The 60,417-nt window shown below is 36.9% G+C and overlaps 5 protein-coding genes and 2 pseudogenes across 6 annotated transcripts; 5 read left to right on the top strand and 2 right to left on the bottom strand.

Moving 5' to 3' along the window:
- Positions 1 to 1,284: 1,284 nt before the first annotated feature.
- On the bottom strand, positions 1,285 to 11,574 carry LOC145639198 (TOM1-like protein 4). The gene is made up of 10 exons (XM_081690368.1): positions 11,459 to 11,574; positions 10,577 to 10,727; positions 10,064 to 10,142; positions 5,965 to 6,063; positions 5,760 to 5,873; positions 4,627 to 4,772; positions 3,682 to 3,763; positions 3,171 to 3,256; positions 2,892 to 3,089; positions 1,285 to 2,308 (listed from the first exon to the last, which is right to left on the bottom strand). Exons 2-10 carry the CDS (start codon positions 10,684 to 10,686, stop codon positions 1,612 to 1,614), a joined length of 1,611 nt encoding a protein of 536 aa, XP_081546494.1. The 5' UTR covers positions 10,687 to 10,727; positions 11,459 to 11,574; the 3' UTR covers positions 1,285 to 1,611.
- A 2,960-nt stretch (positions 11,575 to 14,534) lies between these two features.
- On the top strand, positions 14,535 to 15,134 carry LOC145640488 (uncharacterized). Its single transcript, XM_081691760.1, has one exon. It carries the CDS (start codon positions 14,535 to 14,537, stop codon positions 15,132 to 15,134), a length of 600 nt encoding a protein of 199 aa, XP_081547886.1.
- A 3,195-nt stretch (positions 15,135 to 18,329) lies between these two features.
- On the top strand, positions 18,330 to 19,190 carry LOC145640487 (putative mitochondrial protein AtMg00310 pseudogene; annotated as a pseudogene).
- A 6-nt stretch (positions 19,191 to 19,196) lies between these two features.
- LOC145640486 (uncharacterized) lies at positions 19,197 to 20,087 on the top strand. The gene is made up of 2 exons (XM_081691759.1): positions 19,197 to 19,556; positions 19,617 to 20,087. The coding sequence occupies exons 1-2, from the start codon at positions 19,197 to 19,199 to the stop codon at positions 20,085 to 20,087; spliced, it is 831 nt and encodes a 276-aa protein (XP_081547885.1).
- A 10,666-nt stretch (positions 20,088 to 30,753) lies between these two features.
- LOC145638100 (uncharacterized) lies at positions 30,754 to 33,235 on the bottom strand. The gene is made up of 2 exons (XM_081689055.1): positions 31,803 to 33,235; positions 30,754 to 30,994 (listed from the first exon to the last, which is right to left on the bottom strand). Exons 1-2 carry the CDS (start codon positions 33,068 to 33,070, stop codon positions 30,928 to 30,930), a joined length of 1,335 nt encoding a protein of 444 aa, XP_081545181.1. The 5' UTR covers positions 33,071 to 33,235; the 3' UTR covers positions 30,754 to 30,927.
- Positions 33,236 to 39,224: 5,989 nt separating this feature from the next.
- Positions 39,225 to 43,921, top strand: LOC145640485 (uncharacterized). The gene is made up of 3 exons (XM_081691758.1): positions 39,225 to 40,771; positions 41,777 to 43,067; positions 43,202 to 43,921. Exons 1-3 carry the CDS (start codon positions 39,225 to 39,227, stop codon positions 43,919 to 43,921), a joined length of 3,558 nt encoding a protein of 1,185 aa, XP_081547884.1.
- A 9,995-nt stretch (positions 43,922 to 53,916) lies between these two features.
- LOC145638099 (pentatricopeptide repeat-containing protein At3g26540 pseudogene) lies at positions 53,917 to 59,090 on the top strand (annotated as a pseudogene). Its single transcript, XR_014114617.1, has 3 exons — positions 53,917 to 56,297; positions 56,664 to 56,829; positions 58,799 to 59,090. The product of XR_014114617.1 is annotated as a pentatricopeptide repeat-containing protein At3g26540 pseudogene (transcript).
- Positions 59,091 to 60,417: the final 1,327 nt, after the last annotated feature.

Raw genomic sequence — 60,417 nt, 5'->3', positions numbered from 1 at the left:
TTATGATTGTGGCTTTCACTTGACAAAAAATATATTGTGATTTATATCTTCATTGTTAGATTCAATTTGTTACTGTTGTCCCTAGATCATTTCTGACACTATGTCCTCTTTAATCTTTTCCAAATAGTTATAAGTTGAAATGGAGTTTATACATACCATCACAACATTCGCAAGCTGTTTTCTATAATTTTATGAAATCTCTTTAAAAAAAAAAAAAAAAAAAAAAAAAAAAAAAAAAAAAAAATTGACAGGAATGAAATCTCTTAAAATTAATTAAATAGATTGAATGAAATTACATATATATATATATATATATATATATATATATATATATATATATATATATATATATATATATATATATATATATATATATATATATATATATATATATATATATATATATATATACACAATTATTATAAATAACAGATAACTACATTCAATAACAATTTACAATACCTTATTAGTAGAAAAGAATTTCATTCCTTACATGATTAATTTAATACTCCCTTCGATTTATTTATTTATTTTTGAGGAAATCATTTTTGTTCTTTCATTTGAATCTTTTTGTGAAAACAAAAAAGAGAGAGAATCATAGTAGGAAGAAAAAAAAGAATAGGAAGGACTTGATAATGCACAAAATTAAAGTATAAAAAATTATGTCTATCTCATCTGAGTTCATTTTATCAAAAATTATGTAATAAAGACTTGATAATGCACAAAATTAAATTTGGCAAAATAACGATCATTGACACCAACTTTATGAAATTTTACAATTATTGACACCAACTTATATCACTTGTTGAATTGACACCAATTTGCTACAAAAATTATAAAATTGACATAAATGACACGGAACAACTAATTTTACGTAACTTTCAACCCTTATACAAGTGTAAAATTCCTTCTCAACAATCATTTGATTCAAAAAATTTCAATGTATATGTTGGAAAGATAATACTATATAAATGTCATATGTAGACTATTATTGAATGTTTACTGTTTTTAATGTCAATTTTATTATTTTTTAGACAAGTTGTTGTCAATTTAATAGGTGACACAAGTTCTTGTCAATTTTTGCAACATACTCTCAAGTTGGTGTGAATGAGTATAATTTTGCCTTTAAAGTTTCTTGCTTTAAATTTAGCCAAGAGGGGTCAATTGAACCCACTAACTCCCCATTAGAAGGCTAACTTGTGATAAGTTGTCGAGCTTGTCACTGAAAATACAATGAGCCAAAATCTCAAGAATTTAAGTTTTTTTTTTACAAACAGATTTAATCTCGGCACACAAAAGAACAATCTCAGTATTCAATTACCAATTTTAAAATCACCAAATTGTACTATACACCGCAATCAGTTCTAGCATACAAAGCACTAACAAGTCATGACTACAGATGCTCCAAATGAGAAGCTCAACAAAAAACGATGAGCTGAAAACCAAAAAAAAAAAAAAAAAAAAAAAAAAAAGGGTACAGTCATACAGTGATATGATCCAAGAACCAATGACACCATACATGCAAAGGTATGCATAAACAAATGCGACAATAACCTAGGAATCTAATACTCCAAATCTGTACTGCAGTAACTTATGCCTCTACATAAACCATTAAAGCGACCTATTGTTGGATTTTGAAGCCGAAGATTTAGATTTTGCAAAATCAACCAAGTCCTTGAATAAGGCATCCTCTGGCTTTTCTTGCTTAGGAGGGCTCGGTGAATTAAGAGAAAGGTTTTGTGTCTGTCCCACCATACCATCATAAGAGGAGCTGGATCCACTACTGGAATTTGACGCCCCATCGGGAAAAGGCTGTTTCTCAAAGAACTGTTGCCTCTGATTATATTTGATGGGGGGTGGAGGCAAGGGTCCAGGAGGAGGAGGAGGAGGAGGAGAGTCCCAAGGAGCTAGAGGGAGATTGTCAGATTTGTTCAAACCAGTATGTTCATTGTATAAAGGGCTCTTATCGAACAAAGGTGAAGAATTGCTGGCAATTGACTGTTGAGGGGGTGATGCTGATAATGGACCAAGCGATGCAGTGGGATTCACATATTCGGTAGGACTGCTAACAGAAAAAGGCACCGGTTCCTCTGCTCCAGATGATCTTTCAACATTGTATGAATCACTGCTAGGATAGCTGGAGGATCTTTCAGAGCTGTATAAATCACCACTCAGGTAATCAACTGACCCAGCATCACTACTAACTGGCCTCTTTGATGAAGGAGGAGGAGGAAGACGAGGATTCACTTGTGTTGGTTCAGCCTTTGAAGTAGCCAGATTTCGTCCTTGTCGCTGCATATCCCTTGACCTACAATATCATGGTTTTATTCAAGCAATCAGACTAATCCATAGGTCTAGTTCACTACTTAGATTCAAGTACAATTCAGTAAATCACATGCTCCAAAAGCTTAAATGACATATTTTTATGACTTAACCAAAAACAAGAAAAGAAAGAAAACAGGAAAAAGAAAGAATAGACAGGTCTAGGTTAGTTGTAGAGCAAAGTCAACCCAAAATAGTTCAATAGTTAATAGATACCATTCTATGCAGGAAAGTGATTCATAATTAGTTCATGCATCAATCTCTGAATACAAAAACATTGAAGACTAGTGGTCAACTTATCAACTAGATAAAGAGATTCAGGATATTTAGTGTTGGAGGTAAGGCCATTTCAGGGAATCACACACACTTTCACCATCTTATCACTATTTCTGGCAAGTTCTTCCAGTTAGTGATAGCAAACTGTAAACCAGCTCATTGACTTCTTTTTTATGGTAGAAAATCAGTGTTAGATCATAAGAAGAAAGATCATGTTGTCTAGAAAACATATATCAGGCTGGTAAAAACAAGAATGAGAGGAATTAGTCGTTATGCAAGCTCTTAATGATTACCTGTGTGCCAGCTGTGCAAATTCATCTTCTGATTCCTCTTCATCGTGGTCATGGTTTGCATTCACATATGGTACTGCTGGAGCTCTAGTCGGTTCTGAACTAGCATGTGCGACTCCTTTAGCAATGTCATCATGACGGCCAAGCACACGCTGCAAGTCATCATTCAATGCCAAACCCTGACAGAGAAGTTCCTCATCCCTTTAAAAGAGAAACCAGAATCTCAGCACCACCATAACGAAATTCTAGTAGCTCGATATAGCACATATTTAGAATACTTACGTGGCGTTATTCACAAGAGTCATAACACGCTTTTTGTAATTACTGCACTGTTCAACAAGCTCCACAATTACTTCTTCTTTTACTCCCTAAAATGTAAATGAGAATAAATTTGTGTTAGGGTGTCAACTGCAGGTGTTACTGCTGCTTACAAGAATCAATATATTTGAAGAAAGCTAAACTTCATAATAAATCCCCCTATATCCAATTTTCAACGCTGTTTTATCAAGTATATAAGAAAAGCACCTTGCCAGAGATGGCTTAGAAGTTAGAACAATGAATTCATTATTGAACTATACTTATGTTCTAATACTCTATCTAAGCAGCAATGCAGCATAATATTAACAGAGAATGAAATCTAGTATGTCCCTATGCTTGCCAGTTGCCATATGTAATATTCTTTGGACATCAAATTTAGAAAGAACCATTACTTACCAATTTACCATGGTTAAGCATATAGAATGTTTTCATCAAAATGTCAGTTGTGTCACTTGTGTCAGAACTAAAAACATACCTCACTGTTATGGGGATCCAGAGCTCCAAGCATTTCCATCAAAACATCAGCTAGCCCTTTTGCGGTTTGAATTTCTTCCAAGCTGCTCAAAACAAATATTCAAAGTTTACTATAGCTAGCTCAACATTAGATACCACTTAAATTAGATGAAACCTTTTGAATAGAAGCAGTTGTATTCATTAATGTTGACAATATGGTTCAAATTTTATAGATTCAAACAGAAGCTTTACAAAGTTAAAAAAAAAAAAAACAAAAAAAAAGAAAAAAGAAAAAAAAAAGGCAGGAAGTAAAAAAAAAAAAATCATTCTTTGATTTCTCACATGCAAGTTAAGGATTGATCCTACTATAACAAATTTGATAAAACTTTAGCCATAAAGTAGTGAAAAGGTTTAGCAAATAAATTGAATGCAAGTAGGAAATGAAATCAAGTTCCTAACTGGTCCAGATAAACAGTCCAATCATGGCACTAAAGAACTTTAAGCCTCTAACCAAAATATTTTTACTGTATAGTCCAGTTTGAAGCAGATTTGAACTTAAACATGTATTTTTAAAATCACGGTTTTAAAGGGGAAGAAATAAACTTCCCAGCTTAATAGTGCTAAAAGGCCTCTAAATACAAAATCTTCATCGTCAGTCATTTCCAATTCTAGTTGTCTAAATGTCTAATAAGAATAGAGAGAAAAACTTTTCTTTTTATGGTAAAAGCAATAAAAAAGAATATTACGGATTAACAGACAGGTTAGACCCAAAGTTGTCCTTTCAACATACATAAAAGCAGATCAAAAGAAAAAATCATTAGACACACACACTAACATGAGGTATTGTGAATGGAGAACTGGAACTTAACATAGAAATAAAACTTCAAGAACATCTGGACAAAGAAACATGCTGAATGATATGCATTACTAAGAGCAGTCAACAGTATAGGCTAAATCAAAAAAGTACCTCAAACCAGAAGGGTCAGACTCTAGAGAAGCAGGAATTGTTTCATCATCATAAACTAGAGCCGGACTGGAAACAGGCTGAGTTTGTGGAGGAGTAAACAATGGTACACTATTGTCCTCTCGAGGTGGAAATGTTACCCCGGCCGACTGTCATTAATGATTAAGAGCAATCAATCAGAGTTAATGTATTAGACAAGTTGATTATGTAAGTTGATACACACCAATCTTCCTAAAGTAAATATATAAGGAGAAACAATATCAAGGAAGTTTGAAACTTAGAGCAAGAGGACCTAGTGAGAGGTGAGACCAGAGAATATAGGCCCCAGGATGACCATCCAGTAAATCAATGAGGCACATAATGATCTCACTCAGTCACTTCCCTCCCCAATATAACCCTTTGTTCCCCACTGTGGAACAAACTGCTTTCAATTACCAGACTTCCCACTGATATACTCCATATATGTATATATAATAATGACAATGAATTTGTAGATGGAAGGTAGCCATTAAGAATGTTTCCAAATTCATACATAAGGAAACACATACCAATGTGAGATCTTATTAGCTTCGTCTCGCTATATACTTCCAAAGTATTAACTTTTTAAAAATTTTACTTATGAATAATTAGAAATAATAAAGGTGAAAGTTGTGTGTTAGCAAGGGTGAAAGTCAAAATGAGTTAACTTAAGGAATGAAAGGAGTACACCAAGTTCTTAAACAACATACCATAATACACTCATCCAACCTTTTGCATCACATAGTTATGTAAAAAAATCCTTTTAAGCTATAAGAGGTAAGAACATTCTTGTCCTCATCCGCAAAGAAATTTGTGAGACATGATTTTTCTAGGAGATAAAGAAGACTTCACATTATTCTCGTACAAATTATGGATTGTAGACTAAATTTTTTGGTTCAACTTAAGCATTTTTTTTTTTTCATGCTCAGTGCTATTGCATTAACCATTTGTTTGAGAAAGACCTATGCAATTCCAAGGGAGATCAAAAGGGAGCAATTCTATGGACTCTCGACAATATGATGCTGTAATTACCACCCTTAGAGGCATCATTCAGACAGGGTAACAAGAAATTCTACACGTATCTAAGGAGGATTAGCAGAAAGTTCAAACAGTGTTACCTTCAATTCATTATATGCTGCATGGAACTGGGGATACCGCCCCCTTGGTCCTCCCAAGGCCTCTTGCCAGGTGTCTATCAATATTAATATCCTTTCCCTTACACTTAAATCTGGCTGTGCAAGAAAATGTTACAGAGAAGATTAATCAGCACTTACCAATAATGCAGCAAAAATGAAAACGTCTAATAGAAGGAAGAATAGACACCTTTTTCTTAACAATCTTGACCATATCATGCAAAATATCGCGCTCAACAATCTGCTGAAATATCCTTTCCCCACAGTTTTTTCCAAGAGTGTCCAATACCTAATAAGAAAATAAAAAATGCACAGAAGAAACACATCTGAATTTTAATTTAGTATTTGAGGATGGGGTCTCTCATTGAGACAGGCCTGACGTAACAAACCCACATAAATAAGCAGCTTGAAACCATACTAACCAACAATATTGTGCAAGCTGAGAACTTACATGCCCCATAAATTTAAACGCATACTTCACATCAAAGGAAAGACAAACATTTCAAAAACACATTGAAATACAGACTGACCACAAATCAAGCTAGAGTTTCCTTTCTCCTAATAATTTCTCTCTATAATCATCTTTGATAGAGCTTAATTAATTCATGGAGCTTGTCAAGAAAAAAGCCAAGTAAGAAAAGCAGTTCGGCATTAGTAAGGGTACACAATCTTTACAATGCGACATTTTTCCAGTGATCTTTTAAGAACCTTGACTTGTCACAAGTCTGAACTTCATAAATCTATACATGAAAAGAAGCATTTACAATGCGACATTTTCCAGTGACCTTTTTAGAATCTTGACTTGTCACAAGTCTGAAGTTCATATTTCTATACAAGAAGCAATATAAACACTCACTATTGACTATTGAGTGCTGCACCTTCAAAATTGTAACTTTAACTTGACCTATAAACAATTCGCAAAACCCAGGCTTCCTTTTCAGTTGCAATCCTTCAGAATTAGAAGAGTTTGAACATGGGCATCCTCCACAATTGCCTAAAATGAACCATTAAGCCTAATAAACAGGATTAGAAAGGGCCAGGAAGTGCCTCATTCTATCTTACCATCTTAAAATAGCATTATCCAAAGCTGGGGCATGCCTGCAAAATGATAGGAGGGAATTGCAGGTTCTAAGCTATCCTCCTGAAAATATGATATTTCTATTCACATCCTCCTACATGGACATTGTTGTTTAGTGTATCTGTGTGTGTGTGGGAGATTTTTCCAAAGAATGCTTTACAAAAAAAGATCTACATCAATTTAAACTTAATTACCACAATACCATCCTCGTGGGCTCGGGAGCATAGAGTGAATTATTTTTTTCGAGGCTGAGGCGTGAAGCTACTACTTTTGAAATGAGATTAAGGGGAGGGGAATTTTGTTTTACTATAAATTGCCAACTCTGCAAGCAACTGCTTACTAAGCCAGTTCAGAGTAAGCCAAATATAAACACACCGCTGCCGAGCCTACGTGGACGGTATTGTGGTAATATGTTAAAATTAATGCAAAATGGGGAAATGTTGTTACTTGGTAACAGTGGCCTTTGAATCAACTATAAAGGAAGAAACAACCAGTCCCAAGTGAGTGACAATTATGAGATTTGTCCAACCTCCATCCATGACTGATTATCCATTGTTAAAATGATGTCAAAGTGCATCACTACATGCACCAAGACAGGTGTGTTAGTGTGTAATTCTTGGCAGTCTGGCAGACATGCAGTTACATGCCTCGAAAGATGTGTAATACCACCTACCCTTGCAGAAGCTATAAACTATTGTCAATTGATAAGTTGACAGCTCCCTTGACAAATCACACTCAGCAAACTCAATTGTGCCCAAGCAATCTCAACTCCTAAGCTATCCATACAGCACTACGCTGGACAACATGGTACTGGAATTGTCGGCTCCCATGGACCCATTCTAATCTTTGATATCCAATCACCAATCGATAGCCTCCCCAAAATTACTCAACAATCAAAAGTGCAACATTAGCACAAGCAATTTCACCAGTGATATCAGATCCTGACCAACCCAAAACCTAAGCAACCCTCTTCTTTTATATTTCTCCAAACAAGAAACTGCAAGCAAATCATATCTGCATATACATTATACAGCAAGTACAATTACTAAGTAATTAATGAAGTATTGTCTGTCCAGAGCCCTGAATAAAATATTTTTAAAGATAATAAAACTAAATAGGAGTTTGGTTTAAAAAGATATTCAAATATGCAGTTATTCTCCCCTAGCCCCAAAATTTACATATATGAGAAACTATACTAATCATGAAAGCATATAATTTTAGCGAAAGTAAAGGGCTCCAAATTTAACTAACTGAATTTTTGGAAACCTTTTAACAATTCAAATAAGCTTTTCATTTGGTCTTCCCCACACCAGCTCATCCAAGCAATATTCTATCCCCAAGACCCAATATGTAAGTCTATTACTAGCCCTCAGAAATTCCTGTAACATAAAGAAGACTCTAACAGACTTTAAAAGTCAAACAACACACACAGAGAGCACCTAAAAAGCCTATCTATACAAATGAATGAATGATTAAGACCTATCCTCAGAGTTTCCCCAAAAATTGAGCAGAAATAAAACTGAATAGAATTAATAAAGGCAGAGTATCCTAATTCCTGAAGAAAATCAAACAATACACACAAAGAACACCTAAAAAGTCTGTCTGTACAAATTATCAAGACCTATCCTCAGAGTTACCCAGAATTGAGCACATATAAAACAGAATAAGATAATTTAAGGCATAGTCTCCTGATGCCTGAAATGAGTCCTCCTAACAACAGCCCATCAGAATTAAATAACTTTCGGAGAAAGAGCTTCATCTAAGTTGGATTTAAATAGGAAAGTAAAAAATGGGAAATGCAAAGGACAATATTTTTTATTTTTTCAAAGTATCAATAATTTTGCAAAGCAATATGAAATTCCTTTGCTTGTCATTAAAAATGAATACTTGTAATAAAGTATTGGAGTTCTGTGAGTTTATTTAAAGATATTATTAAAAATAAATGAAAAAATCATTTGGGGATAGAAAAGATCCTAAAAGGGAAGAACTTACACGTCATTTTACAAAAACATTACCATGATTTTGCCCAAGTTTCTTAAACGTGAAGCATTACCTTCCCAAGAATTTTAAGCATCATAAACTTGCATACAAAAGCTAACTGCAAAAATCATAAAGGAATCAAACTAAACGGAACCTTATGTCCATCCCTGAGCCTTGACCTTCATAAACAGAGACTGTTCAACCTTATGTCCATCCCTGAGCTTCGGCCTTCCATAAAGAGGAAGACTCTTTTGGAAGACTTTCAAAGATGACAAGCAATCTTGCCTGCATCTAACTTTACTTTAGAATAATACTGAATATAGACATAAGTTTTAGCCTTCTCACTCCTCAAACTGACAGTATCATTAAGGTTGCAAAGACAAGACTAGTAACAAACCAGGTAAACAAACATAGCTTTCTTAGAATAGAAGATCAATACCCAGTGCAGTATTCATTACAGAAAACCCAGAACCCAAAGTCAACTGAAATCACACAAACATGCCATAGGTTACACCTTCGTGTCATATTTAGTTATTCGCATTATAGGACAAATTCAAATTTGGTTCATGTAGCCAGCCCCACTTATGGGATTAAGGCTTTGATTGATTGATTGCATTATAGGACATAACATCTTCTAAACTGAGCAATGTATCAGATAAACTATGAGTTTTAAGGTCCAATGGGAAAAATTAACTAACAAAAAGGTTCCCAAGCCCATACAAATTAAAAGCACAAAATTATAATCCAACCTCATCATAAACAGTTTCACTTCCTGCTTATATGCAGAACAAAGAAATGTTGAAACCATAATATGCAATTGCTTTGTTTGGCAATGTTTACTTGACAGCTTAACAGTTACCAATACAGACAAGAATAATTCAAGATGCATGGATGACCTTGCTGCATCGAAGACAAAACTCCAATACAGATTCGAACAAATTTATTTTGCCACGAAAATCAAAATTGGAATTGAACCAGTACAAGTGAATCAAAATAAGTGATTCAATATGTATTAGACACTGATCCCTGAGATAACAAATAATTATCAAGTCATTTTGGCTTTACACATTAGAAAGGAAACAAGCCACAAAATTACTGTAGCCAATGATAATTGAAAAGAGACCTTAAGTCACCATTAATGGATCAGTCAGTCAAAATAAAAATATGCCAAAACTTCAAATTAAGTGCCAAAACAAGCTTTGAGAGTGACAGACATAAGAAAAATACTTACAGATAGAGCAAGAAGTTGAACTTTGGAACTTTTATTTCCGAGACGCTTCTTAATAATCTTCAGTGCATCTTTTGCTTGACTGCAACAAAATAAAAGGTATACAAGGGGAGATTGTAAAAGTTTGCATTTAATAATGGTTACATTTATTATCAATAGATGGCATGGAAAAAGTAGGGGCATAGTACCAAAGACAAAACATGAGCACATTTAAGTTGAATTCTGAATAATTTGGCAAACAAATAAGTGGTAAATGGTAATGGCTGGATGAAATCGCTTATGTAGTTACATTATTGTATATTCTCTTCCTCAATTATGACCAATTAACCAATCATAGGAGTATGCAACAAGCATTTGTGTTACTAATTTTGCTCAATCTTAACTATATATATCAAGAGCCAATACTCTTTTCAAATTATTGATAGTGAGTCACCACATATTATATAAGTATAGCAAATCAACAACGATTATATGAAAAATATCGCATAACAAAGTTCCAAGCAAACAAAAATTTACCTTGGATCCATGTTTATAATGTCACAGAGCTCCATGTTTACTGCCCAATCTGGACCAATTAACATGTCACTGGTCGCCCTCTCGGCAATGGCTGCCGCAGTGTTAGCCATCCTCCTCTTCAAATCCCTTCAAACGTTGTTTTATTATTAACCTAAATGACCATCATTCAGTTAACGCTACCAATAATATACAAGTATTTCATTCAATTTAGAAAATATTATACTTCATTGATCTGCCAAAACATAAAAACTCTCCAATTTACTTCACACATCATTCATGAATATCTAGAATAACGGGAACATTTAAACAACTATTCCCGCTTTACTAGCTTAGTTGATTAAAATTTTGCGAGAAGGTACCCAACTACCCAAAACCTGGAATCATATCTCGTCTACATCACTAACCTTTATTAATAACTGGCTCTCTCTATAAATCCCCAATTTCTAAAATGGCATTCAACAGCTTCAATTATACATACCTGATACCTATCATAATCCTATAATTTCTCCTTAATCAGTAATTATGACATAATTCAATACACATTGAACTTCCCACCCCATCTCTAAAAAAATCAATCACTCTAAAATAAAAACAATAGAAATCATAATCAAGCTCAACTTTCAAATACATTAATCATAAATCAAAATTCAAACCTAACTCAAAAAACATCGAAATTCACATAAAATAAAGTAATTAATTAAGTGATCACTCACAAAACAATAGAAGAAACAAACAATCAAAAATTAAGATCAAAGTAAAACCAAAAATGATCTAGATCGACTAATTAATCAAGAACACAAAAGGATAACATCAAATCGATGTAAATCGATGAAACTAAGAAAGAAAAATGAGAAAATTAGAGTGAAAAAATGAAGAGCTTACCTCGTCAAAAAATGGAGAGAGAAAATGAAATGTAGAGAGAGAAGGATGATGGGTTTGATTAAGTTTGGTTGAGAAGTAATAAAATAAAATAAAATAAAAAGAAAAGTAAAATAGAAAGGTTGGAGAGATAATTAAGGTTAATTACATGATTTGATTAATTAATTTTGATTAATTATAATTAGTGGTGTTGGAAGTTTATTGTAGGACGGTGAGAAAGTGAGAGAAATGGGTTTGGCACTCTACTTTGGCGTCACCGTTTGCACTCCGATTTGGACTTTTGATTTTTCTTTTGCGCGTTTCAAGTTTTCAACGCCTCTTCAATGTATTTTTTTAAAAAAAATTATTTCTTTTTTTAATGTTATTTTTATTTATTTATTTGAGTATTTTTTTTTTGGTACAATGTTTTTGTTTTGTTTTGTTTTTTTTTTTTTTTCGTTGGAATTGGATATGTAATATGTTGGTTGTTTGCAAAATTGTGGATAAAAAAAATAATAATAAATAAAAATAAATAAATAAATAATTTGTGGTGTAGTTGGGGTTGTAATCTCAAAAACAATAACTAAGCATATAAATACTTTCTCCTTTTGATACATGTAACAGTTTAATTTTTACATTATTCACTTGAATCAGAGTACTATTTTAATATCAATAATCCCTCGTCTCTTATGCCCAATTTTAAGTACCAAAATAATAGTCTCATCTGCTTTTTCAAGTACCATTAATATTATTTTTTTATCAAAATATTCTCTGATTTGCATCAATATTTGTACAAATTTAACTTTTTCATGTAAATTTTGTTTTTATACGCACTTTTATCACAAAGTTTCATTTTTTAAAAATTCTTTTTCTCTCTCTTCTCTCTCCTCTTTCTCTCTCCTCTTTTCTTCTTCTTCAAGCCAGAACCTTCATCTCATTTTCTCAGAGAACGTAACACTACTAACACAAATTTCGCAACCGTCGTCAATAGTCGTCTTCATGGTTTGTTCGTCGGTGGTTCATTCGTCGGAGGTGGTGGTTTCGTTGGGAGGGTAGTGGTGGTTTGGTGACTCCGTCGCCATAAAACAAGTTCAAGGTTTTTAAGGCCAAATTCAGCCATGAAAATTCTAGATCTAGAGTTTTCATGGTCAAATTTGACCTTTTTAGCCATATTGGAAGTGATATTTGAAACAATTGGTAACATTTTAAGGTATTTGTTCGATTTGATTTTTTTTTTTAATGGTTTGGTTGGACGGGGTTTGTTTCTGGGTTCGGGGATAGTGGCAAGGCGTTTGGGGCTAGGCTGGTGGTGTGGGTACGGGAGTTGGTAGTGTTGTGGGTTCAGTCAGTACAACGGTCGAAGGTTAAATGATGGTGGTGTTGTGGCCGCCATTGTTGACGCCATTGTGGATTTCTTAGAATCTTTCTGGGTGTATGATAATCACCCTATTAGATAGGAAGATCTGATGCATCCTCTCAAATAAATAATTTCTTTTCTCAAAATTTGCATTTTTTAAAAATCTTTCTGATGAATGTAAATTATTCTGGTTGAATGCAGAAAATGCATTTGCATATTGTTGATAAATTTGTACTAGGACGATCAAGAAAATTTCTTGGGGTTAGATGATGATGGTGGTGTTCTAGGTGGGTGGTAGTTTTCCGTTAGTGGTGGGTTAGGGGTTACTAGATCCGGTCAAGGGTTACTAGATCCGGTCAAGGGTTACTAGTTCGGGGGTTACTTAAAGACGGGTTACTTAAGTGGAGTTACTAGTTCCGGTCAAGGGTTACTAGGTCGGGATTACTAGTGGTACGGGAGTTGGTGGTGGTATGGTGGAGTTTAAGATTTTTAGGACGACGGTTGAGAAAGGTTGGTGTTGGTGGTGTTTACGGTGGGTTTGGGTGTGGGTGGAGTAATGGTTACTAGGTCGGGGGATATTAGGGGTTACTAGGTCAATTAGGGGTTACTAGGTAGGGGGTTACTAAGGGTTACTAGGGGTTACTAGGTCAGTCAGGGGTTACTAAGTCAGTCAGGGGTTATTTGAGGGGTTACCTAAGTGGGGTTACTTGAGGGATTACTAGAGGAGTTACTGATATGGCACCTTGCCGCACCGTGCAACCAACCGCACCAGAAAACGCGCTGTACTTTTATTACTCTCTCTACTTATTTTGCATACCCAATACAATTTTACTATTCCAATGTACTTTTACTACCTCTTCTTTATGTTTATTAATTCCCGTGAAAATTGTCCATAAGGGACTATACTTCCTGCGTTCCTTAATTAGATTTCTACTTCTAGCATTTATTTCTCACATAATAGAGAGAAGTAGAAATCTAACTAAGGGATAGAGGGAGTATAATTTTAGCATATTGATAATATTAGATATGAAAAATTGAAAGAATGCATCAACAAGCATAAAAAAAAAATTGTTGCAAGCATAAAATAATAGAGGAAGTATAACATAGTGAACATGGCATAATCGCTCCTCTAATATCATCTACTAATAAGGAATATAATTTAATGAGCTCTTGATTGAGGATCATCTTACTTTCTTACTCAACTTAATAGTTTGAAAGTCAGTTCTCAACTTGATTTGCCTCTAAAGCAGTGTATGAACATGATTTCCAAATCTGTTTTTTTTTTTAATTTGATTAATGATTATGACAACTTTTGTTATAAGTTAAAACAATGTCAATTGTCAAATCAACTTTAATTTGACCTAGCTTCAAAATCTTGGGATATAATTGGAAATCACATTAATACTCAACATATTGTAGGCACGAAAATTTTATATAAGTGCCACATCGGATATTATATGGGTCAAAAGTCAATTTGTTGACTTAATGGTTTGACTATTTATTTAAAATTAATTATTTTGGGTGAAATAATATAAATTAGCCCATTTTAATTATTTTGATTAAATTGTTCATTTAATAGTAAAAGCCTACTTATATCTCAACCAAAAAAGTCTGTGAAAAGTCCCTCGCCTAGGGTTTGTACGTCCCTCGCCTAGGGTTTGTACGAACATTGGTAATCTTTCTCGAATTTCTCAATTTTATTGCGTACAATCCCATTGATCAATCCTGCAATCATTGAACAATATGGCTGACGACTTACTGAACGATTTTGAGAAATTCAAACTGACAGAAGAGGAATCGAAAGTCATAGGTGAGAATGCGAATAGTGTTGATGATGATGGAACAAAAAATCAAATTTCTCTTTCACTGGTAGGGAAATTACTCACGACAAAGCCCTTTAATGTAGAAGCTATGAAACGCACTCTTACTTCAGTATGGAAGCTTCTGGGTAATGTGATTATCAAGATGGTTGAAATGAACCTTTTTGTCTTCCAGTTTTTTAACGAGGCGGATAAAGAGAAAGTAATTGACGGCTGCCCATGGTTCTTTGATGGTAAATTGCTTGTACTCAAGGAGATTAAGGGAGAAGAACAACCATCGGAGGTGGAATTTAAATTTTCTCCAATGTGGGTAAGACTACTCGATGTACCTTTTAACAAGCGAAACAAGAAAAAAATGACAGAAATTGGAGATTTTTTGGGGTGTTTTTTAGAGGCAGATGATTCAGATCCTCTTGGATGGGGGGAATTTCTGCGAATTAAGGTCATGATCGATATAGCAAAGCCACTTCGAAGGGGCTCTTTCTTGCTACTGGCCCGTCCTCCTCGAAATGGGTTGCTCTGAAGTATGAGCGGTTGGATGAATTTTGCTTCTTTTGTGGTCGTTTAGAGCATACGGAGATGGGGTGCTCTTTCAAGGATGAAGCAAAGGAGGTTAATGCTGATATTGTTTATCAATATGGCCCTTGGTTACGGGCTTCCCCAAGAAAGCAAATACGAAAATCAGAGGCTGAGATTGAAAAAGAGAAGAAGTTGAGGGAAGGGTTGTACACAATGAAGAAACTCCGAATTCCAAGCTACTATGACTCTGATGCTGTGAAGTTGGGACCTCCGGGAGTAGCTCGTAGGTTGAAGTTCCCACCCCCTCGTGCAAAGGAATCTGCTCTTGTCAAGGTTGTTGATGCTGCAAGCTCCAAAACTGTTTTGAGAATTCAAAGTTTGGCAGGGGAAGAGGTCTTCGATGAGTGTGCCCTGGGAGTGTCAAACAAGTCGAGTAATGATGGGGGAAAGGGGAATGCTAATATTTGTGCTGATATTATGATGAGTGGGACTAGTATTGCTGCAGTGGAGGCTGTGTTAGAAGGGGGTAAGGGAAACAATTCTATTGAGGCAGGGGAAATAAGAAAGGGTGGGGATATTGTACAAACAGAGATAGGGGTATGGGATGTGTGTGGCCGTGGGAAGGAAAAAGCAGGGGGCAAGACATGGAAGAGGCATGATCGGATAATAGAGGGATATGGTGGTATGTCAGGGGGTAATGTCGTAGAAACAGAAAAAGGTGAAAAAAGAAAGAGGCTTATGAATGATGATGAGGGGTGTGGGATTGCTGATATTGGCAGGGGTATGGAAAAAAGAGGGAGGGGTGATGTTTCATATATTACTGGAGATAGTCAAAATCAAGTAGAGGGTGTTGGTGTTGACCAAACCCTCGAACATCAATGAAACTTCTAAGCTGGAACGTCCAGGGGGTTGGCAACCCCGGGACGGAACGCACTCTCCGTGACTGGTGTTGGAGAGAGAGGCCAGAGGTAGTTTTTTTTATGGAAACCATGATTGATTCGGGGGTGTTGGAGAGGATAAAAAGAAGATGCGGGTTTGTAAATGGTATGTGCATTAGTAGTAATGGGAGGTCGGGTGGTATGGGATTTTGGTGGAGGAACATTGATGTATCGATAGTGTCTTTTTCCCCTCACCATTTTGCTGTGGATATTCTTAGTAGTGATGGATCCCCGAGTTGGAGGGCCATTGGGGTGTATGGTTGGCCGGAAACTGAAAATAAATACAAAACTTGGGAAATGATGAAAACGCTTAAGAATGAGTGCTCCATCCCTTGCATTATGTTTGGTGATTTCAATGAGATCGTTAGTATGGAGGAAAAAGATGGGGGAGTGGTAAGACGGGAATGTCTAATGGATGCTTTTAGGGAAGCTATTGATGCGTGTGCCATTCGGGACTTGGGCTTTAAGGGGAATATTTTTACATGGCAAAGGGGAAGAACGACACAAACAGTAGTACGGGAGCGACTGGATCGTTTTATGGCTGACAATGAGTGGTGTATGATGTTCCCGAATTACAGTGTTCGACATTTACCCAGGCTTGACTCAGACCATGTACCCATTTTGTTGGATAATCTAAACTACTATGAGAGGGGCAGGAAGAACAAATTATTTCGATTTGAGGCTTTATGGCTCTCTAGAGATGAATGTGCTTCGGTGGTTTCAAGGGCGTGGAATGAGAGAAGAGGGTATGCTCCGCATATGCGTGTGGCTCTGTGTGCTGAAAAACTCAAGAAGTGGGCATCGAAAACTTTCGGTGATGTGAAGAAGAAAATCCGCAGCTTGGAGCGTGAATTGCAAGAGGCTCAAAGTGGCAGTGTTGATGCGAATATGCTACAAAATTGTGAGCGGATTTCGAGTGAACTTGGGGAATTGCATCGTATTGAGGAATCATATTGGTATGCTAGGTCGAGAGCAAACGAAATGAGGGATGGGGATAAAAATACATCATACTTTCATCGAAAGGCAAGTCAACGCAACAAGAAAAATATGATCAATGGGCTTTTTGATAAAAATGGTGTATGGCGTGAAGGGGAAGATGATATTTGCTCTATTGTCGAAGAGTATTTTTCAGAGCTATTTACTACTGGTACATCGACGGGTATGGAGGAAGCAGTTGCAGGTTTGGAGCACAGTGTTACGGAGGATATGAACGACATTTTAAATGCTGAGCCGACTGGAGAGGAGATAAGAAATTCTTTGTTCCAAATGCACCCAAACAAAGCCCCTGTTATCGATGGTATGCATGCGTTATTCTTTCAAAAATTCTGGCATATTGTTGGTCCTGATATTATTGTGTTGGTGAAAAATTGGTGGAATGGGAATGTGGACTTATTTGAGATCAATAGAACTTGCATTGTCTTAATTCCGAAATGTGACCCTAAGATGATGACAGAGTTTAGGCCAATAAGTTGTTGTAATGTCATATATAAAATAATATCTAAAGTAATGGCAAACAAATTGAAGTCATTCCTGGATGATATTATCTCTGTATATCAGAGTGCTTTTGTACCGGGTCGTTTAATTACGGATAATGCTCTTATTGCGTTCGAAATTTTCCATTCCATGAAGAGGGGGGGAGAAGGGAGACATGGATCTGTAGCTCTGAAACTAGATATGAGCAAAGCATATGATAGAGTGGAGTGGTCGTTTCTGGAGAAGGTAATGAGAAAGATGGGATTCTGTGATGCTTGGATTAATAGGGTGCTAGACTGCTTGCGAAGTGTGTCTTTCTCTTTCAAGGTGAATGGTGAGATTGCAGGTTCTGTGTTGCCTAGTCGAGGTCTGCGTCAAGGTGACCCTATTTCTCCGTATTTATTTCTTCTATGTGCTGATGCTTTTTCGTCGCTTCTTTCAAAGGCTGCTTCGGAAAAATGTATTAGTGGGGCTAAAATCTGTAATGGGGCGCAAAGGGTTTCACATTTGTTTTTTGCCGATGATAGTATCCTTTTTGCAAAAGCTACTCTGCGGGAATGTTCGAAAATTGCTGAAATTATCAGTTTATATGAAAGAGCATCTGGTCAGAAAGTCAATTTGAGTAAGACAGAGGTAGCTTTTAGCAAAAATGTGACAGGAGATAGGAGGCAAGAAATTATCGAGGCTCTTGGTGTTCGTGATGTTGATAGACACGAGAAGTACTTGGGGCTCCCGACTATTATTGGTAAATCGAAAAAAGCTGTCTTTGCGGTTCTCAAGGAGAGGATATGAAGCTAAATGGGTGGAAAGAGCGTTTGTTATCAAAACCGGGGAAGGAGGTCCTAATTAAGGCAGTTGCTCAAGCTATCCCGACTTATATGATGAGTATCTTTAAGGTGTCGGAGGGCCTTATTGATGAAATTCACTCTTTACTTAGCCGGTTTTGGTGGGGGTCAAGAGAGAACGAAAGGAAAATGCATTGGCAAAGTTGGGATAAATTATGTCAACCAAAGTCTAGAGGGGGAATGGGTTTCCGTGATCTTAAATGCTTCAATCTAGCTCTTCTGGCTAAGCAATATTGGAGGCTACATACAACAAAAAATACGTTGCTTCATAAAATTCTCAAGGCAAGATATTTTAAGCACTCGGATGTATTGGATGCTAATAGAGGTCATGACCCTAGCTTCTCATGGAGGAGTATGTGGGGTGCAAAATCTTTTCTTAGAGACGGCTTATTATGGAGAGTGGGCAACGGTGCAAATATCAGAATATGGGCGGATAATTGGTTAGTCAAGGAGGGAAATGTTGTAACCCCCCCAAGACCGAATGTAGCTGATGAAAACATGCTTGTTTGCAACATTATACAGGATGATTGCAGGGAGTCGGATAAGCAGTTGGTGGGGAGCTTGGTTGATGAAGAGGTAATGAGTGTCATTTTAGCAGTACCATTGGCTCAAAGACAGCAGAATGATGTTCAATTTTGGCGATTTACAAAGAATGGCATCTACACAGTTCGATCTGGATATTGGCTAGCAAAGTTAGGCTCTGCTAGTGTGAGTGATGTTGTTGCAGAGGAGGAAGTATGGCGTGCTGTGTGGAACATAAAGGGCCCCCCAAAATTAAAGCATTTCATTTGGAATGCAGTATAGGGTAATATGGCAGTGAAGGAAAGGCTTATGCAGCGCCATATCACAAATGATGTTGTATGCCAACTTTGTGGAGGGTATGAGTCCATTGACCATGCGCTTTTTGACTGTGTGATCGCAAGAGAAATATGGCAGCACAGTGATCTCAAAGCCCACCTGGATGATGCCCCTAGGGAGACTTTTGCTAAACTATGGCTGTGGCTCTGCAAAAAATACGATGCAGGGGTCATGAGTACTATGGCTGCTCTTATGTGGGCTGCGTGGAGAGGGAGAAACCTAAAGCTATTCCAAGGTGAGAACCCAAATGCTGTAATGCTGGCTGCTGGATACGTGCGATTTGTGTCTGATTACAATACATATGCAAAAAAGGTTCTGCCCAGCCCTTCCTCTGGTGGGCAGATTTCTTCGAGTGTTGCATTACAGTGGTAGAAACCTAGTCAAGGATGGATTAAGATTAATTCAGATGCTCATGTGCTTGAGGGAAGAAAGGTGGGGCTTGGTGTTGTAATTCGTAATGAGGAGGGTCGAATTCTTGCTGCTGCTGCCAGGGTATCACATTGTACTTCCTCAGAGGTGGCTGAAGCTATGACAATAAGGTACACGCTGCAGGTGGCTAGAAGGCTTGGGTATAATCGAATTGAGGTAGAAAGTGATGCTCTGAATGCCATTCACGCTGTGAAGTCTGCTGCTGGTGGGATGTCTCCTATTCACTTGGTCTATGATGATATTAGAAAAGATAGCTTACTATTTGTTGGATGTAATTTTGCTCACATAAAAAGATCTTGTAATTCGGTTGCTCACCTTGTTGCAAGGTGGGATACCGGTAATAACTCTGAGCTTGTTTGTTTAGGTCCGTTCCCTCAAAGTATTCTTACTTTGGCAGAGTTGGATCTCGGTTAGTATTCAATACATGGCTATCTTTTCTTTCAAAAAAAAAAAAAATAGTAAAAGCCTACTTAAATGGGTTAAGCTACATAAATGAGTCAAGATTACCAAGTCAAAAGCCCAACTTCATTGTACAACAAACCCTAACCCTAAGAGTTACTCACTCTATAAATAGAGCACTCTTCACATCATTTGAGGAGGAAAAATTCAGAGGAAAACCTAGAGAGCAAGAGAAAACTAGAGAGAATTAAAATACAGAAAAAACCTCTCATCAAATACTCTAAACCTCTCCAGAGAAAACCTCTCAAAACCTAGAAGAAGAACAAAAAGCATTCGACGTGCCGTTCTACTCTAGAAGATCACTCGTGGAAGAGATCAAGCCTCGACGACCCTCAACACGAAAGAAAGAAGAACATCAAATCATCAAGAACTCCGGTTCAACCTCTACATCAAATCTTCATTGATCGAGATCAAGCCTCGTCGGCCCTCAATCACAACCCAAGTCAAAAGTCTACATCAGATATCTTCGATAGAGATCAAGCCTCGTCGGCTCTCAATCAAGAGTCAACTCAGCCCGTGAAACAAGTCAAAGATAAAGTGGAGATCTAATCAGAGAAGCAAATTAGAGATTGTACCCATAAATTATCAAATTAATAAAATTAATTCTTTGTTGCATTTGTTTTGAGTCTATATTTTACAGATTTAAAATTTGTGTTTACAAATTTGGCACACTCGGTGGGACGATTTCTACCTCTCATCTCTTTCTCCACGAATCGAAATGATGAAGCACGTAGAAGGAACGATGACAAAAGACGGTGCACAAGACGACGTCGTCAATGTCATGGTAATTGAAGCAAACACCATCAAGGAGGAGTTGGCAAATATGAAGCTACTTCTTGAGAAGCTCATCAAGGACAATGAAGAAAAGGGGGCACAAATTAAGCTCCAAAGTGAACAAATTGCTGCACTCGAAAGAAGACTCGAGAAGCGCCCAATTGAAGAAAGTGAAGATGATAGAAGCGAGTCAGAACTTAGCACTAAGACAAAGCTTAGTTCAAAAGGTGAAAAGCCCAATGGTGATTCATTCAGCTTCCAAGCAATCCAAGAGATGATAGCCAATGCTATTAAACAACAACTCGGTAGAGACGTCAACGAAGATGGTCGCTACAGCAAACCTTACACTAAGAGGATTGATAAGATGAGAATGCCAAGCGGCTATCAACCTCCGAAATTTCAGCAATTTGATGGGACAGGCAACCCCGAGCAACATATTGCTCACTTCATAGAGACCTGCAATAATGCTGGGACCTCTGAAGATTTGCTTGTAAAGCAATTTGTCCACTCTCTCAAAAGTGTTGCTTTCGATTGGTACACAGATCTACCTCGCAAATCCATCGAAAGTTGGCAGCAAATGGAAGAAATGTTCCTCGATCGCTTCTTCAGCACTCGGCACGTTGTCAGCATGACTGAGTTGACACAAACCAACCAGTTGGAAGATGAACCAGTCGTGGACTACATCAATCGATGGCGAGAATTAAGCCTTCAATGCAAAGATCATTTGTTCGAAACTTCGGCTGTCGAGATGTGCATCCAAGGCATGAATTGGGATCTTGCTTACATTTTGCAAGGGATCAAACCCAAAACATTCCAAGACTTGGCGACTCGAGCTCATGAGATGGAGTTTACGATAGCCAATCGTGAAGATAGATCTGATTAGACGATCATCAACATCTAAAGGGGGCAAAGATGAAAAAGTGTCCTCAAAGCTCCTAAGCAAGAGCCTAGACTGCAAAATAAACAAAAAAAAAATCACATAAATTGAACTACGTTCGGCTTGATCCAAAAAGTAAATTTTAATTACTTATTGGTACGTAGGAATCTTGGATATATAAAATTTATTCAAGGGCAACCATTAAAAAAATGATAAACTACAAGATTGGGGGCAAATATCAATTTGTTTCCAGAAAGTCGAATGATGTCATTTGAAGATTGGAGGAAGCTTTCAAGCACCAATACTTCGCCAAATTTACTTGAAAATCCGGAGAAAGCAGCAAGCCCCGGAGATTCACAAATCAAGTTGAACATGGACATCGGAGAAAGCTACGAAGCACTGATCCACCAAGGTTCTTGAGATCCGGAGAAAGCTTTCAAGCACCGGAGATCAACTCAAAGCGTTCAACACGAAGATTGGAGAAAGTTACCAAGCACCAATACTTCACCAAATTTACTTGAAGATCTGGAGAAAGCTACAAGCACCGGAGATTCGTAAATTGATCAAACATGGAAGTTTGGAAAAACCTTCCAAGCACCAGAGATCATTAACTCAAAGTGTTGAACACGAAGATTGGAGACAGCTACCAAGCATCGGTCCACCAAGCAAAGTTCTCGAAGATAGATTGGAGAAAGTTGTCAAACACCAATACTTCGCTGACAAATCATGAAGGTTGATGAAAGCTACCAAGCACCGGTCCACCAAAGTTCTTGAAGGTCGTAAAAATGGTTGCCAAAGTGATCATGAAGCATGATAGTCATTTATCGATACAAATGACAAAATCAATTTTCAATTAAAAAAAAAAATCAAAGGTCACGATGATGTCATGAATATGATCTAATCATGATCATCGTTTAATCTCAAGATTAAAAAAATAAAAAAAAATAAAAAAGGGGGTGAAGTTCTCGTGGAAACCATGCATGGTATTCCACTTTCCACTCATCAAATTAATCAAGGCTCATGATCATTTATCCTTCATTAAAAAAAAAAAAAGGAGACGACGGAAGGTAAGTAGCACAACATGGTCACGAAGTACTTGGAGCAGCTATAATCAATCACATGATCGGATGGGCAAACATGGTCCGATTCGCTTGAAATTTTGACACGTGGTTGACAAAACATAGAGTTGCAATCTGGACGGTATCATCATGAAAATGTCCTCCGGTTTGCTGGAAATAGAGGCTGGACAGAAGCTTCATCTTTGAGTTGTTGTGTGCGTGCATGACTTTGCGAGGTCCGAGTATAACTCTAATATGACAAAGTTCGGTTGTGAGGGGTGCCAATGACACTAGTAGAAAAATAGCAAATGACACCGGTTCAAACGCGGCCTAAGGTACCGATTTGAACCGGTGCCAATGTGAGGGGTGCCAAAAACCCCCCCCTTCGGCTCCGGTTCAAACCGGTGCCATAATTGATTTTTGGCACCGGTTAACCGGTGCCATAACTATTTCTTTTTTTTTTGTTGGGAATTAAAGTCAATTGGCACCGGTTAACCGGTGCCAATTCATGTTTTTTTTTTTTTTAAGTTTGCTTTATCCACACATACAATCAGAGATATATTGATCAAAATATAATCAGAAACATATAACAAGCTTGAATACGAAATATAATCAGAAATATATTGATGATTAAATTGTTATTTTACAATACAAAAAAATAAAATAAATTACAACATCAAAATCCAAAAAAAAAAAAATTACTACATCAAAGAAAAAAAAAAAAATTACACATCGAACGAAAAAAAAATTACAACAATAAAATAAAAATTCCAAAATCAACACTTTGATTCTTCACCTGCATCAATTAAAACACCGAATTAATAAAAACTCACAATAAACTAAAATTGCGAAAATTAAACCAGAAATCACGAAATTAAAAGCAAGAAAATAAACCCAGAAATCCCCCCCAATAAAAAGAAAAAACCCCCAAAAATACTCACGAACTGAGAAAAATACAAAATCCCCGAATTTTCTCTTTTAAAATAAAAACACCCAGAAAACTAAAAAAAAAAAAACCCCAAAAGACACATGCATATACCCAGAAAAATCGATTAATCAAACACAAAATATAACCCAGAAAAAACGAGAAAAATCGAATTAAAATACAAAACCGATTAAATTTGGATAATTATACCCAGAAAAATTGACAAAACTCGAATTAAAATCCAATAATCAATTAAATAAACCCAGAAAAATCGATTTAAATCCAAAATCAAACCCAAATTTAAATCCAACAAACTCGATTAACATCGAATTAAACCCCTAAAATAAACCCTAACCTCGAAAGATACCCAAAAATTGTTGTTGATGATGATGTTGGTGGGCTTTGCGGCGGCGTTCGACCTTTGTGGTGGTGGCGGCGGCTTTGCGGCAGTGGTGATGTTGTGGTGGTGGGCTTTATGGCGGTGGTCGAATTTGTGGTGGTGTAGATCAAAGAAAGAGAGGAGATCGAAGGAGCTAGGGAGAGGAGATGAAAGAAGATCGGTTTAGAGAGAGGAGCTAGATCGAATATGCATGGGAGATGAAGATCAATAAGGGAGATGAGAGGAGAGAGAAGGGAGAGGAGGAGAAGGGAGAGAGGAGAGAGAAGGAGATCAGAGGGAATGAAATAAAAAGAGGCGGAGTGAGTCAAATTTATTTAGGGTTTATTATGTGTTGAACCGTTTTTTTTTTAACATCTTATGGAACCGGTTCAAACCGGTGCCATTTGTATTTTTGGCACCGGTTTGATCTGAACCGGTGCCATTTCTCTTTGTCTAAAAACCCGCCCATTTTTAGGCCGATTTTTGGCACCGGTTTGGCCTGAACCGGTGCCATTTAGGGGTTGCCTTTTTGTATTTTTCTACTAGTGAATCTGTCGAGTTTGTGATGCAAGGCTTGAGAATGAAACACTCCAATGTCAAATTTGATGATGTGATTCCGGCTTCAAGGTGTCAAGGCTCGAGTTGTGAGGCTCAATTGCATGACTCCGGGGTGACAGGGTTCATTGTGACATGTAACTCTAAGGTACAACTCCACGCCACGCCTGACGCCGTGATGGAACTTGGAAGGATGATGACAAACCTGTAAAAAAAAAAAAAAAAAAAAAAAAGTTAGAGGTGGAATAATTGCTCATCATGGCTCCAAGGTGTTGTAGCAGCTTCCTTCGTTGCAGGGGTGTCGAAAGGCAATTCTCCATGGCGTCAATTTAGTTGTGGCGTGGCATGGCGGCTTCCGCTAGTGTAGCATCGGTTTGAGTCGTGGCGTGGCATCAAAGAGAGTGTTGCATTGCGTTGTGGCATCTAATCAGTTGTTGTGGCATGGCTTTGCAGCTCCCTCTAGTGTGTAGGTGTTGCGGCGTGACATCGAAATAGTTTTTGTGGCGTGGTCTGGCAGCCCTCTCTAGTGTGGCATCATTTGAGTCTACACCTCGTATTTGCTTGTCATGTATGGAGCAAGATTGAAAGTGTAATCTTGACATATATTTATAACCACAAGCCAGAGGAAGTGATAATGATAACAACTCAACAAGATTAAGCTAAGATAAGATTGTTGTCAAGCTTATCTTCCAATTAAGTTGTTGAGCATTTCGTGGGATATAGGTCTACGAAGTCTGTCTCCAACAATGCTAAGAATATCTCAAATGTATTTTATAAAAAAAAAAAAAAAAAAAAAAAAGGGAATTGAAGTTCCAATTCTTACTGGACGTATGGCTCATGTGCTACTTAGGTGGTTAATCATGACGTATGGCTCATGTGCTACTTAGGTGGTTAATCATGATAAATTCTCTATTATCATGGAGTATTAAACAACTAAGGGCAGCATGTCATCAAGTGCTTTTATTTTCTATCCCAAGTGAACAAATTTGGTTTACAGTTCTTAACTTTTGAGTGGATTAAGGTTGGATTGTTAGCAATCATTATCTACAAAGATAAAGTTTGGTGGTTTTTACCTTTTCTTATTGCAAAGTTGGAAGCTGATCGAAATCGTATACTTCATTGAGTGCAAGTGCAAATTTCATTTTGCTTCAAATAAAACAAAGGCAATGCAATTTAAAAAAAAAAAAAAAAAAAAAAAAAAAAAGGTTTCGAGACCAATCACGATCAAACACTTAAATTGTGTCCGTGACCGATCTCGAAGGGGGCAATTTGTAGGCACGAAAATTTTATATAAGTGCCACATCGGATATTATATGGGTCAAAAGTCAATTTGTTGACTTAATGGTTTGACTATTTATTTAAAATTAATTATTTTGGGTGAAATAATATAAATTAGCCCATTTTAAAAGCCTACTTAAATGGGTTAAGCTACATAAATGAGTCAAGATTACCAAGTCAAAAGCCCAACTTCATTGTACAACAAACCCTAACCCTAAGAGTTACTCACTCTATAAATAGAGCACTCTTCACATCATTTGAGGAGGAAAAATTCAGAGGAAAACCTAGAGAGTAAGAGAAAACTAGAGAGAATTAAAATACAGAAAAAACCTCTCATCAAATACTCTAAACCTCTCCAGAGAAAACCTCTCAAAACCTAGAAGAAGAACAAAAAGCATTCGACGTGCCGTTCTACTCTAGAAGATCACTCGTGGAAGAGATCAAGCCTCGACGGCCCTCAACACGAAAGAAAGAAGAACATCAAATCATCAAGAACTCCAGTTCAACCTCTACATCAAATCTTCATTGATCGAGATCAAGCCTCGTCGGCCCTCAATCACAACCCAAGTCAAAAGTCTACATCAGATATCTTCGATAGAGATCAAGCCTCGTCGGCTCTCAATCAAGAGTCAACTCAGCCCGTGAAACAAGTCAAAGATAAAGTGGAGATCTAATCAGAGGAGCAAATTAGAGATTGTACCCATAAATTATCAAATTAATAAAATTAATTCTTTGTTGCATTTGTTTTGAGTCTATATTTTACAGATTTAAAATTTGTGTTTACACATATATATTTGAGTTTTAATTTATTTTAGGCTTAATAGCAGTTGTTAAGTACGGGAGAAGGTATTGTGTCAGTCCGAACTGACAAAATGTTTGTTTCGTCAGTCCGGACTGATAAAATGTAGATTTTTGACATCCTCAATTAGTCGATTGGCGGGATGATATCCTCTATTGGCTGGATGATATACTTTATTGGCTATATGATTTTATTTATTGGTTGAATGATATTTCTACTGTCTAGATTATATCCTCTATTGGTTGGATGATATATATCCTCTACTAACTGGATAATATCCTTTATTGTCTATATGATATCCTTTATTGATTGGATGATATTTCTACTAGTTCGAACACCCAACCTTTTATAAGAAAGATAGTTACTTAACCATCTAAGACACTCATAAACTATGTTATAAACATGAAAATAAATGTATATAATTGATAATCACAAGGTCTAATTAAAGTAGCATCCGATGCAACGCCCGGGCTACACACTAGTTCACTTAATAAAAACTCGGCTAACCATTTTATAAAAGCTTAACATTGCATTATATTATTGCTTTATTTGTTTACCAAAATTTGTATATATTGTTGATGATGAATTGATGATGGCTACACCTACACGTAAAGACTATTATAAAATTTTGATGTAATTTTACTATTTTAGCTAGCAAAAAATAATAATGTCCGTAGTATATATTATGATATTATTATTACTCCCTCCGTTTCATAATGTTAGTCCCATATAGAATCAATCACATAAAATAAGAAAACAAATATATTTGGAATCTAACATTAAAGTACAACATAATTCATAATTAGTTTACCTTATTTAACTTTTTTGTTTTTTTATTAGGAAAACATAAGTCATAATTGCATAATTTAAGGTAAAAATTTCCTTAATTAGAGTCATGTCATCAATGCACAATCAATTAATTCCAAAAAAAACAAGTTATAAATGAAATATATTCAATACGGGTATATCTTTTTGAAACGCCCAAAATAGTATATAGAACTAACATTATGAAACGGAGGGAGTATCTTATAATGAGTTTAATTTCAAACCCCGTCACTAAATTTCTGAATTCGCCTCTAGTTGGTAACGAGCCTTAAGACTATTATAGGACTATGAAATCGCCAAGAATCCCCCACAACCACTACGGAGGGAGTCGGGGACATTGCCCGCCTTCCGAACAAGGCGGGTAACCCATGACATATCCACATAATGATTCTATTCAAGTATACTTCCCGAATTGCACAAATTTAGCAATAGGTGCCCACTAAACCATTCTGCTTAACTTCCAACTTTTGAAATGAAACCAAGATTTAGGGCGTGTTTGGCGCTAGCTTTTAGTAGTTTGAACAAATCAAATCACTACTCAACAAAAAATGTGAGTGTTTGGCAAAGTAATGGTTCAAGTAGCTTTTAGTGGTGGAGGTAACTTTTATTAAAAGCTAGGATTATTAGCTTTTAAAGTTAGAAGTAGCTTTTGAAAATTTAATGTATAGTTTTAAAAATAAAATATTGATTCTTAAATGTAACAGCTAGTCAACCACTACTTTACCGAACAATCATACCTAAATTATCTTTTTTCACAGCTAACAGCTTGTTGACAACTAACAGCTATCTCCACAGCTACATTTTGTCGAACATGCCCTTAGAAATTCAACCTTTCTTATCACCAGACATTTCAACCAATCACATGTCAACTGACCTTACATTTTTTCTATGCTGTACTTGATGCTCACGACGTGTTCGCCAAAATGTCCAAGAGATTAATTTTCGCAGGTAAACTTTATAAATCACTATCAAAGTTTGTATGCTAAATTCCACCCCTGTAGAAAATCTTGTCCCCCTATTAATTAATTACAGTATGTTTTAGATTAAATTAATTTGTGTTATTTACCTGTATTCCTCCGTCACTGAATTATATTCCTATTTCTAGCATCTATTCTCTCATGTAATATAGTTATGTAGGGACGGAGGGAGTCATTGTCACTTGTCAAAGTTAACACACTTAACTTATCTTTTCAACTCCCTTATTATATGATTTATATCCACGCTATATCAGGTGTTTCGTCGAATGATTTCATAACAATAATTGTGGACACATTGAATTTTATGTCCGTATGCGATTTAGGATGGTAGTTAGGGATCAACCGAAGATTAGTTTGTCGATAATTTCATTAGAGTGCTTGGCTAGCAGAAATTTGCGTACTTAATCATTTGTGATTTACATGGTCCAACTTGAATAAGGCGAGACTTTTTTTTGGGTAGTGTTGTGATTAATTCGTTTGGGCCACATGCATGGGCTTGCATTGTGCTTGTTAAGATATGGCAAGGCCTATACTTGTATAATACTCCGTAGGTTGTGCATACAAATATTCATATGTGATGTTTATGAAAGGCAAGAAAAATTAATTTACACAAAACTTAACACTAGTTCTTTCAAAAAAAAAAAAAACTTAATACTAGCTGAGTTCAGTATTTGCTTGTAAGTTGTAATCTATGTTACTTGAATCAAGTACCCGCGTGTCATGTCGGATCATTGACACTCCAACACGGGTATGGACACTTTAACCCTTCATTTTAGGCCAATGTCATGGAAAATTTTAACAAGATATTGGATCAGGGCATAGCTGGTAGTATTCAGTTATTTACTACTCTCTCCCTAAATTACATTCCTACTTCTCTCTATTATGCGAGGAATAAATGCTAGAATTAGAAATCTAATTTAGGGACGGAGGAGTAACATCAACTGCAAATGCTTGCACTCAGTATCAGATCAGTAGTCAATATAACGTGGCGTTCAGTACACATGATTGGCTTTAGGAGTGCTTGTACATAAGATTATGCTTGCATCTAAAACTCTAAAAGTGTTGTGATTGTGCATTTGTGCTGTAATTGTAAAGCTGGTATAGACTTAGACAAAATGTATTTCCATCTGTTTCAGATAGTGACGGCTAGCAGTGGTTTCATGTCAAGGAATTTTTATCAACGAAAACACGATTGAGGGTTTAAAAGTCATCCTGGATTGGCTATGAATGGTCTCTTTGATGCTAAGACGACATTGTAAGGCCTAGAATTATTTTCTGCTCTTTACTTCTCTGTCTTAAGTACTTGTATCTGGTAATATTTACTAACAGCAGCTGCTGTTCTGCTAATGCTTGCACTCAGTATCAGATCAGTGGTTAATCTGTACACATACTTGGCTTTCAGAGCACTTTTACACGAGATTATGCTTGTATCAATAATTGTTTTAATTGTGGATTTGTGCTCTAATTTTAAAGCTGGTAGAAGCTTAGACAAAGTGTTATTCCATCTGTTTCAGTCCTTTCAGATAGTGACGGGTGTGACGGCTAGTTGGCTAGCAGTGCATTCATGTCAGAGAATCTCCATCATCAAAAATGTAGTTGAGGATCTAAATTCATCCTGGCCTATATGAATGGTCCCTTTTTTGCTATTATGAGGTTGTAAGTCCCAGAATCTCTTTCTGGTCTTTAATTACTTCTTTTCTGGATTGATATCATTGTTGTTCTAAACCACAATCTTCATGTTCCCTGGATCAAAAGTGTTTCCTGCCTGTTCAAACTGTATGATGTTTTATGTTTTTTCTTTTGGACGAATCTTATTAAAAACGGATTGTACTGTGGTGTTTTGTGAATTGTGAAGGTAAAACTTGATTAGTATTGTCTGAGTATAACCAATTGAATGTAGCGCATTGTTGAATTATGGTGAGAGAGCAGTTATCTTATATAAGACAGGTAACTGATATGGGAGTCGGGAGACTGGGACGACTTTCAGAAGGATATAGGGTGATCTTATATGGGGATACCTATTGTACTGAATTGTAGGTGGTATTTTAACATAATATAGAGTAACTTGCTTCATTCTATTGTACCTGTCTTACTATGGGTGAAATTAAACTGAAAAAAGATTACTCTAGGATTCTGTTGGCGAACTATATACCATGTGAGAAAGCTTGCCTATATGGAGACAATCCACAATAATAAAGCACAATGTATAGAATGTACACATTCTTTACAGCAAACTTTGCTGCCAAAATCTGGTTTCTTCTACTACGAGTGACTTATTTATGAGAAATACTTACAAAAAACAATATAGCTATTGCCTTCCACTTTCAGGGAGGCAGCTGTCTTCAGGTTTATTTATGGCCTCCGATTCTTCTTCCATTGAATATGCAACAGCTAAGTAGAAATCTATTGCTGCGCCTGCATAAGAAAGAGCATCATTTTAGTTAAGTGAAACAAAAAATCATTCTATTTTTTCATATAAAAAGCAAAGTTCATCTTACAGGAATAAAAAGGAAGATCTTTTTCAGGTCAATTATAAGGGAAGATCTTTTTCAGGAATAAAAAGAGATCCCAATGAATATAACCAACAATAATGGTAACAATAATTTATCCATCCAATTCCCTCTCTTAAAATGGATCATTTACTTTCCTTCACCTTTCATGGTCTTCAATTTTCCTCATTCGTTCATTAATCATGATCTTCAATTTTTCTCATCTGATCATACAGTGAATCTGAAAAAAAATGCATACAACTAGAGATGTGGGCTGGGGTCTAAGGCTTAGGATATCATTATATCACTTATTGGTTTCGTACTAAATGTCAACGACGTTTGGATCCTATATTAGGAATTGTTGAATGGCCTACATCTAAATCCATAGCTGAAAGCCTGAAATTGAAATATGCTTTTATTTTTCAGTTCTGTTGAAATGATATGTTAAAGATATTTCTGTGAGTCTTATAGATTGAAAGTTCATCTGTTCTAATTCATGCTTTATTAATCCTATTTTTCATTAAGGGAAATTCTTGATGACTCGAAAAACAGATGTGCTAGATCAATCTAGTTCTTCATTTGAATTAAATGAATAAAGTCATGTTCAGATCAAATAAAATTGCACACCCAAATGCAAAGAAATGAAAAGAATGTAAATATAAATATAAAACACTAAATGGATCAAAGATGTGCATAATAAATCAATAGCAAATATAAAAGCTTTCAAAGTATACCTTCCATTGCTGCTATTGCTGCGACTGCTGCTACTGCTGCTGCGACTGCTGATGCTATGGCTACTTAGACCATTGCTGTTTTCGCTCTCACTTGAGATGCACGATTTTCTCTTCCACCAGTCTTTCTCACCAACCTTCCCTGGTCCAGCAGATGATGAATCTCCTTTTGGCATCGGTGCTACCTTGAAGCTACTAGCAGCACTCAAATTTTTCTTGCTTCTTCTTGTTCCCAAAATCGGAAACACGGATGTCTTCAGAAGAAACTTCCCATTATCAACACTCCTACTCCTCACCATCTTCTTTTTGCTCTCGCTCTTTTTAACTTTCTTGCTACTGCTCTTCTTCTGCTTCTTTGTCTCCTTAGCCTTGGTAGTCTCCTTGTTTGGCTTCTTTTCTTCAGGAATTTCAATTTCCTTCTCCTTCTCCTTCTGCATCTGCAACTCGGGTTTCTGATCAACTATGTCTCTCAAAGACAGCTCGTAGAAACTCTCAGGCAAGTCCCGAACCATGTCCATTAGCTCTTTCCGACCTTTGGCTATTGCCTGAGTCCTCGAAGAAGGCGACATCATCTGATACTGTTGCTGGTTTAAACTTGTTGGATTCGGAGGAGGAGAATTAACAGCAGACTTAACACTTGTGGGATTCATAGGAGCAAATTTAACAGACTTAGGACTAGATGGATTCAGAGGAGGAGAATTCACAGCAGATGATGACTTAGGAGGACTACTGGGATATAAAGAAGAAGAATTCGCCGATGTAGCAGTTGTAGTCTGATGCAGAGGGGAACGCATCGACTTAGGACTCTTGGGAGAAGTCGGCCTCCACAATCGCGGTGTGGAATCATCAGACTGATCATCCTCAACAACGTTGTTGACTGTAATAAACCTCAGACCTCCGTCATTTCTGTCCTGTTGATCAGCTGCAGTAGTAGTATTAGTACTACTGTCAAAAGAGTTTATTCTGCCATCAGTAGCTTCCAAGTTGAAGCTCTCATTATAAGATCTTAACCCCAAACTATCAACTTCAAAGCTATCATATGATCGTAAACCCCCGGTACTATTCGCATCGGTGAAGCTATCATAAGATCCAATCCCTGAAGGAGAATTACTATTAGTAGTCTCTACAAAATTATCATAGGAAACAGTTTGCCTTCTAGGCCGGACAGCGTGGCTGGACGGCCTAAAAGCGCCATAGCCTTCGTGTAGAAGGCCAACCGGATCGTATAAATGGATACGATTTTCGGGGTGTTTGGTGCCTGAATCGATCATGGTGATGATGAACTATGTGGGAATTCAGGAGGAAAGGGTAGAAAACAGAGGAGAAGAAGGGTGTGTTTGAGTTAGGTGGTTGTGTTGTAAAGGAGGGAATAATAATGTTGTGAAGGTAAAGATCATTACCAAAAAAATTGAGTTAAAAGTGAGTTTCTTTATATAAACAAAATCTTAAATGATTTCAGCAATGCGTGCGGTTTGGTTCACAAAGTCAAGGTTGCTCTTCTAGATGGGTTGGACGTGGGGTCCTCTCTTAGCTAATCTTTTTCTTCGAAATTGTTAGTAATTTTGTTTAGTCACTCACTAATGAAAAATAAAATGTTCGTAAGTATTAGATACATCCTTTATCAGATCGTCATAAGAAGGTATATTTTTTGGTGTTCTACCCGGTTCACCCTTTGGGCTAATCCGGATTCGGGGATCAGTTCTGGGTGGTTAGGTTCCAGTCCCCTCCCGATTGTTGTTGCGGGGGATCGAACACGAGTCCTCCCTACCAAGTGTAGTCTCAATCACCACTACACCAACAACTAATTGGTTCATACGAAGGTATATAACCGTAGGTAGATGTTTTGACAAAAGGAGGTTATAATTTTTAAATTTCTCGATTTGAGCCCACGAGATAAAAGACAAAATTCTTTAATTGGATGTCTGGATGTAATTACAATGTGATAGGAAGGAGAAGAATATAAAAGGGTGTACAATTTAGTAATGTTTGAGATTAAAATTATACACTAATCGCGACCGTTGAGCCTTCACTCATTGCTCAAAAGTGAAAAGGTTTAGCTAGTCATCGGTTTAAACTTTTAAATTTAGATTTTTATGGTTCTTTTTCTTCTTTGGCCAAAAAGTCTTGCTTCCATGTCTTTGTATAGTATGAATGTATGTATAGTAGGCCAATTCTATTGGATGTTATAGGTGGCAATAGGTCGCTGATTAATTGGTCATCATCATGTAATAATGGTGTGCCACTAAATATTTGGCACTGCATAATTTTCTACACATCACAATCAGAAGAAATTGATTTGAAACTTTTTAAAAACCTCTAGATTAGCTTTGGGATAGATCTAGCTTTTCTTTCATCTTAATAATTCAGGCACTACAATAAATCATGAATAAATGAGTACTATTAAAGAAATTTTGTACTCATTGTGATAAAAGTCCTTGAAACTTGTTTCTTGATATACTTATATTCTTTCCATTCCGAATTAGTTGTCAATCTTGTCATCTTAACATTTTAAAATTAAATTAGACATGTATTACAAGTTTTTTACTACGAAATTTACTTTATAAGGAGTAGTTGTTCTTTTTTCTTTTCCCTCCTTTATTTATTCTCCATCTCTCTATTACACAAATTTTCGTTTCAGAAAAAAAAAAAAAAAAAAAAAAAAAAAAAAGAAAAGAAAAAAAAAAGAATTTTTTTTTTCCTCCTAAAATAGTTTACATGACTATAATTATTGGACGGGGCCAAGAAGGGCTATGCTATAATCGTAAATAAGTACTCATACCTCCATTAAATATTAGTTCCAAATTTGGAATATTTTATGTCTCTCAAATAATACCCCAAAATTGCAACTAATATTTAACGGAGATAGTAATTTATCCTGAACTGTGATTGTACAAGCTTTGGGAGTTTGGACCGTTAATTACACCACCTTTGTTCATTTCTATTTGACCTAGACGCACACTATCTTTTTACCGTCATTTATTTATTTATAGATTCATTCATAATAAAAGATGTGGTCACATAGGATTTTTTTAGTGTCATTTGATTAAAACATTATACTTCATATATTATCGTATTTGTTATTCCGTATTATTTTAGATCTCTTAAAATCGGGGGAAAAGCTCTAACCACGGTTAGAGTTGTCCCTCACTCTCAGATATATTATTTGTTAAAGTTATATATATTGACAGGAGTGATAAATTAAGCAAATCAATTTTATAGGTGATAACATAATAAAAATCTTTCGCAAAAAGCCAAAAGCTTTCTTATAATTTATCTTAGTTCTATGACCCCAATGCAAGTATACCTACCAAATCTCGTTTGGATAATCCTATGGCTTGTAAATATGGTAACAGTATAGTTTATCTCATTTCGGCTTTTAGTCATTTTACTACGAAATATAAGTGTTGCTTTGTGATACGTATTGATGTATATAGGTTGGTAATTGATTAGTTGATAACTTGATATGGTGCGAAATATTTATTTATTTTTCTTAACTATTTTTTTTTTTGGTAGAATGGAGAAATTAGAACATCGTTTTCTTGAGGCATACAGGGAATTTCCCTTATGTTAGCTTTTAACAATTTAGTCATTTATAATGTGACCTTCTACTATAAAGTATCTTCGTCATTTGATTTGCTTCACGATAAATATGTATAATATCTAAATATAACGAGTATAAGGTTTATAATTTTTTATATTATATGCAATGTACGCAATCTTATGAAAGGAAAAAATAGTAGGCTTTGTACATATCTAAGACAACTATTCTGTCATATAGAAATTTTTCTCCATTTCATTTAAAAATAATAACTTTGTATTACGACCTATGAAGTTGTTTTAAAGCGTGGTTCATAAAATAATGTCAATTGTTTTTATTATTAACTAGTTGGGCTGATATACTCGAGAAATTCAAGTATCTAAAAATAATGCAAGATGCATTTGACTAAAAAAATGACAATTTCAGAGAAAAACTTAAAGAGTATGCAATTCCCAAAAGCCCTTCTTGTACTCTAGCTCAATTCTGCCTTCCATTTCCCAATCTAAAAAAAAATACTCTGTATTACTCGTAGTAACAAATTAACAGTAGTACGGAGTATTAAACTATCAATTGAATTATTTTCTTTAATTATATAGGAAAATTTTACGGAGTAATAAGACTTTTATGAAATATCTTAAAATTGCCGGATGGGGAAGTTAGGTTGAGACCGTATGATCTAATGACAATAAGTATACGAAACATCACTTAGAATAAACGTGTTACTCATTATAGTTCGTTTTTGTCATACGGGAATACAATTATATATGCATGCATCTACATTCTACACTCACCAAATTTAGGTATTTTTCCTAATTAAGCTGTATTTATTGTTGTTACAATTCACAAGTTACAAGCCATTGACTTGTGCTTGCTAGTTGCTTGGCTTACTTGTAAACCTAGGTAGGGTAATAACAACATTCCTAGATAATTGCATCATTTTCAAGCTTCAATCAACTAGCTAGCAAACTGAATTACCTATAATATGAGCTTAAATTATAAAATGACAAACTAGCAACAAAATAATATGGTTCGCAATATTGTCATATCATGTTCTTCCTTTGCTCCCTAACAACTACAAAAAGAAGATGTCAACATACAAATCAATTTAATTGAAGCAATTGCAATACTATCTCAATTTCAAATTAAAGATTATGATACACAAGTTGGTTGTATCAATTATCAATATACAGTCCGATTGAATTTAAAATCTCTACTCCAAGGAGTACGTGTCTCTTTTAATTTTTATATATAAGTTATCATAATTTCTTTATTCTTAATTTCTAATTGTAACAATGCTAGTTTATTTTAAATTGCATTACGTTATTTAACAATTTTAAAGCCTCCATACTCAACAAAATAATCACTATATGTGAATTGAAGCATGTTATTAATTACTAATAAGGATGGTTGGGTCGTATGCAACACAATCAGGCGCGTAATCTCTCAAATACAAGTAACACATTCGATACTACCGGTACGGTTGTATTAACCTTTGAATTTGGTTGATTATTTACATCACATTCGATTAAGTTAAATCGGATCATAAAATTTTTAGTACGGTTTACATGAGTCAAACTATTTATTTAAATAAAGTAATCACATATACTTTATTAACTAATGTCAATGCATAATATTTGGAGTAATATTTCGTTGTCCTAAATTTTAGCAATCAAGAAGGCAACAATCACTAACAAATTCATGAATAAACAAGTCAATGATGGGTTAGTAGATGAGTTGATTATAGTAATAATAAAGGGAGTACCATTTCTAATGAACAAATTTCAAATGTAGATTCTGATTATCAACCTTAATTACCATAAACTAAAAGCAAAATCTTCCTCTTTTTTCTAAACTCCACTTTATTTATAATGAATTATTGGCCAAAGGCCTACAAAATTAGATTAATTAGATTAAGTAATTCAGGTGTAAATGAATGTGGACACCACTAACATGGGAAGAAATAACGCGCAAAGGAAGTAGCCGCAATTTTAATCATAATGTTTGCCATGATTTTTTTTTTTTATACTAAGGTGGATTTTATCAAAATTCTATGATTTTGGATATAATATGATATACGTGACGGCCATAATGGGGTAGACGTGTTCATGTCAAAGGAAATTAACATAACTTAGGAGTATAAGAATATGAAATTATAAAGATAATTAATTGATAATGATAGTAAAATTAAAAAATTAACTGTATACGAAAGAAGTGAAACAACTTTATAATAAAATATGGGCGACTTTATCATTGAATTTGTGTCCACGGGTGTTGTTTCGTTTTCATTTGGGGTTGAAATGATGTTTTTTCAATTGTAGTACGTTTGTGACTCTGATATAATAATGTGAGTATGTGACTCTTGAATTGTGCAAATTCTAAATTCTATGGTGAACTCAGTTCTTTGATATTGGTCGTCTAGCAGTCTAGGTATATCCGCATATTAACAATAGTACAAGTTTTAGGGGTGTTCTAGAGTTGTTAGGGGGCGTTTTGTATAGGAAGATATGCAAGACGGGCCGACATCTTTTATAAATATAAGTCTAAACCCAGTGGATTTGATAAATGGGCAGATATGTTTGGTAAAGCAGACATATCGGCCTGTCGATACTTGGCACGTGGCAACAATGGTTTGACACTTGGCAGGAATATCTTTGCATGCTTTGTAGCCACCTGTCATGGCATTTATTATAAATAGTAGGTAAGGAGCCATTAATGAAGGTAATTAATATCTTTCTCTCTCTCTCTTTCTCTCTTTCTCTCTCTAATTTCTCTTTCTTCATCACAAACTGACTTTGTCATCGGAGTGGTTACCCCTGGAACACCCCAGGGTTAGCTAATCCTTTCTCTTTGTGTAGGTTCACGTCTGGCCGATAGGAGCTTTACGGGTTCTATGCTCGTGCTTTGGACTTTTGGACCGGGTTGTCGGATCCTTGCAGGAACAATTGGCGCTAGAAGGAGGGGAGCAGTATAATTGTTTCTATCGCCTAAGAACCTCACACCCTACAACATTAAAAAAAAAATGCCTGAAAACCAGAGTACACCGATAGCCGAGAAGGTTGTTAATCGGACAATTAGAATGGGAATGGGGGTACCAAATCCGGAGATTGAAATTGAAGATGAAACCCATACGTTAGAGGGTAACCATTTCCATGTGCCGTTAACCCCAGAAGGTCAAGGAGAAGGAGAACAGGATCCAATGGCTGAGTTCACTCCAGAAGAGCTCGAAACAGCAGCAAGGGTAATGACTGCCATGAGTAGAAAAAGGAAGGAGGCTAAGGCAACTCAAGATGGGGAAGGGGTGCCGATTACTGGTCATGGCAATCAATCAAACCGGGCTGGAAGTTCACATAGGCGTCGACATGAAAGGTCGCCGACAAGGTCACAGCCGGCTCAATGGGAGTTAGAAGTTCAGTCTACAAGTCCCATTGTCAGCACCCAAAACCAGCAGTTAGGGGCAGTGCGAACGATAGTCCAGTTGAGGGCATCACCTTTTACACAAGGGATCTTGGATCAACCTATGGAAAAGATAAAGATGCCAACGTGCCGCTATGATGGAAGAGGGGATCCAGGCCGGTATATAACCTCTTACGAAGGGCATATGATCTTGTATACAAATTCAGACGTCGTATGGTGCAAAGTCTTTCCGACTACCTTGAGTGTGGCAGCGGCAGATTGGTTTAACAACCTGGGAAACGGAACTATAGATAGCTTTAGAAAATTGACAGAGATGTTTGTTGGGCAATACATCAGCAACAGTGTGAGACAAAGGACTTCAGGGGAATTAATGGCAGTAGAACAACGCCTAGATGAATCTTTGAGAGACTATATCAGGCAGTTTTTATAACGAGGCGAACACAATCCCAAAGTTGCAGCAAGAAATAGCCGTAATGGCTCTCATGAACGGCTTGAATGATTCTGAGTTCAAGCGATATCTCACAAGGAAGAATTTTCCTACGTTGGCAGCCGCCTTCAACAAGGCACATGATTATATAAAAAGTGAAGAGTTGATGAAGACAAGCAGTAAGGGTATATCAGCCGGAAGGTATCAGGCTGAAGGAGCAGCCTCCGGTAGCGTGAGGACAAGGTTTCCTGCCCCGAGAAGGGGTGGAAGTCGGCAGGAGGCAAAGGCAGCAAAGCCACCAATGCGATACAGTTCATATACCCCCCTTAATACACCAAGGGCGGCAATCTATGCAGTAAATCAGAATAGGGAAGGTTGGATGAGACCGATTCCAATGAAGGCTAAACCTAGAGATGCAAAAAAATATTGCATGTTTCATAGAGATGTGGGTCACTATACAGAGGAATGTACGCAGCTGAAGGATAACATAGAAGAGTTGATAAGAAAGGGTCATTTATCTCAGTACCGGCTAAATGCGAGTGGAAGCCATACGCCACCCCGGCAACTTGAAAGGCAGCAACTTGAGGTAAGGCCAGAAAGGTCTCAAGGTAATGTGATCCGACAGGGAGGTGGAGGAATGCCGCCGTTATCGACGGGAAGAGGAGTTGATGTGATAACCGGAGGGCCGGTGCATGGAGGGACGATCAGTGGAGCAAAGAAGCACTTATCAGAGCATCGTCATATAATCAATGCCTTAGATACCGATAGCCGCCCCAGGCCAACTTCGATCCCAGATGTTGTGTTCACTAAAGAGGATACAAGGGGGATAGTCTTTCCGCATGATGACCCGCTGGTACTGATTACAAAGATTAATGGAGCTGACATAAAAAGAGTTCTAGTAGATGGAGGGAGTTCGGCCAATGTCCTCTTTATGAAGGCCTTTAATGAGATGATGATAGGGAGGCAATACCTGACGCCGGTATCATACCCAGTTATTGGATTTAATGGATCTTCAGTACGACCAGAGGGGAGCATAGTCCTGCCGGTACGACTGGGTGATGGGCCTACAGCGAGGGATGTGATGGGAGAGTTTTTGGTAGTCAACGTTCCATCGGCTTATAATGCGATCATTGGAAGGCCGATAATTCACGATATCCAAGCTGTTGTATCGACATACCATTTGACAATAGCTTATGTGTCAAATTTGGGAGCCGTGGAAAAAGTTCATGGGGGACAAGTTATGGCGAAGTCTTGTTATTTAACGGCTTTGAAGAATCCGGTTGGAGATGGATCAGTACCGAGTAATCCTAAAAAGGAGCTGGAGCCCACAGTGCGTGACTTGTCCGTGGGTAACTTTGATACAAGGCCGGAAACAACTCTGAGACCGTTACTGGGAGGGGAAACGGTGCAGGTTGAGTTGCAGCCGGGTGACTCCAGCAGAACGGTTAGGGTTGGAGCCGATATGGATGTTGACATGAGGTGTAATCTGATAAGCCTGTTGCGTGAAAATGCAGATGTCTTTGCTTTCTCAGCGAGTGAAATGCTAGGAATACACCTAGGGGTAGGGCTGGCAATCGGATCAGGTCGGGTCGGGTTCGTGTTCGGGTCAGTTGATTTCGGGTCAGCTGACCCCCAACCCGAACCTGATCCATTTAACTTTTCGGGTTGAGATCCCCAACCCGAACCTGATATTTTCGGGTTCGGGTCAACCCGAAAGTAACCTGATTTTTTTTTTATTATTATTTTTAATTTTTAAAATCAGGTTTTGACCTGAAAATTACTTGAAATTACTGGGTTCAGGTCAAGTAATCTAGTTCGACTTGATTTTTTGTTTGGGAAACAAATTGATATTTTCATCCCATCTAATAATTTCAAACTGATATTCTATAGCAAAACACCGAAATAAAGTCGTAAATATAAAGAAACTAGCCTAATTAACGATTACATCCAACATACCAAAAATCCAAAATAAAGTCTACTGAAATTCAAATTAGAATTCGCAATCAAAAAAAAAAATTGATGAAGATTTGAGGATCCGAAGATTTGAAGGAGAAGAAAAGAGGAACGTGTATACTGTATACTCGTCACTCTTGGTCTCGTGGAGCGGTGGAGGAGCTGAAGAACTGATTATGTGAGAAATTTGATGTGAGGAATTAAGGATGTTTGAGAAATCAGAAATGAGGATGAGAGAGAAACGGCTGCAATATGAATAGTATCACAATATGAGGATTTTAGGGTTTAGTTTTATTAGGTAGCTTGCTTTGGGCTTGGGCTTAAGTGACTTATTTTGTTTTCTTTAGGTTTTTTTTTTTTTTTGAAGGATTTCGTTTTCTTTAGGTTTAATTTTGTTTTCTTTTTTTTTCTTTTTTTTTTCGGGTTAAGTGGGTCGTTTTCGGGTTGAAATTTTCAACCTTAACCTAACCCATTTAATTTTCAGGTCGGGTTCGTGTCGACCCATTTAAGTTTTCGGGTCGAAAATCTCAACCCTAACCCGTTATTTTCAGGTCGGGTTCGGGTCGGGTTTTCGGGTCGGGTCAGTTTTTGCCAGCCCTACCTAGGGGTGATAGAACATAAATTGAATGTCAACGGGGGGTTCAGGCCGATAAGACAGAAAAAGCGCAACTTCTCTACTGAGAAGATAGAAGCTATACAGGCTGAGGTTAACAAGCTCTTAGCGGCTGGTTTTATTGAGCCGTGCACATATCCGGAGTGGTTGGCAAATGTTGTCATGGTAAGAAAGCCGACGGGAAAGTGGCGAATGTGTGTCGACTTTACCGATTTGAATAGGGCATGTCCTAAGGATTGCTATCCGTTGCCCCGGATAGATAGACTGGTGGATTCCACTTCTGGTCATGAGATGCTCAGTTTTTTGGATGCGTTTTCGGGGTATCATCAGGTCAGCCTTCATAAGGCCGACAGACCGAAGACGACCTTTATAACGGATGCTGGGGTGTTTTGCTATAAAGCCATGTCGTTCGGGTTAAAGAATGCTGGGGCAACATATCAGAAATTAGTTGACAAGGTTTTTGAGAGACAAAAGGGCCGGAATGTGGAGGTGTACGTGGATGACACAATTGTTAAAAGTAAGAAAAAGCAGGATCACATAGCAGACTTGAGGGAGACATTTGAAACTTTACGAAAATATCAGATGAAATTGAATCCCGAGAAGTGTATATTCGGAGTCAGATCAGGGAAGTTTTTGGGCTTCATGGTCAGTGAAAGGGGAATAGACGCAAATCCTGATAAGGTGAATGCGGTGCTTGAGATGAAGCAGCCAAAGACGATCCGAGATATACAAAGATTGACTGGCCGAATGGCAGGGTTAACTCGTTTTATCAGCAAATCAGCTGATAAGGCGCTTCCCTTTTTTGTGGTTCTGTGGAAGAACAAAGTGTTTGAGTGGGGTAAAGAACAGCGGGACGCGTTAGAGGTGGTACAGAATCACTTGAAATCTCTCCCGACGGTTGCAAGGCCGGAAAGGGGGGAACAGTTACAGTTATACATCTCAGCGTCTGCAAAGACGATAGCTGCAGTGCTGGTAGTGGAGAGGAAGAAGCAACAAATGCCGATATACTTTGTTAGTCATGTACTGAATGCGGCAGAACGACGGTATCCAATAATTGAGAAAATGGCGTTGGCAGTGGTAGTTGCGGTAAGGAAGTTAAGGCCCTACTTTGATGCACATCCGATAGATGTTCTAACGAATTATCCATTGGAGAAGTCATTACACAAGATGGATACATCAGGAAGGTTATTGAAATGGGCTGTGGAATTATTGGAGTATGAGATACATTATAAACCCAAGGTATCAATAAAGGCACAGGCCTTGTCAGACTTCATAGTAGAGGCCTCATATATGGATGAAGAGGAAGATATAGGCACTTGGCAGGTTTCAATAGTTTGTAATTTAGTGACCAAAATTTAATAAAGTTTTTAGTGTTTTCTCTTCTTTTTATACGCAAAGCAACCAAATACATATTTATCTTATGACATGTTTGTTGTTGCCAACATATAATGCCACAGGTATCTGTGGATGGATCTGCAACATCAATGGGATCAGGGGCTGGCATAATCATAACGTCACCAGATGAGCAAGTATTCGAATATGCAATAAAATTCAAATTCAGAGCAACGAACAATGAAGCCGAATACGAAGCAGCGGTGGCAGGAATCCAGTTATCTCTTGCGGCTGAGGCAAAGCGTCTAATACTTATAACTGACTCCCAACTCGTGTCAAGTCAGTACAATGGAGATTATGAGACACGGGATCCAGCAATGATGAAATACCTAGAGAAGGTAAAGCAATTAACAGCACAGCTGCAATATTTTGAGATAAAGCTGGTGTCGAGAGCTCAAAATGCGCAAGCAGATGCTTTGGCAAGGCTGGCAAGTTCGAGCTTTAATAACTTAGAAAGAACTGTGATGGTTGAAATTCTGGATGAGAAGAGCATAAATGAAGCACCAGAACAGATACTTTGTATTGAAAGGGCCGCCCAATGGTATGATGACATACTAGCATATCTCATACATGGGGTGTTACCGGCAGATAGAGGAAAATCACGAAAGTTACAGAAGGATAGTGCGTGGTTCGTTATGCATCAAGGGCAATTGTACAAAAGAAGCTTTTCATTGCCGCTGATGAGGTGCATAGGTGATCTTGAGTCAAAAAGGTTGGTTGAAGAAATACACAAAGGAACATGTGGTAATCACCTCGGGCCGAGAGTTCTATCAAAGAAGCAATGAGAAGAGGCTACTACTGGCCGACCATGAATGAAGACGCAGTTCGATATGTGAAAGCATGTGAGAAATGCCAAAAGTTTGCGCCAGTTATCAACCTCCCTCCAAATGATTTAACGTCGATATTGAATCCAATTCCTTTCGCGCAATGGGGAATGGATATAGTAGGGCCATTTCCGTCAGCAACAGGCAGCAGAAAATTTTTATTAGTAGCTGTTGATTATTTCACAAAATGGATTGAAGCTGAGCCGGTAGCAAAGATAACAGCAGCGGAGGTAAAAAAATACATTCAAAACATTTTCACAAGGTTTGGATTGCCGATGGCTATGGTCTTCGACCATGGATCTCAATTTGATTGTAAGCCGGTAAAAGAGCTCTTGTCAATGTACAAAGTTAAATTTGCGTATGCGGCAGTGTGTCATCCGCAATCAAATGGACAGGCGGAAGCGACAAACAAGAAAATAGTAACGGCAATTAAAAAGAAGATAGAAGATGAAAAGGGGTTATGGGCTGACTTGGTCCTAGAAATATTATGGGCTGACAGAACAACGACTAAGGAAGCAACAAGTGAATCACCTTTTACATTGGTTTTTGGAACAGAAGCAGTAGTGCCGGCAGAGGTAGGATTGTCGACATTTAGAGTTCAGCACTATTGCGAAGAACAGAATGATCTTTTATTACGGCAACAACTGGATTTCCTACCGGAAGTATGCGAAAAAGCGGCGATAAGATCGGTAGCCTATAAGAACAGAATGGCAAAGGCTTACAACAAACGTGTCAATCACCGACCTCTTACTGTAGGAGATCTTGTACTGCGTAGAACAGCTGCAACCGGGAAAGGGAATGAAGACGGAAAGTTAACGGCAAATTGGGAAGGACCTTATCGTATTAGAGATATGGTAATGCAGGGTTCATATTACTTAGAGGCAATGGATGGAAAGCCGTTAAAGAATGTTTGGAACACAGCTGTACTAAAGAAATATTTTGAATAGTATGTTGTACTTGGAAATGTAAGCAATGTTGAGTATTCAGAAACAATAAATACAAGCAGTATCAAGGAAAAACTTTCATGATATAGGCATCCTTTACTTAACAGTAATATCGTTATGTAGGATGGACAGCTAAAAACCACTTCCGCGAAGTCAATGAGCTTATAACCTGATCAGTTATAAGCATTGATTCGCGAGGTTGTTGGTTCAATGTATAATACCGGTTAAATCGGTTCAAGTATATGCTGAATTGAAGCGTAGCTTTGAATACGATCGGCGAGAGGATACTTCACTGGCTACAACAATAGCGCAGTAAGTGATCAGAGCTATGCAATGAACCAGCAACAAGTATATATAGTTATTTCTTAACCATATACACTGTGGGGGTAAAATGGATATGGCATCCACGTATAAATAGCATCTGTGTATAAATTTGTGTTTGAATTATTTTTAAATACATAAGTTTTTCTTCAGCTATGGCGAAATTGCTGATAACTAATAAAGTCAATAGTAAAATTTGGCAGTCATAAGGCGGTGGAGCATATATATATAAAAAAAAGAGTTTAAAGTAAAAAAGAAAGATGATAGCTGATAAAGTAATTTAAAGACGATAAGGCAAATGTAGAAGTGCATGACATGTTAAAAAGTTTCAAAGTAATAGTCGACAGGCATCACCACAAAAAAGGGCATATGCCGATATATCAGCATTATGAATACAGAATCTAACAAAAAACAAGTAAATACAGGATTTAAGTCAAAGGTGATAAGGCCCAAAAACACAAGACCCGCAAGAAGATGCCGGTGATGACTGCCCGCCCCGTTAAGCTTGTGTACCACCAGAAGCTGGAGAATCCAAGATGCTGGGATCTGCAATACCCTCATCTTCTGCTGGAGCAAGATTAAAAAGATCTTCGTCTGCAAACTCTTGCTCCTCAAAGCCGGATGGGATCTTGAAAACTTCCTCGTTAAAGGCCTTTTTAATGGCAGTCCAATCCTCTTTCTTCCAGCCGACAGTATGGGCGATACATCTTTGGGCAGCAGTCCATCCTCCGTCAAAGCGGTTCTGAAGCCGTGTACAAAACTCTCGAGATGTCAAGAAGCGTCTAATTGCTCTTTGACGGACTCCAGGTTTATCTGCTTGCAGTCTTTTGATTTTTTCTTGAAGATCATGAATGGAGCCCCTGGCAGCCTCGAGATCCTTCTCAAGAGTTGAAGCGCGGCTGATAACTTTGTTTTTCTCAGTAATTTGAGTCTTTAATTGTTGCACTTCTAGCTCGAGATCTTTGACCTTAGAAGCTGTTTCCCTGAGAGATGACATCTCAAGATCATCTCTTTCTTTTGCTTCCTTTAAATTTTGCAGAGCCTTATCAGCGTTGTCTAGGGCTGTTTGAAGTGCGTTTTGACTGGTAGAAGCTTGATGATGTTGTTCTTGGTAATACCGGTACATTTCAACAAGCTCAGTGCCAGACATAACGGCTTGTGAAGTAATAAAAAACAAAAATTTAGTAATATATATATATATATATATATATATATATATATATATATATATATATATATATATGCGTAACGATAAAAAAATATATATAAAAAATATATATTAGGGCATAATAGAGTAATAAATTAAAGGACAAGAACCTTCATCATGTTATGCATATGCATAGCAGCCAAAGGGCCGATGACACCAGCAGGCCTATCCATTGGGAGGGTCAAATTGCTTAAAAGACGATAACCCTGAGTTCCACCTAGCATAGGGTCATCGGTGATCATTGACTCGTTCTGACATGCATCTATGGCAGGTCGCCATTTATCCCCAGAGTGGCCGGGAGGGACAGAAAATCCGTTGAGAACAACCTCGGGTATCCTCTCGTTGGGACGCTCGATCCATTGATTGGATTGGTAGATAAGACCAGGAGCACTTGTATCGAAACCGCCAGCGACCGTGGTAACGGTTTGAGGAGCTGTTTGGTCCGGTATGTTAGGTTGAGGTAGGGTAGGAGATTCAACGTTGGTAAGGTCCTCAACGTCAATTCTGTCAATCACCTTTTTGACGATTGCTTCAGAACTCTAAACAACCGTTTTTACCTGAACCCTGGGAGAAGGAGGTTTATCCTTATTCTCGGTCTGATCCTTTTTGCTGCGATCTTCAGTTTGCCGAGCAATGCCTAATCTGGGAAAAGTGCCCCGCCGATTGGCCAGAGAGGTTAGTTTCCTTTTCTTGGCGTTTTCGTCAGCCATGCTCTCGGCTTTTCTTTTGGCACTAACGGTCGGAGTGCGGCTGCAATGGGTTGTGAGAGTATCGTATAAAGGCTTTGTAGCCTTAGGACAGCGTCTGATAACTCTCTTGCCGTCAGAGGAAAGCCCTAGCAATTTGTTATCCAACTTGTCGACACCTACAAAGAATGTTTACATAACATCAGAATCATATTATGAATAGACATATACAAAAAAAATATATTAAAAAAAAAAACTTGACAAACAGACAACACAATGGAAAAAGCTAATTACTGATAAATAAGTTAATACCATATTGGTCAGTCCAGAAAAGACCAACGTGAGATAAAGGGGCGTTGCCGAGAATATATCCAGCATTCGGCACCCACACCTTAGGAGTGATACGAACCCGACCGTCGCCATTATCAGATTCGATAATGTCAAAATGGTTTACGGCCCTACGCTCATGTTTGCCGAGATTTCTCTCAGGAATAGATTCAACCCTTGGATGGGGCCGAAAGAATGTCCTTCTGAGTGGGAAGTCATCAGGAACTGACATAAAAAAGAACTTGTCTTGCCACCCTTTGCAGCTTGATAATTTAGGGTGAACGGTATATTTATGAGGTTGGTTATATAAAGACAACCACCCATCCGACTGGTCATCTCTCTTTAAAGTTAACAGCCGTCTAAATGCATTAAGAGTTAATGGATAATTTCTATGAAGTAAAACCCAAATAAGGGCAATAACGGCACGGATGGTGGGAGGGGTAAGCTGTACAAGACAAACATTCCATGCCTTTAGAATTTTTGCCACAAAAGGATGAAGGGGGAAACGGAGACCGAAATCAAAGTGCTTAAGGTAAATGGCGATATGGCCGTCTGGGCAGTCAAGCACTGAAGATCCAGAAGGTGGAAGATAAAGATCATACCCGTCCGGAAGCTTATAAAATCGCTTGGCACACTGGCAATAATCCTTTTCGAAAGCTGTTTGCCTAAACTTTTCGCTTATCTTTGCTTCAGCGACTTTGCCTTTAGCAGCTAAAACAATAGGCTGCCGGAATTCCGCCCCGTCGGTCTCAGAGTTATATCCTTCGTCAAGATTCTCTTCTTGAATAATTTCGGTCGTCATATCGATTATGTCATTCCTATTATCAGTATTAACACTGTCCTCTTGAGCATCATCATCACCTAAGACAGAGTTAATGGCCGATTCATGGACTGGAGATGGTTGATTTCTCTCAGCGTTTGGAGTTTCCGCATCATCATATTCGGAAGAGCTAACAACTTCATCTTCTTTAGCCTTTCTGCTCGACTCAGCCTCTTCAGCAGCATCACGAGCAGCAACCTCAGGCTGATAGCTAGTACGCTTAACTCTTGGCATAGTATTTATACCTATATGCCCCACGTTTGAGCCGTATTGGTCAAATTGAGTATTAGCAAAACTCCTCAAATGATAACGAACACTGACCGGTTCAATCTCAAGGATTTCAGTATCTTCCGGTATGTTAGGGTTAACAGGACGGTTTGCTTTTTCACACTCGGCTAGCAATTTATGACGGTAAAAGGCCTTCTTTTGTTCTTCTACGGATAACGGCTGAAAAGGGTTGTCAATGTTGTCAGAAAGTGAAGATATAGTTTCTCCAGTTCGACCAAGGTCTTTTCCTAAAGATTGTCTAATAAGTCGGCGCCTAGTAGTGTTAAGGGTAGGTTGTTCTTCTTCAATACTACTGTTGGACATCTAATTCTTGGTTTATAGACCTCAAAGTGAAAGGGAACAAAATTTAAAACATGCAATTTGGTCTCTTTTAAAAAAGAAAAAAAAGAAGAAAATAATTATGAAATTAACCAAGAACTCGAAATCAAAATTAGTCAATTGGGATTAAAGTTTCGTGAGTACCTTAAACTATTCGCCAACAATGGAACGCTCCAACAATTATCTGTGGTGTCGATAGGACTAGCGCAGAAGGCAGATGATAGCGCGCAAAGAAGGTATTCTAAATCGTAAACCCCTTTTGTCGAAAAACTTTCTCAAGAATGTACCTTGTTTATCAGGAAATGGCAAGAAAAGTGGGTAAGATGAATAGAAAAGGTTGCGAATAAATTGTTAAATACATAGTTTTTTTTTTTTTTAAAAAAAAAAAAAAAAAAAAAAAAACGGTTGAAGTGACAACCGTGTCAGAAATCTAACGGTTCAAAAATTTGAAAATTAAAATCACAGATTCACAAATTAATGACACGTGTTTCTCTTCAATAGTTGTTTCCCGCTAATTTTTCTAGTAGACGCTTCATATACTTAACTGACCCATTTACGGCATACAAGGTCACTTGGGGGAGAAAACGGAGTTTTTTCTGCTCCCATTTTGTTTTTCTAAAAGTAGACCTTGTTTGCTTACGGCATACAAGGTCACTTGGGGGAGAAAACGGAGTTTTTTCTGCTCCCAGTTTATTTTTCTAAAAGTAGACCTTGTTTGCTTACGGCATACAAGGTCACTTGGGGGAGAAAATGGAGTTTTTTCTGCTCCCAGTTTATTTTTCTAAAAGTAGACCTTGTTTGCTCACGGCATACAAGGTCACTTGGGGGAGTTTTTTCTGCTCCCAGTTTATTTTTCTAAAAGTAGACCTTGTTTGCTCACGGCATACAAGGTCACTTGGGGGAGAAAACGGAGTTTTTTCTGCTCCCATTTTGTTTTTCTAAAAGTAGACCTTGTTTGCTTACGGCATACAAGGTCACTTGGGGGAGAAAACGGAGTTTTTTCTGACAAATACGCTCAACATGTAAAATATAACGTTGCCAATATACATACCAGAGAACAACACTAAATTATTACATAATACAATCCAAAATAACATCCTAAAAAACCAAATACATGATCTTTGTAAAAGGCTCGACAGAGCGCAAGAAATAAAAGCCTGAACATATCATAAACGGTTGAAAAATAAACAACAGTTATCTATAATACAGATTGTAAAAGTGTGAACGTCGACCTACAGTCGAACGTCCTCACTTGGGGGGCTAGTTGTATAGGAAGATATGCAAGACGGGCCGACATCTTTTATAAATATAAGTCTAAACCCAGTGGATTTGATAAATGGGCAGATATGTTTGGTAAAGCAGACATATCGGCCTGTCGATACTTGGCACGTGGCAACAATGGTTTGACACTTGGCAGGAATATCTTTGCATGCTTTGTAGCCACCTGTCATGGCATTTATTATAAATAGTAGGTAAGGAGTCATTAATGAAGGTAATTAATATCTTTCTCTCTCTCTCTCTTTCTCTCTTTCTCTCTCTAATTTCTCTTTCTTCATCACAAACTGACTTTGTCATCGGAGTGGTTACCCCTGGAACACCCCAGGGTTAGCTAATCCTTTCTCTTTGTGTAGGTTCACGTCTGGCCGATAGGAGCTTTACGGGTTCTATGCTCGTGCTTTGGACTTTTGGACCGGGTTGTCGGATCCTTGCAGGAACACGTTTGGTTCGCTGGGTGGTATGTGTTTAGAATCAGGAATGAGATTAAGGGTTGGAACTTGATACTTAATACCTAATACCATGTATTTGGTTCAATTCTGGAATGGATTCTCATCCCCTTAATACCATGTATTTGATACCTAATGAAATGGAATGGAATGAGCCAAACCCACCTCCCACCCAAGGTTTTAAAATCTCATACGCCATACCTCATGGGTTTGAGGTATGAGTTTAAAATACATATATTTTGACAACCAAACATATAATATGGGTTTTAGTCATTCTAAACCTATACCTCATACCTACATTCCGCAAACCAAAGGCCCGCTTAATAAGTCAAGCCAAGTTTAAATACTAGTAGGCTTGGCTCTAGCTCGTGAGCTTGGGTTTGAGGCTTAACTTGAGCTCGTGGCTCATCGAGCCTTAAAAATTGAGCTCGGCTCGAGTGCTCAAAAGTGGAGCTTGCCTCATGACTCAAGCTCGTCATTGGCTCAAGTTCGAAATTAGGCTTGTTATTAGCTTGATTTTAAAATTAGGATCATTTAAGCCCATAAATACATCATCTATTTCACATAACTTATCCAACTACCCAACTATAATAGTGGATTTTTGTTAGCGCTTATTAACTTTATTTAAATGTAAAAAGAAAAATACAATACTCATATTAAAAAAAATAATTTGAGCTGCTCGCCTTTTCGAGGCGAGATTAACATGACTCATGTATGTCTAGTTTAATTTCGAGCCAAACCTGATCTCGAGCCGAGCTCAACAATTCACAAGAGGCTTGGCTCATTAACAACCCTGGGTGTTCATTTGGTTTTATCCAATTTGATCCCAAAAAATTTTTGATTTTTAATTTTCAAATGCAATTCGATTTAAATTTTTCATCAAATCCATCTGATTTGTTCTATATATATTTTTCTTCTATTTCACCAAATGCCACTAAGTACTTAAAAAATTCACCAAATGTCATCAAGGTTTTCAAAATTCACCAAATGCCATCGAGCTTTTAAAATATTCACCAAATGCCATTAATGACTAACGGTCGTTAACTCCGTTAGTCATTAAGATTAAATCTTGACACGTGTCATTATATGATTGATTCATTTTAATTAATAAAATAATTTTTTTTTCTTCATTTTCGTGGCAAAAATTGCTCGGCTATAGTTTTGGGGGTCATTTTGTGTCTTTATGGAAACAAATCAAGCTCGGAATTGACAAAAAAAATAACGTAAATGCTCCGTTTTGTGTGTTGAAAAATATTTCGATTATCGTGTCGTTATTTTTTAACCATCAAAATTGATCGGGTTAGGTTTAAGGGGTCATTTTGACCTTATATGGGTACAAATTAAGCTCAAAATTGACAAAAAAAAAACATAAATGCTCCATTTTGTGTGTTGAAAAATATTTCGATTAGCGTGTCGTTATTTTTAAGCGTCAAAATCGGGTAAGGTTTTGGGGGTCATTTTGATTCTTTATAGAAACAAATTAAGCTCGAAATTGACTAAAAAATAACATATATGTCCTGTTTTGTACGTCGACATTGTAATTTATTTTTTTTCGAAAAAAAAATGTGAAACGGGGTATTTACGGTTTTTTTTGGTCAATTTCTAGTTAAATTTGTACCCATAAAGGGTCAAAATGACCCCCTAAAACCTTACCCAAACAATATTTGTCACTAAAATCGAAAAAAATATTATTTTTATTCATTAAAATAAATAATTATTGTGTATTAATTTTAAAAAGTAATGGCATTTGGTGAAATAATTTTTCATAGTAATGACATTTGGTGAAATAAGAATTGCATTAACGAAAAACTAACGTCCAAATGCTATTAGTGGCACAATGTGTCATTGTATTGTTTGTCAGTGGCATTTGGTGAATTTTGAAAACTTTAATGGCATTTGGTGAATTTTATAAGTACTCAGTGATATTTGGTGAAATAGCCGTATATTTTTTTAAAAATAAATTTTAAATAATTTACATGAACAAGCCCAAATTTATCAAGCCCAAATTTATTAGCCCAATATCCCCTTAAGCCCTTACCCATCCATCCTACAAATTCTTCTATGGACCCTAGTCCATCTAAAATAGCCAGACCCCTATTAAAACACAACCTTGTATAAATGAAACACAACTTCATTCTCTTCTTCTTCTTCCCACCATCTTTACAAAATTTTGTTTCCTTTTTTTTACAGAAACTCTCTCTCTCTCTCTCTCTTTTTTAATCTAATATCTTTTTATTTCTTTATTGAATTACTTCATTCTTTTTTTTTTTTTTCAAATTCTTATTTTCTCTCTCCTCTATTCTTTGATTTTTTTTTTCCATTAAATTTATGCATTTAATGTGATGGAACAATTTTAAATTCCCAAATATATCAATTCAGGTTTGTTATTATGAACTCATTGTGATCAATGTTAATTTATTTTTTGATTTTGAGATGAACTTGTGGATGAAATAATTGTTTTAATATCAATTGGATTTGTGAAAGCTAATTTGATTGATTTCAATTCGTAATCGGTTAATTGATTGTTTTTACTGTTCTCATTAAGTTGTACGTATTTTTTTGATTTTGAGATGAAATTGTAGATGAAATCATTGCTCTAATATCAATTGAATTTGTTGAAGTTAATCCGATAGATCAATTCGTATCTGTTATATTATGATCGATTAACTGATACTTTTGAACATTTAGTAAACAAAATCTGAACAATTGTAAATTTTGAATATTTTTTTAAAATAAAAAAAAAATCTGAACATCAAAATTTTTGAACATTTAGTGAAAATATCTGAACAATCGTAATGTACCACGCATATACTTTTGAACATTCTGTAAAAAGATCTGTGCAATTGCAAATTTTGAACATTTAGTAAAAAAATTCGAACATCGTAAATTTGAACATTTAGTAAAAATATTTGAACAATCACAATGATCACGCCTACACTTTTGAACATTTAGTAAAAAAAAAACTGGACAATTGCAAAATTTGAACATTAAGTAAAAAAATCTAAACCTCGCAAATTTTGAACATTTAGTAAAAATATCTGAACAATCTCAATGTATGCCTATACTTTTAAACATTTCGTAAATAAATCTGAACAATTGCAAATTTTGAACATTTTGTAAAAAAAAAAAAATCCGAATACTGCACCACGTCCATACTTTTGAACATTTGGTAATAAAATCTGAACATTCGCCTGTGGTCCAGCTATCCTAGGTGGACCAGGGTGCACAATAGACTTATTGCATCCATCCATATACCATATCTAAATTCTCACACATAAAATTCCCGGGAAATTCAAATCTGTGAAACATTCAAAAAATCACATGGGTGTAAATTCTGGTGCTTCAGCCATCAAAAACTTCCTTCAAATCAACCCCATTGCTCAAAACCTCAAATCCACCAAGCCAAATTCCACCATTAACACCATTCTCTCTCACCTCGAAGCCGGCCGCCTCAAGAAAGCCGTCTCTGTCCTCTTTTCTTCTCCTTTTCCCTTTGATCTCCCGCTTTACGGCCGCCTCTTCCAGCTCTGTTCTGCAAGCCGAGCCATTGTTGAGGCTCGTAAAGTCGAGTCTCATTTGATTTCGTACTATGATCCACCTCCCACCTTTTTGCTTAACCGCGCGATTGAGGCGTATGGTAAATGCCGGTGTTTGCAGGATGCACGTGAACTGTTCGATGAAATGCCTCACAGAGATGGTGGGAGTTGGAATGCGCTGATTACTGCGTATGCGAAAGGGGGGTTTCCGAGTGAGGCGTTGGGGTTGTATTTGGATATGAATCGCTCTGGGGTTTCGCCGAGTGAGGTTACGTTTGCGAGTGTTCTTGGGTCTTGTGGGGTTTTGTTGGAATTGGGTTTTGCTAGGGTTGTTCATGGGTTTGTTGTGAAGTTGGGGTATGGTGGGAATGTGATTATAACGAGTGCTTTGGTTGATGTTTATGGGAAGTGTGATGAGATTGTTGATGCTAGGAGGATGTTTGATGATATTGATAGACCGAATGCTGTTTCGTGGAATGTGATTGTAAGGCGGTATCTTGAAGTGGGTGATGATGGACAGTCGATTTTTATGTTTTTTCAGACGATTCGTGCAGGGGTAAGGCCATTGACGTTCACCTTTTCAAGTGCTCTTGTTGCGTGTTCTAATAGGCATGCGGTTTTAGAGGGAGTTCAGATACATGGTGTTGTGATTAAGTATAGACACGAAGATGATGAGAAAATTGCTACTTCTCTGATCGATATGTACGTGAAATGCAATGATGTTGTGAGTGCCAGGAAGGTATTTGATCAGCCTGGTGTTAAGGATTTACTTTCTTGGACTTCTATGGTATCGGGATATGCTATGGCAGGAAGACTTAAAGAAGCCCAAGAGCTTTTTGATAAGATGCCTGAGCGAAGCGTCATCTCTTGGAATGCAATGTTGGCAGGGTATGTACGCTCTGGCCAATGGGAGGTGGCCCAAAGTTTTATTTTAAAGATGTGCCAGAATATATATGATGCTGACGGTATAACTCTGAATCTAGTGTTGAATGTGTCCGCTGCACTCTCAGATATTGAGTGTGGTAGACAAGCTCATGCTTACATTTATCGACATGGATTTGAGTCTGTTATATATGTGAAAAATGCACTCTTTGACATGTATGGAAAATGTGGGGCCTTAAGAAGAGCTAGAATTTGTTTTCATAACATGAGTGGTCAGAGGGACACAATATCGTGGAACTCCCTGTTGAACTCCTTGGCACAACATCAGATGAGTGTGGATGTTATTACTATGTTTCGTGAGATGCAGAAGGAAACAACTCCAAATGAATATACATTTTCAACCCTTCTTGCAGCATGTGCTAACATATTTGCATACAACCACGGAAAACAAATCCATGGTTTTATGATCAGGAATGGCTATAAGATAGATGTTGTTAGTTTAGATGCTTTACTTGAGATGTACTCAAAATGTGGACATCTTGAGTATGCACTTAAGGTCATCAAAACTGCAAAACCGGGGGATACGATCCTCTGGAATTCTATGATTATTAGGAGTTGTCACCATGGTAAAGCGAGGGAGGCACTTGCCTTGTTTGATTTGATGAAAGAGATTGGGGTTGAACCTGATAATGTTACCTTCCAGGCAGTTTTCAATGCATGTCTTTGTGAGGGATTTGTTGATGAGGGCAAGAGATATTTTGATGCCATGATCAATGATTATGGCATCACGGTCAAATTAGAGCATTATGAGTGTATGATTAATCTTTACACCAGATATGGAGCGATGAAGGAGCTTGGGAAAATTTTAAAAATGCCTTTTAAACCAACCGTGTCCATGTTGACAAGGATTTTTGATGCTTGTAAAGTATATCCCAGTCCAAGATTGGCAATGTGGGTAGCTAAAAAGTTGAATAAGCTGAACCAAAACTAAGCCACCCAGTTCTGTACCATATTGAAATAATTGACAAATCTAGTCTGCCCACTTGATAGCCATCGTTTCTCCAAATTAAAAGAAGCAGGTCATTGTAGCAGGAGTGATTGACCCTTTCATGGCTCATCACTTTAGCTGCCCTTTGCTGTGTGGCATGGACAATTTCTTTGCCTGTGTTTTGACGTATCTTTGATCAAGCACAATACAATGCTCATAAGGGAAACTCAAGCTCTTGCAGAATCTGCTAATCGGTAATTGGACGCATTTTATGAAGGAAAGAAGGCAAAAATGTGGTAATTTTCTGTTTATTTTGTTGATCATAGATGTCAAAAGAATGCCTTCATTTCTTCCTGGTTTATTTATTTATTATTATTCCTTTTGTTCAGTTTCTCCACCCCTCCCTTTGAAGGTGAAGGTTGGTGATTTTTCATCTTTACTTCATGTACCAATAATGGTATAGGAAACATAATTTGTTCTGCTAGCAGAATTAGTAGCATTGATGTGTAGATCTATGCATTTGAAACACAATGATGTAATACCATTATTGATTAAAATGTCTTAGAAATTATACTTTGTAAATACAAGCTATTTATTGTCATCAATCTTTCTTAACTGTAAGCTTTATTGATTAATGATCGATGCTGTTTCTACATATGCAGAACTGGCAGGAATGACTTTTTTTTGCAGTCTTGAAGGTCTCTTTTCAGCTTCCTCATCTTAACTTTTGAGATCATGCTGAGATTAAAGTGTTCATTTGCATGATTACGAAATTCTTTATTTAAGGTTAAAGATAACTCATCATCGATTCAATCAGCTAGCATCAAGGTAAATTTTAAATCTCTTAGAGTTTAAAATCTGAAACTATGATTTGATTTTGTCATACTGTTTGTATTGAAACTTATAATAGGTAGTGTTAGAAATTTATTTGTTTATTGTGAGAGGGAAGATGTGAAATTTTTGGCATGGGGTGTGAAAAGGAATATGGTACAAGCTGCAGGATGAACTTTACACTACTTGTAAGTAGATTTCAGTTATATATGTTGATATTAGCTTTGCATGATAGAGATGGAGTGTAGCTGTGTAGAATTTCTTGTTGGTTGACCGTGGAGTGTAATCTGGACTATTATGATATACTTTTATAGTTTTGTAAATTGAGGGTAGTGTATACAATTTTAAAGATTGTTGAATGAATGCACGATTGACTTTGGTTGGGGTTTGGGTGAATTTGTAAAGAAGCAATTACAACTCTTATTAGTGAAAGGAGAAAAGAGATGAAGGAAGAAGAATTTATGCTTCATATAAAGTTCCTAGCAAGGATGCAATGATGTAGTTTTAAAAGGTGTTTCCATGCATAATTTCCCTTTCCTAAGGGGTATCTTAAATACCATGATGTCCATGCAGAGTATTCAGAGTATTAGCAATTATAAAGGGAGAATATCCTAGTGTCTGTTTCTTAAGAACATTGCCACCTTTATAAGAGTTTTAATTGTGCTCAGTACCACAGCAGTAAATTATCACTTTACTGAATTAATGATCCCTCTTGAACTTTGTGTAAAGTATGTGCTGTGCTTGCTCTCTCTTTAGTTCTCTTTCTTTCAACTATCTTTGGGTTCCAATTTAAATTTGAGTGATTATAAAGTACTTGTACTAGTTACCAACATCACAACATAGATTAGTATTGTGGTTCAAGAATTCTATCATATGTTGGAAGTCAATTTGCCAATTCTGTTCTGCCCTGAAGGCTTATTGGGCGGCCTTGCTTTTAACTCTATCTTATCTTCAAGTGTCTTGACGGTGACTCTAATTAGGCTGGTTTTGATTTTTCAAAATTCTTCTTTATTATCTTCCCTTCTTTAAGGTATTTTAGACAGGTTTGCTAGGAAAGTAGGATTTAATGGGAATAAGATGGGTTGTCTACTCTTGTTGTTTGAGATTTGGTCTGTTGGCTTAGTGAGTAAGAAAAACTATGTTTTTTTGTATTGAAGTGTCCTGAAAAAAAACATCTATTTAATGGGAAAGTGGCTGTAGGCATGGGGTCATCAATATAACTTTTGTAAATTGTTAGGATGTGTTACGTACTCACGTGTTGACTGTAATTGGGGCTCCCTAACTGGCCTGTGGAAGTTTTTCTCAATGATGTTTTCTTTGTAACTTTATTTGGCTAAGTTTCAGGTAGGAAATGAGGTAAATGTAGGTTTTGAGAAGATTAAATTTTTGGTATGTGCACAATTTAAACTCATGCAACCGTCATGTTAGGAAGAATCCACAGAATAAGGAGCCACTTTTAGTAGGATGAGGGTGGGAATTAGCTCTGGTTTCAATTCTTCAATCTTGGATTAAATCTGGTAGAAACAGTTTTAGGTTCAAATCTGGTAGATTAGCACCAATTAATTCTGGTTCCGGCACAGGGTACCCATTTGTTTCCCACCCCTATTCTTGTATGGACAACAGTTTTAGAAAAGGTTGAACCCTTGATAATTCCCAGGCGAGGCAGCCAACAAGAACCATTTTTCGTATTGTGTTATAACTCTTATAAGGTTGAGGCTTGAGGTAGCCAACAAGAACCAATCTTCTTTGTGGATGGTTGCTGGTTTATGGTGCATACTTCTTGATTTCTTGAATTAATAAGTTGAATTATTAGGGGAGGCTGGGAGCACTAGAAAATGCCTTACTCACTTTTTTCAATGTGTACCCCCTCTTGGATGTGTATTACGCAAACATTTTCATTAAACTGACTTTGATCATGCTTAATATTTCTTTGCTTCTCGTTAATTATGAATGCTTTAAATGGCAGGAATGGCTCTTACGGATGACTCACTAGGTTAATACTATCATAATCCGCATGTGTAATTTCGTGGCCATGCTGAGACTTACGCAATGCAAACGCCTTCGGTTCTCCCTAAGCATGATGCTTCACAGCATAGTCAGGCGACATATCGCTTCTCAAATCAAAACTCTACGACCTGAGGTACACTTTGCTTACTGTTAAATGATCGGATATCATAAGTTTATAATTAAGTTGGACAATATAATAGTGTTTGGATCATACTTCAGATGGTGTATAAATATGAACTATTACACCACAAGTCCACAAATATATAAATTCTGCTCTGTCTAAGTTAACAAGTAGTACCTCAGTTGTATTCTTTTTTCAGTTAAAATGGTACAATGTTCTACTTTGTACATGGCCAACACGGGTTGCACACCAGCCAGAAATACTGTAACAGACTAATAAATGCCTTCACCAGTTCACCAAAAAGATCCTTTTTCTAATTTTCCAACTTTGTAACACGTTAAGACTTCACAATACTTGTGCCCCTAATTATGGTCCAACTTATAAGAGCATCAACACTCGTGGTATAATTTTATACCATGGTATAAAAAATAATCAAAATCCTATAAATTTTACCACTATATACATTAGCGGTATAAACTATATCATTTGATGGTACATACAATCACATGGTAAACATTTTGTTAGGTCACGACGTCACGTCATGTGGTTTGATTATATTGATTATCATACAGTATTTATTATTATTATTTTTTTCAATTGCATTTTAAGAAAAAATTATATAGTAAAAAATTTATGAAAAATTACCATTGATGATAACTTTTCAAGACTTACACCTAGACACCAATATTGATATAGTTTTTTATATTTTCGAATTTTCTTTTTACTACCTAAATTGCTTATTTAATTTAATTAACTTTACAAATATTAATTAGTTATTTCTAATAATAAAATGAAATATAATTATAATTAAATTAATGAATAATTGATATATGTAGTATATATGAGAAAGAAAGTGTGTTGGTAAACTATTTTAATATTTTTATATTATGTATTAAAGGGTTTTTGGAGAAAGATATTGTATTGTGGTATAGATGACGTGGAGGAGTAAAAAAATGGGAGAAAGAGAAGGATGATATAAATTTTTACCATGAGTGATGTTGGTCTTAAGGGTATTCATCACAGCTCCTAGGTGTTAGCTATATATTTGCAAGTAATTTGAAGTAATACGCGTAAATAGTTGTAATTGCATGGCCTTTTGACTGTTAGTATTCTTATGAATCTTATCAATTGTCAGATGGCAATTACACATACTTCATTATCTTGATTAGTTAGCTAGGGTAATGAACTTGACATTAATCAGCTCATAAAACTACTTCCTTTGTCCTTTGTTGATTGCCAGTTTGCTTAATGGAGCAAAATTCATTTAAGAAACAAAGACAGAAAATATGCACATGGGCCTCAAGTGGGGAGAGAAAATAGAGAGCTAGTGGGATTGCAAGTGAAAAAAATTACACCTACTAAAGGTAATGGGGCAATGTTATAGAGACACCCCAAAGAGGAATATGGGTGAAACAAGGCATAGATAGTAGTCATAGTACAGAGTACAGTATATGGAT

Source organism: Chenopodium album, chromosome 7, assembly GCF_948465745.1.
Source record: "Chenopodium album chromosome 7, dcCheAlbu1.1, whole genome shotgun sequence".
NCBI lineage: Eukaryota > Viridiplantae > Streptophyta > Magnoliopsida > Caryophyllales > Amaranthaceae > Chenopodium > Chenopodium album.
Note: the sequence above shows the minus strand (reverse complement) of the source record. Positions and strands in the feature narration are given on the sequence as shown.

What these genes read in the sequence shown, in the direction of transcription:
- LOC145640488 (XM_081691760.1), top strand. Translation starts at nt 14,535, where the DNA reads ATGGCTGACGACTTACTGAACGATTTTGAGAAATTCAAACTGACAGAA.
- LOC145639198 (XM_081690368.1), bottom strand. Translation starts at nt 10,686, where the DNA reads ATGGCTAACACTGCGGCAGCCATTGCCGAGAGGGCGACCAGTGACATG. An exon ending in CAGCATATAATGAATTGAAG is followed by an intron (nt 4,773 to 5,759) that starts GTAACACTGTTT and finishes CATTAATGACAG; the next exon opens with TCGGCCGGGGTAACATTTCC. An exon ending in TGGATCCCCATAACAGTGAG is followed by an intron (nt 3,257 to 3,681) that starts GTATGTTTTTAG and finishes TTTACATTTTAG; the next exon opens with GGAGTAAAAGAAGAAGTAAT.
- LOC145638100 (XM_081689055.1), bottom strand. Translation starts at nt 33,070, where the DNA reads ATGATCGATTCAGGCACCAAACACCCCGAAAATCGTATCCATTTATAC. An exon ending in AGCAATAGCAGCAATGGAAG is followed by an intron (nt 30,995 to 31,802) that starts GTATACTTTGAA and finishes TTTCTTATGCAG; the next exon opens with GCGCAGCAATAGATTTCTAC.
- LOC145640486 (XM_081691759.1), top strand. Translation starts at nt 19,197, where the DNA reads ATGGCAGTGAAGGAAAGGCTTATGCAGCGCCATATCACAAATGATGTT. An exon ending in ACAATACATATGCAAAAAAG is followed by an intron (nt 19,557 to 19,616) that starts GTTCTGCCCAGC and finishes TTACAGTGGTAG; the next exon opens with AAACCTAGTCAAGGATGGAT.
- LOC145640485 (XM_081691758.1), top strand. Translation starts at nt 39,225, where the DNA reads ATGGCTCTCATGAACGGCTTGAATGATTCTGAGTTCAAGCGATATCTC. An exon ending in ATCGGATCAGGTCGGGTCGG is followed by an intron (nt 40,772 to 41,776) that starts GTTCGTGTTCGG and finishes CGGGGGGTTCAG; the next exon opens with GCCGATAAGACAGAAAAAGC. An exon ending in AAGATATAGGCACTTGGCAG is followed by an intron (nt 43,068 to 43,201) that starts GTTTCAATAGTT and finishes ATAATGCCACAG; the next exon opens with GTATCTGTGGATGGATCTGC.